Source organism: Lepidochelys kempii, chromosome 1 (genome assembly GCF_965140265.1).
Source record: "Lepidochelys kempii isolate rLepKem1 chromosome 1, rLepKem1.hap2, whole genome shotgun sequence".
Lineage (NCBI taxonomy): Eukaryota > Metazoa > Chordata > Testudines > Cheloniidae > Lepidochelys > Lepidochelys kempii.
The window spans coordinates 255,187,570-255,258,073 of record NC_133256.1 but is presented as its reverse complement, the minus strand read 5'-3'; the positions used below and the strand labels follow the sequence as shown (position 1 = coordinate 255,258,073).

Here is a 70,504-nt window from a genome sequence, read left to right as displayed (position 1 = left end):
GCACGGAGTGGAACATACAGTAGGCAGGTATAAATGCACAGAACATGAAAAGATGGGAATTGCTTTACCAAGTGGGGAAGCCAGTGCGAACGAGGCCAATTCAATTAGGGTGGATGTGGCCCATTCCCAACAGTTGACAAGAATGTGTGAGTATCAACTGAGGAAAAATTATTTTTGTAGTGACCCAGCCACTCCCGTCTTTATTCAGGCCTAATTTGATGATGTCCAGTTCTGCGGTTTCTCGTTGAGGTCTGGTTTTTTGTTGAAGAATGGCCACTTTTAAGTCTGTTATTGAATATCCAGGGAGATTGAGGTGCTTGCCTACTGGTTTTTGAATGTTACAATTCTTGATGTCTGATTTGTGTCCATTTATTCTTTTGTATAGAGACTGTCCAGTTTGGCCAATGTACATGGCAGAGGGGCATTGCTGCCACATGATGCCATATATCACATTGGTAGATGTGCAGGTGAACAAGCTCCTGATGATGTGGCTGATATGGTTAGGTCCTATGATGGTGTCCCTTGAATAGATATGCGGACTGAGAGAGTGTGGGGATAGGTAGTAGATCCTTGATGATGCACTGGAGAGGTTCTAGTTGGGGGGGCTGTATGTGATGGCTTGTGGCGTTCTGTTACTTTCTTTGGCGGGCCTGTCCTGTAGTAGGTGACTATACCCAAATAAATGTTTTAGTCTCTAAGGTGCCATAAGGACTCCTCGTTGTTTATGCTGATACAGACGAAGGCGGCTATCCCTCTGGAAACTGCTTTTAAGTTGCAAACAAAATGGGGTAAGACACCACACACAGCAGGTGCCCCCCATAGCTCCTAGGGTCAGTCAAGTCCAAGGCTATGAAGATAGGGCTCCTCACATAGAGTGCCAGGGATTCTTGCCCCAGTTTACCTGTCTTTCGACAGCACTCATGCACTGGCCTGCAAATCCACTGGCCAGATTCTAGTCCTTTTGTCCAGCACCTGTAGTCTCCTTCAGGCTCATCTCCACACAGCTCCTTGTTTGTAGACAGCTACCTGTCATGACTACTGCTAGTAAGGTTGCCAGGCATCTGGTTTTTGACCCGGAATGTCCAGTCAAAAAGGGATCCTGGTGGCTCTGGTCATCACTGTCAACCGGGCCATTAAAAGTCCAGTCGTGGTGCTGCGGGTCTAAGGCAGAGCAGGTAAGGGACTAGCCTGTCTCTGCGCTGAGCCCCAGAAGTGGCCAGCAAGGTCTGGCTCCAAGGCGGGGAAGGGGTGGGAGGGCACGGGGCTCTGCACACTGCCCCGCCCCAAGCACGGGCTCCGCACTCCCAATGACCAGGAGTCGCCTGAGGTAAGCCCGCTCCCCCGTCAACCCAGAGCCCCTTCCTGCACCCCACACCTCTCATCCATGGCCCCACCCCAGAGCCCGCACCCCTAGCTGGAGCCCTCACCCCCCCCCACCCCAACCCCCTGCCTCAACCCACAGTCCCCTCCTGCACTCCAAATCCATTGGCCCCACCCCCCAGCCTGAAGCCCCCTCCTGCACCCCAAACCCCTCATCCCTAGCCCCACCCGAATCCGCACCACCAGCTGGAGCCCTCACCCCATCCTACATCCCAACCCCCTGCCTCAACCTGCAGCCCCCTCCCACACTCTGAATCCCTCATTTCTGGCCCCATCCCAGAGCCCACACCCCCAGTTAGAGCCCTCACCCCCTCCTGCACCCCAACCCCCTGCCCCAGCCCAGTGAAAGTGAGTGAGGGCGAGGGAGAGCGAGCCACCGAGGGAAGGGGAATGTAGTGAGCTGGGGCAGGGCCTCAGAGAAGGGGCGGGGCATGGCAGGGCCTCAGGGAAGGGGCGGGGCTAGGGTGCTCGGTTTTGTGCGATTAGAAAGTTGGCAACCCTAACTGCTAGTCCCCTTGCCAGCCCCAGGCTGCTTCCCAGCTTGGCTCTGAGCATTTCAGTCCCAGCTGCTGGCCTTCCCTCCACAACCAGCTCCTAGGCTGCTGCTTCTGGCTTGCTCTCCTGCAGCCTCTGGCTCCCTCCTGGAGCAAGTACCCTCTGACCTCTGGTTTGGGGGCAGTAGCAGCTGTTAGGGTTGCCAGGTGTTCAGTTTCCGGACAAAAAGGGAAACTGGCAGCATCTGGTCAGCACAGCTGACCAGACCGAAAAGTCCAGTGACCTGCACTAACTGGCTTCTGCCACTAAGGGGTGGGAGGAGCAGCAGCTGCTGGAGTGGTTCTGCTTAGAAGCTGCTTCTCTTCCCACCCCACAGCCTGACAGAGAGAACTCAGAGGTACTGGCCCCATCTGGGGGATGGAGAAGGAGAGTGTAACCTGTCTGCCCCACCCACCCCGATTTCCCCAGCCCCTCGCTCCAGGGACAGACCTCACCCAGCTGTGCTCTAATTTCCCCACCCCAACCCCCCTTCTGCCCCGGCCCCTTGCTCTGTTGTGCCCCAGTTTGGTCACACCGGCCCCTTGCTCTGGGGACTGCCCCCTGCCATGTGCTGACTGGGCAGGCAGGCTCCGCGTCAGCTCCTCTCATCCCGGCTCTGCAGGCAGTAGGGGAATCCCTGGGGATGGGGGAGTGATTGAGCAATGGGGGAGGAGGGGGAAGAAAGAGAAACAGGTGGGGCAGAGCCTCAGGGGAAGGGGTAGGGCAAGGGGTGTTTAGTTTTCAGGGATCAGAAAGTTGGCAACCCAAGGAGCTGGTGACTTTTTGGCAGGTCAGGCACATATCACAGTCTCAATATAGGTCCTCCTCCTTGCAGTCCTGGCTTGCGGGGGTCTCTGCTCTGCTGGGCCAGGATGACTGCAGCCTCTTGTGCAACTTATGCCTTGGGCCCCCTCAGATGTGCAGGGAGCACCCTTCAGCCCTGCTGTCAGAACTGGCCTTAACTGCTGCAATCCTGTCCCAGCCTCACCAAGCCGTGCTTACCACAGCAACACTCAAACAGATTCCAGGGTCTGGTAAATTGTCATGGTGACAAGACAGCTTCCTAAGGCACTATTCCATGGCCCATGATTTGAGCCCACACACACACGTAGCTTTGGGGAGTTAGCTTCTGAATTCTTTGATTGGGCTGGGCCTCACTTGTTTAGGGTGATGAGCCATCACTGTTGGAGGGTGGGATTATGCCACCTGGCTGGATGTTGTGTTGTACCCAGTGAGGAGCCAGCAGGTTCATGACAATATTTTTGTGTCCCATGTTCTGGGCCTTTGTCACACATTATGTCCCACACTTGTGCCTTGGCAGGTGGAGATGTACATCTCCATTTCCCTTGGCTGATAGGAATATACAGCTTTTCTCCTAGCCTTGTTGCCTGTTACCATAGCAAGGCAGCCACCAGTGCTTCCGGGAACAGCACCGCGTAGCACCTGCTGCAGGATACAAGGCCGAGACCAGGGGATCCCCAGACACTGGAAAAGGGTCTGTTAGCTGGATATTCTCCCAGAAAGGACTCTGCCCACTGGTGCACTCTGCAAGTTGGCAAGGAGTACTACAGAAATAAAAATTCTCTTCTCTTCTGCCTTGTACTATCACTTGGATCTTGTGATATATATATCACTTGGATCTAATAGCACTGGAGCTCCCCAGCTAAGAAATGGATATAGTCAGTGGAAGCAAGTAAAATATGAAAAGTGAACAATTCTGCTAGTTTAGTTTATCCTTCTAACTTAATACAATTTTTACTAAAGCAACAAGCAGCCTGGGTCTGTTTGCTCCCACAGAGGTTAATACCTTGGGTCACAGGTTAAATCGAAGACTATTGAAAACACAAGGTAAATTCCCTTTCAAATGACACATGGCACAAACTTGCAATATAAATAGTCTAGAAGGAATTAAAGTTCAGTTGTTAATGTATACAAGTTGAACTTTACTCCTGGGGGAATTCTGCACCACTGCACATGTGCAGAATTTATGTCCCCTGCAAATTTCTTTGCTCCTGAAGAAAAATGACTTTCTGAAGCAAAGGGAAGCCACAAGAGCGGTCATGTGACCCTCCTCAACAGTATGTTTCAGATGCCCAGGGCAGCCGGCAGAGAGGTAAACCACTGTGGGGCAGGAGGCGGGGCTGGGGAAAACCCTGCTGGTGGCTCTTATCCTGCGCCAGACTCAGCTGCTAGTCTGGAATGGGATGGAGAGGACAAGGCTTCCTCTTCCCCTGCACGGCATCCGGGGTCAGACCCACCCCCAGATTTCTCCCCCAGCTGCAGGAAGCTCTGCAAACCTCCCCCCATCCCCCCACCCCAGGGTTCCTGCACCTCAGCTGCAGGCAGAGGGATCCCTGTACAGCACAAGGTGGGCAAACAACATCCCGCAGGACCATCCTGCCCAACCCTTGAGCTCCTGGACGGGGAGGCTAGCCCCCAGCCCCTCCCCTGCTGTCCCCCCTCCCTCTCAGTTACGCCGCCGCATGGGCAGTGAGTTTTTGCTGCTCTGAGCGGCATGGTAAGGGGGTGGCGGCAGCATGCACACATGGTGGCAGGGGGAGTTGGGTAAGGGGTCCTGGGGGGCAGTCAGGGGACAGGGAGCGGTTGGATGGGGCAGAGCAGTCAGGGGTCGGGGAACGGGGGGGCAGGGGGGTTGGATAGGGCATGGGAGTCCCAGGGGGCCTGTCGGAGGGGGCGGATAGGGGTCAGGGCAGTCCGGGGACAGGGAACGGGGGGGGGGTTGGTTAGGGGGTGGGGTCCTGGGGAGCCTGTCAGGAGGCAGATAGGGGGAAGGGGCCAGGCTGTTTCGGGGGGTCACAGCCTTCCCTGCCTGGCCCTCCATACAGTTTCGCACCACGATGTGGCCCTCGGGCCAAAAGTTTGCTGTACAGGGAGCTGCTCCCCCATCTGCCCAACTCCCATGCATCCAGACCCCCTCATACCCAGACCCTCCCATCAAGCCTCACTCTGCACCACCCCAACAAGCCACCCACACCCAGATCCCCACCCAACCGAGCCCCACTCCCCCAGCATCTGGACCCCCCACTAAGCCCCCCCACATCCAGACCCCACCTGCCAAGCTCTATCCTCCCTACACATAGGCCCCCCTTCTGCTGAGCCCCAATCACCTTCACCTGGACCTCCGTGCAGAGTCCCATTATCATGGCACCCAGAACCCCACAACAAGCCCCTATGCATCCAGATCCCCCACTGAGCTGCCTGCACCCAGCTTGCCCCACACAGAACCCTCTCAACTCACACCTGGATCCCCCCACAATAAGCCCCTCCACACTTAGATCCTGCCTTGCAGAGCCTGCCTGCCCACACCTGGTGCACCTGGCATGGAGGGGCAGGGTCCTGGGGTGTTTCCAGGGCAGGCCCAGTCCTTGCACTGTGCCACAGTTGGGTGCAGCCTCACCACTGAGTCTGTGCGGGGAGCTGCACAGTTACCTGTGTTCCTCAATGCCATGCTGGAGCCTCCACATTTGTCAAATAAAATTTGGAGAATTTTAAAATATTGTGTGCAGAATTTAATTTTTTTTGGCACAGAATGCCCTCAGGAGTAAAGTTGGCCACTGTACAGTATATAAGCCAACAAGGTGTAAAAGAGTTCACCAGTAAAGTGTCAGCCTTTTACAAGGTATCAAGTATTTAACACAGGACACTGCCTTGGAGGAATCACCTAAAGGAAATCAGAACTAATTTTAATTTCACATCAGAAAATAATTTCCCTTATTTTTCTAAAATAAGCATGTTACAGAGAAATATACCCCATCCCCCTTTGGGGCAGGGAGAGGGGCATTATAGCCCCACGGCTGAGTGTAACCACCCTTACCCTCAGGGCTGTATGGCTTAGGGGCCAGAGTAAATACAGCAGCCCTCCCTCGCAGGGCTATGCAGCCTAGTGGCCAGATTCAATACAGCTACCTTCCCTCACAGGGCTGAGTATCCCAATGGCTAGTGGGGGATGGGCCACCACATGGCATGTGGTGGGCAGAGTAGGGAGACCCAGGCTCTCCCTACTCCACCAGGTCCCAGTCAGCAGTGAGCATACTTAACCCTAGGTCAGCAGGGATCCAACGAAAATACACTGACTTAGTTCCTCGTCCTACAACTGGGTCAATGGCTAGTCCCTCTGGGCTACTTCCTGCCCTGTCTTCCAACAACATGGTCTCTGTGTCTCCAGCCTGTGAAACTGCAGACAGTTCCGACGTCTCCTGGGCATCTACAGGTAGCTGAGTATCTGTCCAGATTTCAGCGGGCTTCGCCTCTGCAGACTCGGACTCCAGCCGCTCCCAGGCAAGAGCCTGCAGCAGCCATCCTCCCTCTTCAGTGGTAGTCAGCCCTGACTGAGCTGGGTTGCTCCCTTTTATACTGTCACTCCAGTTAGAGCATGCCCAGCAGGGGAAGGGGGCGTGGCTTCCTCTGCCCAAAGTATGGGGTTAAGCCCTCCTTGTCCAGTGCAGGGCAAGCACACCCCATCACAAAGCACTTTTAGGGAAATATTCGGATGGCAAATCACCTGAAAGCCATACTAAATTGAGATAGGAGCATGCATGGAAGGGGTTACCTTTGAATACATTCTCAAGACTACAGTGCAATCACTGGGGAATTAGGATGTATTTTAGTTAAAAGTCCTTGAAAAAAAGCCTAAAACTCTTTGGATTTTATCATCAGATACAAAATGGCCCTAATTTTTCATGCTTCTAGGGGTGTGATTTTGATATTTTAACAGCCACACACATACAAATGAGAGTAAAATTCTTGTGAACATAATGCAGAATAGTATGTGCTTTATAGAGTAACTCTCTACAGACACAGGCCAAATTCAGATCTGGTGTAAATATGTTATGGCCATTTGCAGCCTGGCTAAATATGCCCAGACAGCATAATTTGGTCAAAAGATCAGCGTAAGTAAATTCTATAGTAGTCACCCTAGGAATCTTTGTAAGAGTTTATGGTAGGAGTGAATACACAGAATATAGTAACATTCTGTACTGAGTTTTCATAAGGTTGCACAGCTCGGTAACCACTAACTAGGTCTTTGGCAACCAAAACCCTGAAAGATTTTCAGTCTGATTTTAGACAGCATGTCCTGAGCACAGTAGCTTGCTGCTGACCTGACCTCTAGTGGTCACCTTGTTTTACAAAATAATCAAGTTACTTAAAAAAAAAAAAAAAAGCTCAATATTCGAAAATGCAAGTGTATAAAGTTCATTTTTAATTAATTTAAATGTGGTCTAAGTTTGTCTTTTTTATAGCCATAATGTTGAAATAATGCATTTTAAGTTGTTTCATGGGTAACTTCACAATTTTGGGGAGGAATCTGAAAAGAAAAACAGACCTTGTACAATTCCATCTGAATTCAGAGGTACTTCTGGATCAGCTGATAGTAAAGCAACATTTCACACTAGCTTAGGAGCATTTCCTCTGTTTACCTTTTACTTTGGTGAACACAACGAGACTTACACAAGTTATTCCATACTGTACGGGGAAAAAAACCCCAAAACCCCCAATCAAATCTACTGCCCGTTCATTCTTTAAGTCACAAATTAAACCAACACTGATCTCTGCTGTTGGTTTAATTTTTGAGCCTAAACAGAACATCGTTTAGACAGAACCAAGACTTTGAGGGACTTGCCTGACTCAGGGTGTTGGTAACATGATGCAGAACCTTTCACTTGTAGGTCATTGCGTCCAATAGACTCCAGCTTTGCAGTGCTTATACGTTATTACCATCTGTTGGGCTTTGTTAAATTAGAAATGATAGCATCAGCCCAGTGGACAGGTGTTTTCATAAACATTGCTGCTCGAGTTTTATAATTGTGGTAGTCTCAACAGACAGACCAAGGAACAAACAGGCCAAAGGTGGGCCCTCCAGCTCAGACTTAAGGCACAGTAGTAGGGTAGTGTGAACCTTGCACTTCTTCTGCCAGGATGGCATATATTCTTTGGACAAATAAAACATCTTAACTCTCCAGGGCTAACAGTTGATGCCTGGGCTCCGTGGCCCCTCCCTCAATTGAGGGGGCCAGGCCTTGTGTTGCTTTAGTGTTTGGACTCCACTCAGCGTTCCCAGTCATCTGATAGCCTGGCACCTTTCAAAAGCTCTAAGTTCACAACAAAACGTATTCTGAAGAAAGAAAAGGTGGACTTGTGGCACCTTAGAGACTAACCAATTGATTTGAGCATAAGCTTTCGTGAGCTACAGCTCACTTCATCGGATTGAAGTGAGCTGTAGCTCACGAAAGCTTATGCTCAAATCAATTGGTTAGTCTCTAAGGTGCCACAAGTACTCCTTTTCTTTTTGCGAATACAGACTAACACGGCTGCTACTCTGAAACCTGTCATTATTCTGAAGAAGAAACTCTTCTTAACCCAACCAGCTGGTGAGCAGGACAGTAAGGAGACACAGAGCCCTGTATGAGGACCAATTGTACTATAGTATTCTGGGTCTTCAGCTTGAGGGACCATCTCCCAGGGCATCCAAGTTCTTTTATTCTGGCCTTCTATCTTGCAGGCTCTGGCTATTCTAGATAGGGAGCTCAGATAGAGTGCTGATCTTTGATCTTTTCTGGCCAGGGTACAGCTGCCTTTCCATTATACTGCCTTCTTCAATCAGGCAGCCCTGGATGGGGGCAGCAAGAGCCTGCAGATGCTCCGTTCCAGATTCTGAGCTGCATCTCTCCGGAAGTACAGCTTGGTGGTTGGAGAAAGCAGCTTTACGCCACCTCTGTGCCTCTGGAATTCTGGGCCCAGCCCCTTCTGACAGACCGACCATATCCTGTAATATTCTGGACAAACCTTATGGAATTAAGATAAACCTTATAGAATTAGGGTTAATACCTTTGAAGTCCATTATGTTAAAAATGCAATTGTGTATGTGTTATTGTGGCATTGTACGTACCTTCTCTAGGGGCAGGGATGCTAGTGTATGCATCTGTTGTCAGCTCTTTGAAGCCACTCTCCCCGGAGACAGATGCATACACTAGCTCAAACTGAATTCTCCAGGGACCAACAGACACAGAAAGGGGTTTGGACAAATAGCTTGGTTTTAAACTGGCTCAGGGCCTTCTTCCTGATTGGGCAGACAGGACCCCTGGTCTATGGAGGGTCCTAATCCTTAGGGAAGGGCTGAGGCCCCATAAGATTAGGTGCTTGCTCTGAGCTGTTGCTATGATGAACTTGCAATCACAAAGGAAACCCCCCAGCTGGGGGTGTTGAAGGCCTGCTGCTGCCAGAGTCCGTGTGATTGCTGGTAAGCTTATTAGCATGCATGCAGGTTCTTTTATTGTTTTTAATATTTTTGCTGTAGTGCTTTTTACTTTATCTTAAAGTAGGCTTGCGTAGGAAGTGCTGCGTGGGTAACATAACTGTGGCAATTACACCTGTTAACCATCTCTAAAGGAAAAGCAAGCAGGTATCCATGGGCAGCCTGTCTCTGCTGGGAAGAACATAGTGAAGGCAGGAACGTGTGCAGCCTGGAAACACCTGGTCAGAAGGGAGGGAAATGCAGGCCTCCTCCCAAGAGAGGCAACAGGTGGAGAACTGGAAGCATGATAATGGGTGTCCTGTCTGGACCACAATGGGAAAATACAGGTGCCGTTGCCCTGATTTTGTGACATCCTCAGTGTATGTTAGAGCAACCCCACAGATTGCTCTATCAGCCCAGAATAGCAGAGTGCGGAGTACTCCAGCCACACCCCTGCCTCCTTTTCCTGCTCCTACACCAGGGGTTGCATGGGGAGGGAGGGCAATATTCATGGTTAAGTGGGCTTTGAGGCTCTTGGGTGGTGGCTGAGCTGTCATAAAAGGGGCTACAACAGAGACTAGAATGAGAGCTCTTCTAACAACTTAATCTCTGCAAGAAACAGCATCCCCCCTCGTTTTAGTTCTGTTGCCTCTCAAGCCTTGGTTCAGTCCTCAAGGGAGAACGCTTGAGCAAACCAAGAACATGTGAAAATGGGGTCCTAATAGAAATCTGCTGTTAAACTGCCTTATCTTCAACATTCACTACCTGCAAACCTGCTGCCACCTCTTTTCCATCTCCCCCAGAGCCTCCTCCTGCACTGTTCCCCGCAGCTCCTTGGTTTGCATATGCCAGCCATGGCCCCACAAAGTCGCAAGAGCTCTTCCTCAGCCTGCTCCTGGCAACAGCCAAGACAGCCATCCATCAGACCAGGAGGAGGAAGTTTGATGGAGGTAGTGCTCTGCGACTGAGGGGCCTGTTTCTGCTCCCTTGATGGTTCACATATCTGGGGTGAGTTCCTCTTGGTGGTGTCCACTGGCTCCTTGGATTCCTTTGACGAGCCGCGGGCACAGAATGCTCTGCTTGGTGTCCCCCGTGGGATCCCTGGTTCTGACCCTGTGACCTGCACACTCCCATCCTTGTTTTTGCATTTGATTCCTCTGGAATCAGTTACTCTCTGGGCTCTGTGGCTCCTTTGCCTCAGTTGAGGTGCAGGCCTTTAGTCTTGGGGGGACGTTGACCAGCTCTTCCTGCAATGCAATAGGCACCCATAAGCCCTCCAATAATAAGCATAATGGAGACACAAAGCACATACATATCCCTTTTCAACTCCAACAGAATACTTTACAAACCGTACCTGATTAACCTCTACAATGCCCTAGGTACGTCATGTACATTTTTGTGATGTGGACGCCTGTCCCAATCAGGGACTTGACTGGGACACCCAAAATCATTACAACCAGAGGGAGTTAGCAATGACAAATAAACTTCCTCCTTGCTTCCAGACATCAGTAAGGCACTAAATGAAGACATCATCAGGTAGAACTGGGACAGAGGGTGATTGGCAGTTCCTTCCCACTCTCTGCTGGACCTACCTGTGCTCAAAGGGATGGCAACTTGTCAGAGATGAAAGTGCATTCAGAGAGAATAGGAGGCTGGATCTGCTGCACAACTTGAACCTTCCTGTCTAAACCCACTCTACAGCAGCTGGATGGAGAGTTCCCACCCATGGTCCTTTACTCCTCCTTCCTCCAGAATCACACACAGGTCACCATTGCAGCTGCGGGCACTGGAATGAGATATCCTGCTTCATAGGCTTAACGGACAACCCAGCTGAGATGCTCCCATCATCTTGGAAAGCTGGAGAGGCCAGGTAATAAACCCTAAGCCCAGCTGCTCTGCAAAGGGGGAGGGTAGCTTGAACTGCCACCCAACTTGTTCCAGCACAGGTACATACAAGCACATACCAGCTCGACTCCCAGCTCTTGTACTCTCCTTCTCTCTGCCTCTGAGGTGTTCAGTTGAGACTCCAGGTTAGTGGAGAAAGGCTTTCAGGTTCAAACACCTTCCACTGATCTAACCCTTTCCTACAGAGCGGGGCAAAAGGAAAGTGTCCAGTTTATTCAGTTGCCCTTTAAGTGACCCCCATCCCTGCGCTGCTTCCAAGCGAGCCAGTCGTCTAGCAGCTTGCAGTGCATGGCTGGAGAGGGAACTCCCCTCCCCACCGCTTCGGCAGAGCTTTTATTTAGTGGAAATCTTTAAATGAACAAAGAGCAGATCCAGCAGCAGCTACCTGCTGGAGACAGGAGGGGTTAGCTCCTGCTGACGCTTCCCACAGGTTCAGGACATTGATCAGGGTGATCACAATATGAAGGTTCAGAGGGTGCCCGCTCTCAGCAGTCATGGTCCCCCCGCTCCCCTCCTACCCCGAGCCGGTGTCCGCTCCTGCTCTCAGCAGTCTGGCTCCCCAGGTTCCTCTGCCCACAAGGGCGGCAGCACACACTCTCCAAGAGGGTCAGGACGTTGCTTGTTTAATGTGCGATACAAAAGGCAAGTCTCCAAGGTTACAGGAATAATCAGCATTAGCCCCAGGCCTTGCACGCTCCTCCCCTGCCATGTCTGCATAGGGCAGCATGCACTGTTTGTTTAAAGTGTTCTCTTCTTTCTCTCAGAGACACTCTCCTCTCACCCCCCCCCATTCCACAGCGGGAACAAGGGGAGGCTTAGCTGGACGTCATGGGGGGAGTTAAGTCCGGGGCGGGGGGACGGAGACTAAAGGAGATCCAAGAATCAAAGCAATTCACCTCAAAGCGTTTGCTGAAGGCACATCTGCCCCTTTGCCCCCCTTTCCAGAGTGGGACTGCACGCACCCCTCCACCCTCGGATTTGGTACCGTTTGCAGCCCCTTCCCCATCTCCAGCCATGAGATTCGGTACCTGGACTACGGGTGACAAAATCACACGGCCCCCGAGTAGGGTTCTGGGGGCACAAGGGGGGTGTTGCATATATGTGCTTGTGCGACAGGGAAACAAATACTAGAGGCCTCCCTGCTGTCAGTGCTCTCCCCATCACTGCAATCGCCCCACCCCTGCGCGTCCCACTGCAGCAGGGGATGGGCAAAGCTCAGCCCTGAGAGCAGCAGGGAGGTAGGGAGGGGACCCAATCTGGAGAGCAGCCTAGAACAGAGCGCCCCAGCTAGACGTGGGAGATGCAGGAAAGACCCCAGATGCGGACACCTCCCGGCTGCCAGTTCTCAGGAGGGGTTACAGTGATTTCACTGGAAAGAAGGGTGGGGAGAGCCCTCCGCTTGCCCCCATCACAATAAGATACCCCAGGGCCCCCAGACTCGTCTGGCAACATCTCCAGCAGCTTCACCAGCGCTCTTCGTGGGCCTACTCCATGATGTCCCCAAAACACAGCAATAATTAACTTAACCCCAAAGCAGCCTAAGATTGGTAAGTGGAGGGGAGGAGTGAGAGGAGAGCAATGGGGGCGCAGGGCCCTTCCTCTCCCGGCCCCTGGCAGGGATGGAGCACCACAGCGTGTGTCCTCTTGCTCCACAGCACACCAGTCCATAGGGTTCATAAGGCAAACATAGTGTCGTCTTCCTTCTCCTGCTTCCGGTGCGGACTGGAGGCGGCAGGTGGCCCTGCTCGGGGGCTGGGGAGTGCGGGCAGTTGGTCCGCCACCTTTGCTCGCTCTTCCAGGAACTTGTCGAACTCTGGGGCAGGAAGAGAGAGTTAGTGCCGAGGAGGGCTCTGAGAAGGGCTCAGGAGGAAGGAGGGGCCGGCGGCTCTTACCTTCGCTGGTGACGCCCTTTGCCTCTTCCGTCTTTTCCCCCTGGGAAAGGAGAAGACAGACATGTTGGGAAGCAGGCCTGAGCACCCCAGGTGGACACAGCGCTCCGATCCACCTAGGCAGATGGGACTGCAATCCTCACCCCTACTGACAGGAAAGGGGGAGGTTTCTCTACCCAACCCCCAGCAGGAACAGCTGACAGAGCTGGCAGGAGGGCAAGAAAACTCTTCACCCAGATCAGATTTCCCTGGAAGCCTTTTGCCAGCCTTGTGGCTGCAGACAGACACCCTCTGCTTCCACGCCACATGAGAGACCCCACCAATCCCCTTGCTCACCACACAGCCAGGAGAGCCTTGGTCACCTGGGTCGCCCTGCTGTCTCTCAGCTGCCCCCTCCCAGCAGTGCACTGGGGGCACGCTGCACAGCCTTTCCCGGTCCTGTTACCCACCCTCTCCCCTCAGTCAGGAGGTCCTGCTCCAAGACCCTGGCTGACTTCACCGGGACGACGCACACACGTCGAGCTAAGCACGCGCCTCAGTGTTGCAGGATCAGGCTCTAGGAGGTGGTTGGGCATAGTGGCCATCCGGAGAGGTGGGGAGGAGGATGGCAGTGTGGAATGAAGGAGCATGGGAAGGTCAGTGGGGTGTGTTCTGAGGAAGGGAGCATGAGGGAAACCCCTGCCCACATCGACCTGTTCCGCACTGCCACCTGCAAGAGCCTTGGACGGTCATCGCCAACATCCAGGGAATTTTGAGCCTCTCCTGGGGCCGAGGGGGAGAGACAGTTCATTGCCAGCCCTGAGCAGTAAGTGAAATGCCAAAGGAACCACCCCGTTCTGCCCCTCACTTACCACATCAGTGGAAAGCCACTGCTCGATATCCTCCATGAAGCCAGCCTGGGGGACAGGGATCTGGAGTTGAAGGAAGAGAGAGGAATGAAGCAGAGAAAGAGAGGACATTTCTCAAACCCATCCTGGCAGAAACTCTCCCCCTCTCACAAGGTTCACTGAGCCCAGCCCCTTGTTGCACTGGCCAATCCCACCACAGCTCTTCCAGCCAACAGTGTCATTTTATGCCTTCTCCCTACCCACAGACGTATCTTCTAGCACATGGGCCTTTCTGAGGGAGCTGGAGGTTTGAGACTGGTGCTGGGGTACTGACACTGGCCTATTCCCTTTACAGGGCTCATTCCCCTCTCCAGCACAGCGCGGTCTGGAAGGGCAGCACTGGCTCAAACTCAGCCAGGTTGCTCAGACAGGAAGCTACGTCCACAGCGGTACTTTTCTGGATTCCCCTTGCTATCACTGCCAATTCTGACCCAAAGAGCATGAGATTTGCCGTTCCACAGCATGTGACATCACAGCCCACCACACTGCAGACAAGGGGGCTGCCACAGGTTTGGCTTCACATCACCGCTGTGGGGTCAGATTTGAGGAAGAGGTGAGCCTGGCAAGAAGGAAGGCCCAGGTGTAACTGTGGCTCACTGTGGAATGAAGGGGCAGGGGAAGGTTGCTGGAGATGCCAAAGGGGAAGCTGTGGAAATGCATACAGGAGGGAAAACTCCTCTACAGTTAAGGTGGAGATACGTGACTGCTGGCTCCCCCATGGAAGCGCCTCTTTCAGATGTGCTTTCACCATTGGTCAATTCCACTGTGGAAGGGGAGAGGAGCCCAAAGCCTCAGATCCTTATCCCAAGACCATGCCCCAGGACCAGCTGAGAGAGAAGCAGCAGCTGCGGGTTCCCCGAGCAGAAATAGGAGGTGGTCATTTGGAGGCTGTTGTCCCTTCGTCTCCCAAATTCATGGAACCCTCCACAAGGAACAGCAAAGCCAAGCTCAGCGGCAACCCTCTCCTCCCAAGAGCAGGTTCCTCCAAACCAGTCCCTTGCCTCTGGACAGATACTGCCACAGCCTCCCTGGTGTCAAGATGAAGCTCCTCTGGGAGGAGAAGCCCTCAGGTAGTTACCATGGTTGGTGGGGGGCAGGCTGCGATTATGGAGGTTTCAATCTGTCCTGAGCGGGATCCCCAAGGCTATAGAGAGTAGAGATTTTTACAAGCTAACTGGACAGCGTGTGGGGACTTCCCAGACCAGAGGTTTCTCTGGGCTGGGCGCTGCTAGGAAGCCTGAAGCCTCAGCCTGAAAGGAGAAGCCCTGTGAGTGTATTGCTGCCCCAGGGACTGAACCTGAGACCTCTGGGTCTAAAAGCACAGGCCCTGCTGCTTGAGCTGAAGGACCAGGCTCAGTAGCTTCGAGGCAGTAGCAGCCTCAAACCGATTTACACAGTCCAGCTACCAGAGAGGGACAACACGCCACACTGGGGTAATGTGCACTGCACTCTCCCCAGTCCTGAGAATCAGAGGTCAGCAGCCGTTCAAATCCCAGCACTCATCATGATGCCCTTGCTTAGGCTGACAGCGACGGAACACCAGACTGGCGCACCTATCCAGACCCGGCCCTTTCGCTAAAGCGATAGATGCTTATGCTTTTGGTCCTGGGTTCAATCCCTACAGATTTCTCCTAGGGCATGACTACACCAGGTGAGGAGCCACAGCCTCTGGCTTCTTTCCTCTTAGTCTCTACTACCTGCCCAGTCCAGGGTGCCCTTCAGGAATGTTGGGGTTTGGCCGGGCTCCTCATTGCCCAGCCATTCTCCCATTGCCTGCAGTGTGTGCCCAGACGCTGTACCAGTTTCAAACCCTAGCCCAGCAGCACCGGCTCTCTTTGCTCTCCACCGGCTATGCGCCTCCTCACCATTCCTTGCTGCACCATCCAGTTAGTTAGTGGGGCTCCATCAATGGAAGCTCTAGGTTCCATCTGCTTAAGAGAGAGGCTGCACTGAGGGCTGCTTTCGAAGTGGGAGGTTGAGGAGAGGATGGGAGCAGAGCAAGTCAATCCCTGACCATCCAGAACTCCAGGAGGGTGGGGAGCAGGAGTCTACAGGACAAAGAAGGAGTCCACCTCTGCTCGGGGGCTTGGAGAAGGGGATAGGGAGCCTCACACCACTCCGGGACCAAATCCAATCCAGGCCCAGGTTTAGCGACGACTGGAAATTACCACCATCACACTGGTTAAGGATTGGCTTGCATGAAATACATTGGGAGGCTCTACCCTAATGGACCTCGTTGACTGGCACTGCCGTTGGGCAGGAAGGATGGGCCCATTACTGGTGGGGTGTGGAAAGCCCCACGGCCACTTACCGCTCCTGTGCTCTGCTGCCGGGCATCTAGGGCTCCAGCCAGCCCTTTGTTTGCTTGGGGGTCTTCATACTTTACCCTGAAAGAGAGCAGCAGGCTAAAGTGAACGCATAGAAGTGGCAGGAATACACAAGGGGGCAAGCTCCTAGCGGAATTCATACATATAAATATTCAGGGCTGTTGACCACACTACAGCTTGCTTGCTGCGACCCTGAAGATCTCCCTGAGAGATTTAGGAGATCTCAGATGCGTGCAAACACTGGCTTGTTAGAAACACTACAGTAAGGTCCAACCCAAACACTGCAGCAAGATTGTGAGGTACCACAAGAAGGTACTGGGACATTATTGTACGATGGCTGGGCCACCATCTTGGCCAACACCAAGGATGAAACCAGGGACCTCCAGAGCTAAAAGCGAGAGCTGGAGAGCCAGCCTGAGATCTGGAACAGACGGACATCTTCTCTGGACTGGGCAGAGAGGGGAACACAATACACACCGACCAGTGGGTTACAATGGCTGTACAAGGGCCCAGAGCGAAACAAAAACCCGCACCAACACAAGCACACTTCACCCACCTCACCCCTCCCCATGCAAACACGTCGCCCAAACAGACCCCACCCATCACACCCTCACTGACAGTCATGAACCCACTAGCGGCTGAGATTCCACGGACTGTGTAACACATGAGGTCAGACCCGACGAGCAGAATGGTCTCTTCTGGCCTTAACACCCATGAGTGTGCAAATACAACGACCTTGCCACACACAAACACATCTCACCCAAGATCTCTCTCTCTCTCTTTCAGACACACACCACCTATCTGCCTCCTCCTCTACGTCACTCCCTCTCAATTTGCTTGCAGTCCTCATCGGACCAGTGCAGGCCAGAGAGACTAGCTCCTATTCCAGGAGAACGAAGCCACCTTGGATGACGTCCCAGCGCTGGAGGCCTGTGAGCTGGGGAGCTCCCGTCATCTAGCTGCTCTCATTGGAGGGCAAGGGCTTGGGCCACTTGCGCTCAAACTTTTCAAAGAAGTTCTTGTCGGTGAAGGGCCCGCTGTGGACGATGGCGTTGAGGATGAAGTAGAGCACTGCCACCATGCCGCTGATGAGAAAGAAGGGCAAGAAGGGCTTGAGGTGCTTCCAGAACTGCTGAGCCCAGGTACTCATGAGTCACGGGGCCAGGGGGATGCCCCGGCCCCACTGCTGGGATCTCCTGCAGAGGCGCCCTGGTCCGACAGCAGCGGGGGAGCAGCTCAGCACAGAGAGAGGGAGACGCAGGGCTGGTGGCACAGGAAGCCTGAGTCAGCAAGTGCAGAGGCTGGCTGGCAGGAGAGCAAGCGCAAGGGCGGCGAGAGCCGGCTGAAGGGGGTGGCGAGAAATAAATAGAAGATGCCTCGTTTTTGGAACGATCACAGGTCCCTGTCCCTGGAGGATCGGGTTATGCTGGCGAGGATACACTTCCATTCCTGCCCAGCCCCTAGACGGCCGTCCAGCACGGTGGGGGAAGGGAGCGCACTGAGCACATGCCAGGAGATCAGGTTTCATTACAAAATCAGGTGCTGTTGGCTACGATGCTCCTTCCCCATCCTGCCTCTGTCCATGCAGCTCCACTGCACCCCAGCTCTCTGCAGATGGCCCGTTGAAAGCACTCTGCCCGCAGCATATCACGCGCACAGCCTGTGCACCCTCGTCCTCACATGGTTGCTTTCAGGTTATAGCCCAACCACCGTTTGGTAAAAGTGACAGCTATTAAACCATTCAGTGCTAAGTGCTGTGCCAGGTACGTCCATCCTGGGACCCAGACGAGTTTTCATCGGTGTCTGTATTCAAGCACAACCCCCTCAACAACATGTGTTCCAGCGGCAGCAGAGAGAGCTAGTTACCAAGCCAAAATGTTGCCTGGATCGACCCGGGAACCAGGCTTTCTGTCACACAACTGCACATTTTCACGTCCACTTGGCAAGCTCTGCAGGTGGAACTGGCTTAGCAGAAGAGGCAGTCAGTGTTTGGCCTTTGGTCCAGTCAGCACTGGCCACCGGCAGAAACAGGCAGGGAGTTGAACCGCACCCGAAAATCGGTTCAGAGAAGTGCTTTGAGTGAACCACAATAAACTATGACCTGAAAACCTCTCAGTCACATTGAGCCCGAATTGGAATTGAAACCAAAAAAACCAAAACCCGGTAACTGGTTCAAAACAACAGGTTCAATAATCAGACAATGAGGGAGCATTTTCGGGGGAGAAGGGTACTGAGAAAGGGTCTGTCTTGGCTGCACTCTTAAAGAGAGGGGGAGAGACTACACTTCCCAGGAAGCCAGAGGAGGAGATGAGCCAAGAGAGAGGTTCTGGGATGGGTAGTTCTCTTGGCTGTTGTGCCCAGGTAGAGGACTTCCCACAGAAGGGAACTACAACCCCCAAAACACCTCCCTCCCCTCTCTGCCTCCTCCTTCCTCCTGCTTGTTCTTGCTACACAAGGCAGTGTAGTAAGATAGGGCAAGATAGGGCATTTTCTGGGCTGACATTCAGTTTGTCACCTCAGCGGTGAAATATGACAGAGTTCTGGACCATGTTGTACTAGTGCGTGCAAAGAACTTGTTTAAAAAAAAATCGTTTTTCTACAGTGAAAGAAATATGTATCACTGTATTCTTTTGCTAGGAGTTACAACGGCAACATAAGAGTGCGTGACCTTAATCCGCAGGAATGTATTTGAACCAGTTCAAACAGATTCAGCGTGGTTGAACCAGTTACTGAACCATCATTCTAAGTTAGTGCCTGAACCAGAGGCAAACTGGAGCAGGGGTGCCAGAATGGGGGCGGTGGGCAGGGGCCCCCCTGCTTTTTACCAGCTGTAAGGACGAGCGACAGGGGGCGAGTGGAACGAGGTGGGGCAGGGTCTTGGAGGGAAAAGGAAGTGCAAGGGTGGGGCCTCGGGAAGAAGGGGCAGGGCCTTGAGGGTGGCATGGACGCGGGGCCATGGTTCGGGCACCTGTGGCCTCCCACTTTTAGGGTGCTTCTGCCACTCCTGAACCAGAGAGTTAGGAAATATCGATGAACATGAACCAGAAATGAACCAGAATGTTTCACGGTTGGACTCCCTGGAAACAGGACAGCAGGCTAGATGGATCAAGGATCTAAACCCGTACAGCAGGCCAGGGCGAGATTTCACAGAGCATTGGCCCACCTAGTGGGGTGATTTGTATTCCTAATCCAGAGCCCTGCTCCTCATCAGCAACGCTCCTATATCAACCAGCTCCACTCAAGGGGTTAATAAACTCCGTCTCACTTGGCTAAAGCTGCGAAGAATGAATCAGTTAAAGCTGTAAGTTATTTTGCTGCAGCTTCAATTCCCAGAAGCAGTGTGAGAGGCAGACTGGGCAGGGGAAGGATCAATCCTAAAGACTCCCTCGGTCTGCTGTAAGGAACAGAGGATAGCACGACGCGCTCTTGTGGGTTAGGGCCTGGGAGCTCATGGTTTTAAACTTGAAGCACAGGCACCAGAACCAAGATTAACCAAAGACCGTGGCTCTCTAGTGGCTAGTCCAAGGGCAGAGGCTGAGCTACAGAAGCTGGGCTCTTTAGCTGAAGCCGCAATAGTGCTTACACAGCGCTTTTCATCAGCGGATCTCAAAGCACTTGACAAAGGAGGGCAGTGCCATCATCTCCTCCTCTTTTACAGATGGGGAAACTGAGGCACAGAAAGGGGAATTGACTTACCCAAGGTCACCCAGCAGGCCAGTGGCAGAGCTAGGAATAAAAACCAAGTCTCCTGAGTCCTAGTCCAATACTTTATCTACTAGGTCACACTGCCACCCGCTAAGTGCTCATGGTTTGAGATCTAGAGGTCCCAAGTTCAATCCCCGTTGCTGCCAGCCCACCTGGGGTATTGTGTTACACAAAAATTCAGACAGCGCCAAGGAGGCACAATCACTCCAGTCCTATGTATCCATCCCTTATTGCCCAGCCCAGCCACCCCCTCTGTGACCAACAGGCAAGTGACATACAGACATTCCTTCTCCCATCCCTGACAGGGCATAACAAAGGCCTTAGGGGAAACAGCTAAGAGCAAAGCAATGAGAGCAGAAACCCTGCCCCACAATAGTACATGGAAAGCGCTGGCTCCCTCCTCAGCCTCAGGACTCTCAGGAACGATTAGCAGCTGGGAACTCAGGTCTCCCAACACAGGTGATCCTTTTCCTCCCTGTACCCTGCAATCAAACACGCTCAGAGAACACGAAGGGGAGCAGAAAACAGGAGCCGCCACTCACTCTTTGCGCTGCTCAGCCAGCGAGCTGCCCCGTGTCAAGGCGAACATGTCAAACTCTTCCTCCAGTTTGCCAGAGCTGTCTAGGGACTGCAGCCCCGCACTGACGCTGCCGGAGCCCAGATCTGCGGGGGCAAGAGGGGAGCAAGGTACATCCACAGCACAAGGGACACACCATGAGACAGAGCGTGGAGGCTTGTGGAGCTAGTCTGAAAGCTTGATGCTAATTAAAAAATGTTCAACTTCTGCTTCGGGGCCCCCTTCCTCTCCTTCTGGGCACTGGCTGCAGGGGAAAATCCATCTCTACGGCTATTCAATGGATGCATTTGCAGTTCAGACAAGGGCCCATCAAGAGCACCAGGTTCACCAGCTTTCTGCACTGATTCCTGGGTGATGTCTCTTCAAGACAGGTTAAGTCACACCCTAATAATTACAAACAATGCATCTGATTTCCCTCATGCCTCCTGTCCCCAGAGCACTCTACAAACATTAGCCAATTGACGCCCCTGTGCCCCTCCCTGGGGAGCTCCACACCCAGTAGAGGCCACTGCTTGGTTACTTACTTATGCCAGCCAGCTGAGAGGAGAGGCTGTTGGCAGCTTCGGGCGGCTTGTCTATCAGAGGAGCACTGGGCCCCTTGTTGATCCAACTGTTTTCCACCTCAATTGGGACCTTTGGGGAGAGAGGAGAGTTATTTTCTACTCCTGAAGCCTGGGCTTAGCCCTCACTGATCCCTGCCCGTTCCCCTCACCACGTGCATCTGAGACGGAGGCCCTCCTCAGCAAGAGACCTAGGCCACAGGGTCTGCCCCCTTCTCCTTGCAGGGAGTGGGCTGTGAATGGTGTCAAAGCAAATTCTCCCTAGGTCACCATCCTCCCATCTCTCCTGGATGCCAGCAGGTCAGGTGCTAGCTCAGAGGCCACAGCAGTGCTGATTCTGGTGCCTCTGATCCTTTTCCACGCAGGGACCTGCCCATCGCTGAGCAATACAAGACAAGCGTGGTGGTTGCTACCCCGACACCTGTCTGCCGTCGGTCTAGGGGTCACAACCCCCAGGTTGAGAGACCAAGCTGGACACCCACATTGCTGCCAGCCCTAGACGAGACTTTGGGATTGGGAATGAAACATTTTCCCACGTGACAGTGCAGCAGACCAGCTGGGTTTCAGAGCAGTGCTTACAGCCTGTGAGAAAGGCACAGCGATTCTCCCTCCACCCAACCCAAAAACAGCAGGGCATGGAGGATGCAAACCAGGCTTTGGTACATTCTTATCTGCAAGATGCCCAGAACCTTGCACGGGAAGGGAGCTCAGAGTTACCTTAATGGGCTGGCCAGCCCGGAGCCGCTCAAACCTGCAAGGAAGAGGTGAAATGAGACGACTTTCTATCGCAAGAGCTTTCATGGCTTCCAAGCATTTCAAGTAATTATTCACCCTGATCCTTCTGGCTTAACCCCTCACTCCAAGGGCTGGCTCGGCCTGCCCCTTCACACCTGGAGGAAGGAGAGACCCCTGTTTGGGACCTGAGTCTGACCCAAGGTAACAGATACTGGAGGAAATCCAAAGGGGGCATGTCCTGGCGGATGGCACAGGAAAGGGTCTAATGCCCCCCTGGAAGTATTCCCACCCCAAGTGACCCAGGAGTAGCTTTTCCTTTTCGATGGGAGAGGGGGAAATCCCCTTGCTTCCTCCCAGGATTCATTCAAATCTCCTACTAGTATTACAGGAGGGGCAGGTGGAATGTAGGAGAGTGGCCGATGCCTCTGCCCATGCTAGAGGTCTGGGTATCTACCCTCTCTGTTCTACTCAGCAGCCTCGCGGCTTGGGGGCCTGCTCTGAAGCTCTCCTGTGCAGCCCAAAGGCAGATCCCTCCTCCCATCTGCCCCTTCAGGGCTGTGCTGCAGAGATCTCTTTATGTCCCATCAATAATTACACAAAGGCCAGCATCATGAAGGGACAGAGATGAACCAACACGAGTTGGAGTGGAGACAACCATGTGTTTTCTTGAGTCGAGGGAAGACGGCGGACCCGGGTTGATAGGCCTTGCCAGTTACATTCACGGAAAGACACAGACAGTACATGGGGCAGAATGGGAGCTGCCATGGGAGAACGAGCCCGTGGCTTGTTCCTTGGGAAAGAGCTGGGCTGCTGTGTGAGAGGCAGGGAGGGAGAGGATGGGGGCACGAGGCTTTGGGGTACCGTTCGTAGCGCAGGAACACGTTGTTGAGGTTGTCGTTGACGATGAGCAGCTCCTCCGTTAGCTGTTCGTGGAGGATACGGGGGATCAGCTCCAGCACGCGCTGCTGCATCGCTTTACACGTCCGGTTAAGTTCCTGCCCATGGTGAGAAGAAGGAACAGCAATGGTCAGGCCAAGGACACAGGGGTAGCCTGAGAGTTCACAGCATTGGGGGCTCTGGGTTTAATAGTCGAAGACTATTGGGTCTCTGCCAGCGAGAAGGTAAAAGCCAAGCCCATGGATACTAGCATGAGGGGCTCTTACGGTTACTGGCCTGGTTGGGTCTCCCAGCTCAGGAAAGCTAAAGACTGGGCCCCTGGTTAAGTAGAAATGCCCTATTTCCCAGGCAGAAATAGACAGTCAACCACCTTGGGAGACTATTCCGTGGCCTAACAGCTCTCACTGGTGGGCAGCTTTTCCTTGCAGTTCAGACTAAATTTTCCCCTTTCTAAATTTCATCCTGTCACTCCTCATTATACTCTGTGAAAGCCCACCCTAAATAATTCTCTCCATAACATGCCCAGCCCCCTAGCAGCTAAGTGCAATTTCTCTCCCTGCAGGGCGTGAACACCACTCAGTTCACTGAGCCAGCACTTAGCCGAGCTCTTCGTATTTCTCTCTCCGCCTCAGACGTCTGCTGGAGATTCCTTACCTGAAGGAGTTCAAGGTCAGAGGGCTCAGCCTGTCCGGGCATCAGCTCTGTCAGCATCTCGGACATCACCTTCACATTCCCGTTCACCACTTCCAGCTCGCTGCGCAGCTTCCCAATCTGCAAAGGCAAGAGGAAAGTGCTGACCAGGATCTGACTGCCCACAGCCTGGGCTAAGGAAGGCTACAGGGTTAAGGGCTAAAAGAACTGCTACTGCGGCAGACATGACTCTGACTCCTTGGTTACAGTCTCAGGAGCTCTACCAGCTGGGAATTTTCTAGGCCCTCTAGTTACCATCTCACGGGGCTCCATTTGCTGGAGATAGAACCCAGGCCACCACCAATAACTTCTGCTGCCAGGCCTCAATCTCCAGGCTGAGTTCCTGCATTTTATGCACTGGTACAAGCTGCTGTTGTGACCCAGGTCCCCCTTTGCAACCATTCAGAGAGTCTCACTTGCAAAACGAACAGTGCAGGTGAACAAAATTAACCTCAGTCCGAGCGTGAGCCTGCGCTGAGTGACAGAAGTGGCTAATAAGCCTTGGAGAGCAGTTAATTCACCTCCCATTAGTGCAAGGGCACTAAGTCTGCTAGAAGCTGGATAATTCCATCCTTCTAGGGGAAGGGAGGTGAGAATCTGATGTCATGTTCAGTCAATGGCAGCGTGGAGGATCATGGACAGGGAAAAGAGTGGAATCACTGGCTTCCGGACACTTCCTCCCCGGGCAGAGCTGACAGCCAGGAGAGTCATTCATACACGTGGAGAAAAATCAGCTGGGAGTGGGGCAAAGAGAGATGAAAATGAGGCACTGGCTGAGCAAACTGTCGCCATGATGAGACGTTGAGGAAATGGAAGCCAGGAGCCTGTTCCTGTAAAATCTGTGTCCCCGCACCACTCCTCACCTGTGTGGCTGTGCATCAGGAGATGCCATCTCCTTTTTAAGCTCATCCTGGGCGGATTCCTTTGGGATGTCACTGCTCCGTGTTGGTGACATCGCAGCTTGGCGTGACTGAGTCCCTAGGGCGTTCTAGAGTGGCAGCACCGTCCGGAGGAAGGGGGAGCCCAGGGGCAGCTGTGTTGTGACCAAGAGCTTCAAAGTGAGGGGAGGCGGCAGCAGCAGCAGCACTGGGCCTGTGTTCTGCTTACCTGCTCTGGTGTGGGTGTGATGGGGGCATCGCTGGAGGCACCCGGCCCCCCCGGCAAGGAGACAGGATGCAGGATGGAGTCTACTCCCTGAGGGGAGTCGCCAGCAGGCGAGTTCTGTTCAGACGGAGAGTCAGAGCTATACACAGTCTAGAGAGAGAGAAGAACAAGCACAGCACAAGAGAGAGGAACCAGACAGCTCACAGGTGAGAGGACACAGCTGCTAGAGAGGAATGTTTATACAAACTCACTGTCTGTTTCCAACAGCTCTGCCTGTTTCTCCTTACCATATCTTCTAGGACCCCTGTGTGCCCCTCACCACCCCACTCCCATGGCTTCTGCGCTCTGGGCACAGCCCCTTTCCACCCACACAGGGCCCCACATGTAGACTGCAATCAGAGATCCTTACTCCTAAGGTGAGCTCTGTGGGCTGGCTGCAGTCACAGTCCCATGCCCCAGCCCCAGAGCCCCCATATGGCAGCAGCCATATCTCCTCCCGTCAGAGATCCCCCCTTACCCTCTGCGGTGTGTGGATGGGCGACAGCATGTCGAGGTCAGTCATGGGGAACTCCAGGCCTTTCCTCCTCAGGTCTTCGTAGACAGCTACAACGCCTGTCAGGTCTGGTAAGCTGCGGAACGCATCTGCCCAGGACTGGGGAGAGAAGCAGACGTGCATACCATGAGCAGTTAAAGCATGCACCCTTCCACACAAGCACCTAAGGGCAACATAACCCAGGTCAGGGCCCATGCTCTGGAGATCAGTGCTTGGCACTGCTGAGCCAGAGATCCACATCCCATTCTCGGCTCCAGGAACTGGAAGAGCTGTGGGGGTGAGGCCCGGTGGCCTAGAAGTTGTTATTCAGCACAGCATTGTGGGATACCCTGGTTCCTTGCTCCCCTACTGACCAGCATCTTGCCAAGTGCTTGGAGGCAGGAGAGAGAGGGGCCCTGCCCGGCAATCAGACTTGCCGACTCCTTTCGTCCCTCACTCACCTGTATGAGAGTCAGCACCTTGTCATGCACTATGGTGGGTGGGTTGTTCTTAGGGAGGATGATTCTCACCAGGACGCTTTCCACAAAATCTTGGCTGGCCACGAGAACGTGGAAGCGGTGGCCACAGTTTTTAACGCATGTCTCCAGAACCTGCAGAGTCACAGGGGCGTTAGTTACAGGCCCCTCCATCCCAACCAGTTTGCCTCGCTCCTCTAACCGGCAGGAATGGAGTCCCCGCCTTTCAGTTTGAGGGGAGGCGTTAACGCTTCCATCACACATCCTCCAGGTATCTGGAGATGGAATGTCCACACGGTAGAGATGTGAGAAGTGGGAGGAAGGAGGGGGTGGAGGGAGGGACCCTTCACCTTGGTGGGATCCTCATAACTGCTGGCTAGCTCAGCTTCCTAGCTGAAGGGTGGGGAGTGGCTTTACCTGAGCCATTTCATGATCAGCTGGTACACAGGGCTCTAAAAGGAAAACCCCACATGATGGTATCCCTCATTGCACTTGAAGTAAAGCCTGCCAGATTTGCCACATGCCCGGGCGTGGGGAGCCCTGGCTCCTACAGGAACCCCGGCCTTCCCTACTCAGACAGCAGGAATCACATGGTGTCACTCACTCTGCAGCTCCCAAGATGCAAGCGTCCCCGCTGCACCATCCTCTTGACTCCAGATCCCAGACTCCCTTTACAGTGCCATCCCACACTTTAGTCCAAGGCCCCTTGTCCCCACTCCCAGACTGTGAATACCACTCCCACAGACAACTCCATAACCTCCCTGTCTTATTTGGTTCCAACAGTGACCAATTGAGCTGTACTGTGGTAACCCCTGGAGATGGCAAGGGCCAATGGTAGAGCAACCCAAGGACCTAGCCTAACAGCAGGGTTCATGGAGCTGAGAAAGGGATCACACCACTCACTGTCAAAGCCAGCATGACCTCATGGAAGTTCTTATTTCCTACGATCCGCTTCTTTATGGCTCGGAAGGCATCTTTGGGCCTGGAGAAAGATTACACAGGGGGCTGCACTGGCTGAAGAGACACAAAACAATATGTCTGCCAGCTTCCAGGGACTTGCAGTGAGGGTTGCAATCAGCCAACGATTTGCCCCCAGGCTTTTGCGGTGGCCCAAAGCAACAATGAGTGAGCTGGCTCCCCGTGGTGGCTCTGCCTCGGGAGCAGTCGTTAACACTAGCAAGTTACATTTCCTGGAGCCACGGGCACCTGTGCTGACACCATTGACAATCCACCACGTGCAGAGCGAGGCAGAGAGAGCGAGAAAGAGCAGACAAAAGGAGCTGCGCTAGGAACACGACATTCCTGGATTCACCAGCTGGGACAGAGCAAAATCCTGTGCCAGAAGGGGGAAATTCCACTTCTACGCAGAGATGTTATCCTGAAACCTTAGGAAAAGCACCACCGATGGAATGAACTTCCAGCTGCAATGCAGGGAAGACACAGTGGCAGTGGTCAAGCCTGTAATAGCAGGTGGTGCCGAAGGGTCAGAATAAAGTGCATTTTATGGGGGATGGGATGGGAGTAACAGGGGGTGCTGCAGGTCAGGACTGAGGTGCATTGGCTGAGCTGTCTGGGGCCCAGAGCTGGACCAGCAAGAGGACTGCAGGCTAGGCCTGAGGGACAAGGAGAGAGCTAGGAGTGTGTGTGCAGTGAGGACACCAAGACTGCAACAGAAGAGATACTACAGGTTGCTGCTGAGATGCGCTAACAAAGATGGGTGATTCAGAGAATAAAAAGCTTTGTAAGTGGAGACTGGGCCATCCTAGGAGCTCTCGCTCCAATCCCACGCTGCTGTGGGCGGGACAGAGGGAGCAGCGAAGCCCCCGTTTTGGATTTCATGTAGCATCATTCCCGTTACATACTGTTCTTGACGTCTCTGCAGCCAGAGGGAATGGCCCCTTTGGAGCTCACCAGCAAACCCACTGAGGGTTATTTATAGGGTCCCGAGTTAACATGCCTGGCATTCCCTGGATTTCTGAATGTCTTGTCTTAGGGCTGCTCAGGGAGAGGGGACCTTGGACCTCCCACCCCCTTGCATAGATCTGACTTACTGTGTATGAAAATACCTGAGAGCACAACTCCCAGGGAGAGAAACAGCAAGCTATAAAGAAGGAATACAACAGAATAAAAGAATTTTAAACTTTGCTTCCTCAGAGGGGATGAGAACTTGCTTGAATCGGGTGTAAGTGGGGAACCTGATGGCCCATTTGATAAACTGCTCCCCATGCTGGAATTCTGGGGCATAATGAATGAGGCCTTTGGCAGCTGACATTAGCTAGGCTGCCCCTCTAACTCCCTCTACCAAAGCCCTTACCCTGGGAGTGTCCAGTGACCCAGCTTTTTAATCCCACCAACCCATGCTGCCAGGAGATCTGACTGTCCAGGCTGTGTGCGTTTTTGGAGATGCATACACAGCAGACTCTGGGGTTGCAGCACGTACGTGCACACCGCTTAGTGGGGCCAGCTCCCTTACCCTTCCTCCGTCTCGTTAATGATGTCACAAATCTCCATGTTGAGGGCCCAGTTCTCGCTCTGCAGGGATCCATCGGTAGCTTTCTCTGGGGAAAGGAAAAACAGGACAAGGCTAAGAATGGCCCTGGTTTGCCTCTGACTATTGCTCAGTAGTCAAATGTGAGGAGTGCGGACACCTAGGAATGAAAGGCTGCTCTCACATGGTGGTGGGAGCCAGGCTGCCAAAAAGATGCCCCTCCAGGAATCTTAACCAAAAGGAATGTGGCCAGAATATCCCTGTAAAATCCCAACCCAGCCTGGTGAGGGGAGCCTGCTGCCCAGTAGGTGGCACTATTGCAAATAGCTTTACTGGTTAGTAATGTTTTTGCTCCAAGTCAGCATTGCCCATCCACTTTGTTCACTACCTCACTGAGCTTCACACTAGGTGCAGACTTAGGGGAAGAGGCTCAGATGGGAAGGCGTGGCCAGTGAACTCCAAAATACAGTGACACTGTAATGGGAACAATGCTGCACAGCCAGCAAGGGGAGCAACACCACACCGGGCCAGATCCTTCTCTCAATTTCTCTGGTTTAACTCTTGCTTTAAGTGAGAGCAGAATCACGCCCCTTGTTTTTATGTAGGCCCTACAAAAACAAAAAGCTGCTTAGTTTTTAAGTTTCTCTTCCCATGAAACCAAAACATCTGGCCCTTTAGAATGTGAGGAGCATGAAGGGAAGTGGGTTCCAGCACCAAGTTGGGGCAATGTCAGTCCCACTCTGACTGTGTCTCCTTTAATTAGGAGTTCCTGAATTTGCCATGATGTTATTCATGGCTGAATCCTGAGCAACAAGCTGCTATTACTCAGAGTTACCAGTGCCTCCACCCTGTAATCAGCCAAGCCTCAGTCCCACCCTGCACCCACTGGTTAGAGGACTGGATAGGCTAGGAATCCTGCCAGCTTGCAGGGGGAAAATAACACTAACCAGGCAGACAGGCAGCTGGGACTCTATATATAGAGAAATTGAGGGATGGGCATGGGAAGACAAGTAAATACAATACAACTGATCGGCATGCCGCACACACAGAAGTGCTAGGGACCAGAGAGGATCTTTCCCAACCCCCCATCCCATTTTCTAAACTGCTCACTGATCACACGGGGCCAGAGTTTCAGAAGAGCTCAGGGACAGAGTTTCAAGTGTGCAGCAGCCACAAGCTGGGCCTGGTTTTTCAAAAGAGCTCAGCCCCATTTAGGCACCTAATTAAAGGCCAGATATTCAAAAGTGCTGAGCACTCAGCATTGTGAGCTCTCTGGAATATCGGGCCCTTCGAGTCATGTGGATGCCCCTCTCCCTCCCCTTCAGAAACAGAACCTCTGCAGATCTGTCTTCCCTCCCCATTTCTGACCCAACCATTCTACTATCATCAGAGCAACAGTTAATGGTCTTGATGAAGACTGTAGTCCCTTACAATGCATCCCTCCCTGCTGGCACTGGAAAGGGGGCAGGGACAAGACAGCGGGGGGTAGGATTAGAGAAGGTCTTTGCTACTCCTAGATAAAGAAATAAAATAAAATCCCTGCATTTCTGGATATGATGCCACTAATGCAGGAGTGGGAACACACTCTGCAATGCAGCCCATGGCTACCTTCATTGTGTATATGGCTATGCATCCCTCAGAGATTAGAAATCTAGGCAGGCAATTGCCCAGCAATCTGCTCCCTTTAATGCAGCACTGGAAAGGTCTGGCTCGTGGATTCCTCCTGCCCCACTGCTGTACCCTGAAGGCTCCGGGCAGATCAGGTGACCCTTTTTACCTCAATAAATAAGTTTTAAAATGCTGGTCTTTGAGATATCCCCTTTCCCCCCTTCCCCAGTACTCCGGTGGGTACATCCTGCCCATTATAAACCTCAGCACAAAATCCAAGACAGCTGCATACTCTGCCACACTGTCTGTTACCAGTCCACCTGCATCGAAGGGCACAAGTAACACCATGCACACTCTACTGAAAAGGGCGTGTACACAAGCACACCATTCTCCCACCTCACAAAAAAACCCAATCACACGTGGATGGAGAAAGGGAGCCACCTCACTTGTGCACAGGAGAAGAGGCAGCAATGGATGGGGCTGCTGGACAATCTTCAGCAACAAGAGAAACTGGAGGGTGGGGGTGGAAAGAAAGCTGCTCACAACCATCCTGGCTTCCTTTGGATGCAAGAGTCCCTCAACCCTGAATAGCCTCTGCAGGCACCCTCCCCCCACTTTCCTAGGCCTGATTTCACACAGTGAGCTGTATCACCCCCATGCAAAGAGATCCTTTCAAGGTCTGGGAGGGTATTTACGTTTCAGAAAGGAATGCAAACAAGCTGCATACACTCCTCTGGCTGGCTGTTCACCTACCAGAAAGAGAGGATTCCAAATAGGTGACATATATGTACACAAATGGCCACAAAAGAATGCACCAGGGTTCACTGATTCAGCCATCCTATCTGGCTGTGGCCAATGACAGGTGGTGCACCTGCTAAAAATGCAATGCACACTCAAAAAAAAAAAAAAAAATCAGAGTAGAGAGCAGTATTTAGGTTAGGGTTGCCAAGTGTCCAGTTTTTGACTGGAACATCCGGTTGAAAAGGGAACCTGCCGGTTCCAGTCAGTTAAAAATCCAGTTGGCGGGGCTGGCAGGCTCCTTACCTGGTTCCGTGCGCATCCTGGCAACATGTCCCTCAGCTCCTAGGTGCAGGGGTGACCAGGGAGGCTCCGCACACTGCCCCTGCCCTGAGTGCCGGTTCTGCAACTCCTATTGGCCAGGAACCATGGCCAATAGGAGCAGTGGAGATGGCGCCTGCGGGCAGAGGCAGCGTGCATCATGCAAAGCCGCCCGGCCCCTCCGCCTAGGAGGCAAGGGACATGTCGCCACTCTGGGGAGCCCCCCAAGGTAAACATCACCGGGAGCCCAATCCTTGCACCCCCTCCCATACCCCAACCCCCTGCCACAGCTTGGAGCCCCATCCAGCATCCAAACTCCATCATGGAGCCCACCCCCACACCCCTGCACTCCAACCCTGTGCCCTAGCCTGGAGCCCCCTCCCGCACCCTGAACCCCTCATTTCTGGCCCCACCCTGGAACCCGCAGCCCCAGCCCAGAGCCCGTACCTCCTCCCATACCCCAACCCCCTGCCTCAGCCCAGAGCCCCCTTCTACACTCCGAACCCCTAGGCTCCACCCCCAGCCCCCTACTGCACCCAAATCCCTCATCTCTGGCCCCAGCCCACAGCCCACACCCCAACCCCCTGCCCCAGCCCAGAGCCCCCTCCCACACCCTGAACCGCTCATTTCTGGCCCCAACCTGGAACCCGCAGCCCCAGCCGGAGCCCTCACCCACTCCCGCACCCCAACCCCCTGCCCCAGCCCAGTGAAAATGAGAAAGTGAGTGAGTGAGGGCGTGGGTAGGATGACCAGACAGGCAATGTGAAAAATCAGGATGGGGGTGGGGGAGGGGCAATAGGAGCCTATATAAGAAAAAGACCAAAAATCTGGACTGTCCCTATAAAATCAGGACATCTGGTCACCCTAGGTGTAGGAGACCAAGTGACAGAAGGAGTGGGGGATGGAGTCAGTTGCCAACCCTAATTTGGGTGCATGGAAAGATATGAGTATGATTGTGAAACAGATCCAAAAACAAAGCACCAGGAACAACCCTAAACAGTGTAGGGGCTGGACTAGCTGATCTTCTTTTAGATCTTCTTTTGTCTTTCTTCCACAGGACAGAAGCGACTTTGTCTGTACAAAGTGCAAGCTGGTCTCCATATTGGAAGAGAAGATTGAAGGTCTGGAGCAACAGATAACAACCCTGCGTTGCATACGGGAAACTGAGGATTTCCTGGACGAAACTCAGGATAGGCTTCTAGGGGCACAAAGCTCTACAGATATAGAGCAGGTTGCACAGAGGAGCCAAGAGGCCAGTGAAGAAGCTTGGCAACATGTGACCTCCAGAAGAGGTAAGCGGAATGTCCGGGTTCCAGTAACACAGACACAGGTAACTAACCGCTTTCATGTTCTCTCCACAGGTACCGTTGCGGAGAGTGGACCAGATGATATGTCTGGGGCGAGAAAGCAGAAGGAGGCTCCGCTGGTTGGAAGGCATGAGATGCGCTGTCCTGAGGTTGGGGGTTCCACGACCACCACTCCCAAGAGGAGAAGGCGGGTGGTGGTGGTCGGGGACTCTCTCCTCCGGGGGACTGAGTCATCTATCTGCCGCCCTGACCGGGAAAACCGAGAAGTCTGCTGCTTGCCAGGGGCTAAGATTCGCGATGTGACGGAGAGACTGCCGAGACTCATCAAGCCCTCGGATCACTACCCCTTCCTGCTTCTCCACGTGGGCACCAATGATACTGCCAAGAATGACCTTGAGCGGATCACTGTGGACTATGTGGCTCTAGGAAGAAGGATAAAGGAGTTGGAGGCGCAAGTGGTGTTCTCGTCCATCCTCCCCGTGGAAGGAAAAGGCCTAGGTAGGGAGCGTCGAATCGTGGAAGTCAACGAATGGCTACGCAGGTGGTGTCGGAGAGAAGGCTTTGGTTTCTTTGACCATGGGATGGTGTTCCATGAAGGAGGAGTGCTGGGTAGAGACGGGCTCCATCTTACGAAGAGAGGGAAGAGCATCTTTGCCAGCAGGCTGGCTAACCTAGTGAGGAGGGCTTTAAACTAGGTTCACCGGGGGAAGGAGACCAAAGCCCTGAGGTAAGTGGGAAAGCGGGATACCGGGAGGAAGCACAGGCAGGAATGTCTGTGAGGGGAGGGCTCCTGCCTCATACTGGGAATGAGGGGCGATCAACAGGTTATCTCAAGTGCTTATATACAAATGCACAAAGCCTTGGAAACAAGCAGGGAGAACTGGAGGTCCTGGTGATGTCAAGGAACTATGACGTGATCGGAATAACAGAGACTTGGTGGGATAACTCACATGACTGGAGTACTGTCATGGATGGTTATAAACTGTTCAGGAAGGACAGGCAGGGCAGAAAAGGTGGGGGAGTAGCACTGTATGTAAGGGAGCAGTATGACTGCTCAGAGCTCCGGTACAAAACTGCAGAAAAACCTGAGTGTCTCTGGATTAAGTTTAGAAGTGTGTGCAACAAGAGTGATGTAGTGGTGGGAGTCTGCTATACACCACCGGACCAGGGGGATGAGGTGGATGAGGCTTTCTTCCGGCAGCTCACGGAAGCTACTAGATCGCATGCCCTGATTCTCATGGGTGACTTTAATTTTCCTGATATCTGCTGGGAGAGCAATACAGCGGTGCATAGACAATCCAGGAAGTTTTTGGAAAGCGTAGGGGACAATTTCCTGGCACAAGTGCTAGAGGAGCCAACTAGGGGGGGCGCTTTTCTTGACCTGCTGCTCACAAACCGGGTAGAATTAGTGGGGGAAGCAAAAGTGGATGGGAATCTGGGAGGCAGTGACCATGAGTTGGTTGAGTTCAGGATCCTGACGCAGGGAAGAAAGGTAAGCAGCAGGATACGGACCCTGGACTTCAGGAAAGCAGACTTCGACTCCCTCAGGGAACGGATGGCCAGGATCCCCTGGGGGACTAACTTGAAGGGGAAAGGAGTCCAGGAGAGCTGGCTGTATTTCAAGGAATCCCTGTTGAGGTTACAGGGACAAACCATCCCGATGAGTCGAAAGAATAGTAAATATGGCAGGCGACCAGCTTGGCTTAATGGTGAAATCCTAGCGGATCTTAAACATAAAAAAGAAGCTTACAAGAAGTGGAAGGTTGGACATATGACCAGGGAAGAGTATAAAAATATTGCTCGGGCATGTAGGAATGTTATCAGGAGGGCCAAATCGCACCTGGAGCTGCAGCTAGCCAGAGATGTCAAGAGTAACAAGAAGGGTTTCTTCAGGTATGTTGGCAACAAGAAGAAAGCCAAGGAATGTGTGGGCCCCTTACTGAATGAGGGAGGCAACCTAGTGACAGAGGATGTGGAAAAAGCTAATGTACTCAATGCTTTTTTTGCCTCTGTTTTCACTAACAAGGTCAGCTCCCAGACTGCTGCGCTGGGCATCACAAAATGCAGAAGAGATGGCCAGCCCTCTGTGGAGATAGAGGTGGTTAGGGACTATTTAGAAAAGCTGGACGTGCACAAGTCCATGGGGCCGGACGAGTTGCATCCAAGAGTGCTGAAGGAATTGGCGGCTGTGATTGCAGAGCCACTGGCCATTATCTTTGAAAACTCGTGGTGAACCGGGGAAGTCCCGGATGACTGGAAAAAGGCTAATGTAGTGCCAATCTTTAAAAAAGGGAAGAAGGAAGATCCTGGGAACTACAGGCCAGTCAGCCTCACCTCAGTCCCTGGAAAAATCATGGAGCAGGTCCTCAAAGAATCAATCCTGAAGCACTTGCATGAGAGGAAAGTGATCAGGAACAGCCAGCATGGATTCACCAAGGGAAGGTCATGCCTGACTAATCTAATCGCCTTTTATGATGAGATTACTGGTTCTGTGGATGAAGGGAAAGCAGTGGATGTATTGTTTTTTGACTTTAGCAAAGCTTTTGACACGGTCTCCCATAGTATTCTTGTCACCAAGTTAAGGAAGTATGGGCTGGATGAATGCACTATAAGGTGAGTAGAAAGCTGGCTAGATTGTCGGGCTCAACGGGTAGTGATCAATGGCTCCATGTCTAGTTGGCAGCCGGTATCAAGTGGAGTGCCCCAAGGGTCGGTCCTGGGGCCGGTTTTATTCAATATCTTCATAAATGATCTGGAGGATGGTGTGGATTGCACTCTCAGCAAATTTGCGGAGGATACTAAACTGGGAGGAGTGGTAGATACGCTGGAGGGGAGGGATAGGATACAGAAGGACCTAGACCAATTGGAAGATTGGGCCAAAAGGAATCTGATGAGGTTCAATAAGGATAAGTGCAGGGTCCTGCACTCAGAACGGAAGAACCCAATGCACAGCTACAGACTAGGGACCGAATGGCTAGGCAGCAGTTCTGCGGAAAAGGACCTAGGGGTGACAGTGGACGAGAAGCTGGATATGAGTCAGCAGTGTGCCCTTGTTGCCAAGAAGGCCAATGGCATTTTGGGATGTATAAGTAGGGGCATAGCGAGCAGATCGAGGGACGTGATCGTTCCCCTCTATTCGACATTGGTGAGGCCTCATCTGGAGTACTGTGTCCAGTTTTGGGCCCCACACTTCAAGAAGGATGTGGATAAATTGGAGAGAGTCCAGCGAAGGGCAACAAAAATGATTAGGGGACTGGAACACATGACTTATGAGGAGAGGCTGAGTGAGCTGGGATTGTTTAGCCTGCAGAAGAGAAGAATGAGGGGGGATTTGATAGCTGCTTTCAACTACCTGAAAGGGGGTTCCAAAGAGGATGGCTCTAGACTGTTCTCAATGGTAGCAGATGACAGAACGAGGAGTAATGGTCTCAAGTTGCAGTGGGGGAGGTTTAGATTGGATATTAGGAAAAACTTTTTCACTAAAAGGGTGGTGAAACACTGGAATGAGTTACCTAGGGAGATGGTAGAATCTCCTTCCTTAGAGGTTTTTAAGGTCAGGCTTGACAAAGCCCTGGCTGGGATGATTTAACTGGGAATTGGTCCTGCTTTGAGCAGGGGGTTGGACTAGATGACCTTCTGGGGTCCCTTCCAACCCTGATATTCTATGATTCTATGATCTAACAGGCCTTTTCTGCCTCTAACTTCTATTATCTCATGATGGACCATTTTAAAACACCTGTTCTCAGCATTGCACATCCAGGCTGCTCTTTGAGACAGCTGGAGTTATTTCCCTTATAATCCTTCTGGCTCCTATGCAATAACGGACTATCTGAGCTCAATACGAGACGACGGAGTTTTCTCCGAGACAGGAAATCCTGGACTTTACTGCTTTGTTGGAGCTTTGGCGGAAAACAAAGTCTGTTATTGCTCACATGAAGGATCAAAAAGCAGGGCCCTGTTTCATGAGCTGTAATTAGTACATGAGCTGTCTGCACCTCATGAAATCTGATGCCTGCGAGCCCGAGTACTGCACAGAACAGCGATAGATTCCTAAGGCAGGAGGCACAAGAGCCTGAATACGATTGGTTTCAGAGTAGCAGCCGTGTTAGTCTGTATTCGCAAACAGAAAAGGAGTACTTGTGGCACCTTAGAGACTAACACATTTATTTGAGCATAAGCTTCCGTGAGCTACAGCTCACTTCACAGGATGCATTCAGTGGAAAATACAGTGGGGAGATTTATAGGCAACCACACACCACACAACAGAACCACTAACCCAGGAACCTATCCTTGCAACAAAGCCCGTTGCCAACTGTGTCCACATATCTATTCAGGGGACACCATCATAAGGCCTAATCACATCAGCCACAAAATTAGAGGCTCATTCACCTGCACATCTACCAATGTGAGATATGCCATCATGTGCCAGCAATGCCCCTCTGCCATGTACATTGGCCAAACTGGACAGTCTCTACGTAAAAGAATAAATGGACGCAAATCAGATGTCAAGAATTAGAACATTCAGAAACCAGTCGGAGAACACTTCAATTTCTTTGGTCACTCGATTACAGACCTAAAAGTGGCAATTCTTCCACAAAAGAACTTCAAAAACAGACTCCAAAGAGAGACTGCTGAACTGGAATTAATTTGCAAACTGGACACCATTAAATTAGGCTTGAATAAAGACTGGGAGTGGATGGGTCATTATACAAAGTAAAACTATTGCCCATGTTTATTCCCCCCACTGTTCCTCAGACGTTCTTGTCAACTGCTGGAAATGGCCCACCTTGATTATCACTACAAAAAGATTTCCCCCCCCTGCTCTCCTGCTGGTAATAGCTCACCTTACCTGATCACTCTCCTTACAGTGTGTATGGTAACACCCATTATTTCATGTTCTCTCTGTATACAAATCTCCCCACTTTATTTTCCACTGCATGCATCCGATGAAGTGAGCTGTAGCTCACGAAAGCTCATGCTCAAATAAATTTGTTAGTCTCTAAGGTGCCACAAGTACTCCTGTTCTTTTTGTGAATACGATTGGCCACTCAACATTCCAAATTGCAGAGGTCATCAGAGAATATCCTATGGCATTCCCAAGAGCTGGAATCTGATTGGCAATAGCACATTCCAAGCTGACTGCACGTCCGCCCCATAGAAACTTCAGAGCCATTTAATTTTGGCAGTTAATCTAGCTCCAGATGTTGAGGAACCACTGAACCTTGTGGAACCATATTGCTCTATGGGCTGGTCAGGTTAATCCAGGCTGCTGGGAATTCTGGCATGCTTCAAACCCAAATCATCTCCTCTTTTCCCTCAAACAGCAGCTCCAATGCCCAGGCATATATGAGCAAAGAACTGAATCTCACTTTTTTTTCCCCGCCTGCTCTTTAAAATTTTCCTGCTTATTGTGACTAAGTTATCAAAGCTATTTGTGTTCTAAAGATGGGAGTCAATTCCAGACCTGGCATAAGTAGTACAGTGGAGGTGCATCTGCTCATTCCAAGACTGAATTGGACCTAGGGACTTTATTAATTTGTCAGTCTCTCTCCTCTTCCTTCCCAATCCTGCTGGGGAGAGCACGGTTCTGGATTTGTGATCTCATACAACCATTCCTGTGGCAGCAAGATGTCATGTGGCAAACAAGTCAGAGTACTGGAGAAGCTAGAGACAGAAGAGATCAATCAGCCTCCAAGACCTCTGTCTCCTTCCTCCCTCTCTTCAGCATTGAAGAACCCCTCACAAGTCAGCCACCACCCAGAAACTCCTCTCTTCATCTATATTCTGAAAGGCTCTCCAGTAACAAGTCAGAGTCTATAATCCCCTCCAGAGCCTCCTCCAATTCATCCTTATGCCTTTTGCCAACATTCCCTGTAGTGCTTTGTTCAGTCTAGTTTTAAAAAGTTTTGCAAAGGGCTGAGCACTCAACTCCCACTGACTTCAGTTCGAGTGGAGAGTGCTCAGCATTTCATGGGATCATGACCATGGAGATCCAGCAGAAAGTGACATCAGAGACAATGCACCCTCCAGCCAAGTTCTCCCTGGCTTCCTGTCCAACTCAGAATCCTGTACAAAATCTCCCTATCAAGATCTATGCTTTCCCCTCCTGTGAAGAAACCTATGGGAGGAGATACAAGCTCAGGAAAGTCTCCACAATTCAAACTCTATCTACATTCTTCCCTCAAAGGGAGGGGTTTCCACTTTAGAGAGAGGGGAGGGAGTGTGGTTCAAAACCATGTCCAGGCTGAGGATCCACAGAGACATGCTGCTCCAAACCCGTGGGCAGTTGGGCCTTTACACTTCTTCCCCTGCTCCCCTTCCATCAGGCAGCACGGTTTCCTAAGCTGTACTGCAAATACCTGTTCTGTGCTGGGCTCTTCCAAGGGGTGCAGGCCCTGAAGCGGTGTTAATGCTTATCACAGCAGCATTAGCTTTCAGGTACCTGTGTGGTTCTGAGGGGGGGCATGCTGAAGAGAACGGCTGCTCTCCGATTCTCTTCTCTCTCACCCCCTGAAACTGCAAGCCCCAAGTCCATGGAGCTGGGATGGAGGGACCTCTAGGAGGTGGGGAGGGGATGCTGCATTGGTTTCACTTCTTTCCTTTCAATGGTGGGTGTTTAGAGGGTGTTTCTGGTGTATTATATTTTGTTCACCTCTGTACATCACAACGGACGGCCTCATATCTCCCTGGCCTTTGCCACCCCACCCCACCTCTAAAATTAGCTATTCCTATTTATCATCTTCCTTAAATACTACACTCCTCTATGCCTCCCCACAGGATAGAGACTTGAATAGAGACTGGGAGTGGTTGAGTCATTATACAAAGTAAAACTATTTCCCCTTGTTTATTCCTCCCCCCCACTGTGCCTCAGACCTTCTTGTTAACTCCTGGAAACGTGCTGGAAATGGCCTACCTTGATTATCACTTCAAAAGGTTTTCTCTCCCCCCACCCCACTCTCCTGCTGGTAATAGCTCATCTTAAGTGATCACTCTCCTTACAATGTGTATGATAAACACCCATTTTTTCATGGTCTGTGTGTATATAAATCTCCTCACTGTATTTTCCACTTTATGCATCCGATGAAGTGAGCTGTAGCTCACGAAAGCTTATGCTCAAATAAATTTGTTAGTCTCTAAGGTGCCACAAGGACTCCTTTTCTTTTTGCAAATATAGACTAACACGGCTGCTACCCATGGGTGAGAGGAATGTAGGTCTCTGACATGACAGAGGCTTGGTGGTGGTGGCATAGCCACAGGGATTCCTGTGGCAAACGTGCTTAAACAGCCTGTCATCAGTATCACGGGTTCAATTAGTGAGTAACTTCCTTCAGGCTGTCAAAGAAAGTCTGCAGAAGGTTGAAAAGTCTGAAACAAAACACTGTGGAACTGACAGGCAAACAAGGAAAGGACCAGAAACCAAGGATAGGCCTAGTTCCCAGGGACACAAGATTTCCCTGAAAAATTGAAAAAATATTACACGACACAAGCAGGCAGTCTTTATACATATTTTTAAAGAAAACTTTGTTAAACACTTAAAAAAAAAAAAAAAAAACTTACTGTGTATCCCTCCCTGCTTTGTTGCTCCAGTCCTTTCTTGCACTTTCTCTCTAAAACAATTTTCCAATTTCTTGTTCTACCCTTAGTTTTTTTCATCTTTATATTAGTTTCCTCTCTTCCTTTCGTTAAACTCAGCCACAGACTAAGAGGAATGCTGTTCTTCCAAGATTTGCAAGGTCTTGGATTGGACGCTATTTATTCTCAAGTTCTTAGAGGTGATGTACGTCTAAGATATCCTGCCTTTCTAAAAACTTGATAGATGAAGACACATTCCCTGCCGTATCTGTAAAGCATGGGGAAATACCTGGTGCTATAGAAAAGGCCCCAATCCTAAAAAAACTCCGACTAATAACTAACTCAATGAGTAGAAATCAATATAGTACTAAAACATAACATGTTTACACTGAACGAGCCTATTCTTCAGCTAGGGAAGATGCCCTAATTAAGAGAGCTCAGTTAAACAGATTAGCAAATACAAACAAGACTTCCCTGTTAGAAATTCCACAGATTTTGCCAAAGCTTCCCACAGATTTCTATCAAGACTGATCACGGGTCTTGTGGCCTGTGGCAGGGGCGAGAAGGATAACGCCACGAGAAGATGGAGGGTGTGAGGAGCCAAGTAAGGAATTAGCCTATGGCAGGGCCAGGTGCATACAGTTATTACAGGTTTCAGAGTAGCAGCCGTGTTAGTCTGTATTCGCAAAAAGAACAGGAGGACTTGTGGCACCTTAGAGACTAACCAATTTATTTGAGCATGAGCTTTCGTGAGCTACAGCTCACTTCATCGGATGCATACTGTGGAAAGTGTAGATCTTTTTATACACACAAAGCATGAAAAAATACCTCCCCCCACCCCACTCTCCTGCTGGCAACAGCTTATCTACAGTGATCACTCTCCTTACAATGTATTACAGTGCCATAAACTTAGAGACGCATGCACAACCCTTGCCCTGTAGGGCTGGCTGTGAAGCTGCCACGGGCATGTGTCCTTCCCCCCAAAACTAGCTGGGGCCCCAATAATTGCACCGGTCGGGCTGGGCGGCTCCAAGGGCAGGGAGCAGATATTACAGCTCCCCTCCCGACAGCGAGCGCCTATGGGCTGTTCCTGCGGTTCCCTTCCTCTACAGGCACCTACCACCCCTACCGAGGCGAGGGCGCCCGGCTCCGGTGAGCTGCTTCTCGGGCGCGCCCAGCAGCGGGAGGCGCCAGGTTTGTTCCTGGAGGGTCGCCGCCGCCGCCGCCGCCCCGGCCAATAGGCGGCCTCAGAGAGCTGTGAGGCCGGACACCCGCTCCCAGCCCCGCCCCCTCGCAGGAGACGTGGCTCTCGCCACCGGGGCCCTTTAAATAAGAAAAATTCCGAGACCCCCGCGCACGGGGATTGGCTGGAAGGGGAGCCCCCCCAGGGCCCGCCTCCCCGCCCGCTCCCTATTGGCCGCTGGTGCCAGTCAAACAAATGAGCCTCGCCTCCTTATTGGCCAGAACCGTGTCAATCCCGCCTTGAGGCCGTAGGACTCGCCCAGCCGCTCGCGCCTACCCAGCACCCAGCTGCTGTCGCTGCTTCCCAGAGGAGGGGGCTGAGTTGGCGGCGGAGTCCGAGCGGCCGGGACGTGGGGTAAGGGGGGGCTGAGGGACTCACCGATGCGCTGCCCCACGGGGGAGCTGAAGGGGCTGCCCAGGAGAAACTCCATCGCCGCCGCCGCAGCACAGCCCAGTAATCAGCTGACAGCGCGGGCGCCCGTCACGTGACCTCCCCCCCTCGGCTCAGGACGGGGTGTGTCTCGTAGCCCCGCCCACGCGTGACGAAAGCAAGCGGCCTTCTGTTCTTCGAGGGCGTGGCCGCGGGGGAGAGCGCTGGGAGTCGCTGAGTGAAGGGGAGGGCCTGTAGCGCTCGCCACCACAGTGACGTCACACAGCCATGCCCGTGACCTCACAGTGTGATGTCACAGAACATGTCATCGTGCTGCAGGGTCACAAGGGGCCTGTGAAATATCCACTGGGAAGGTGAAGGACCGCGCTGCGCCCCGCTCCTTCCTTCTCCCATCCCCCCAGCAGCCCCTCTGCCCCCCAGCCCTCTACTGACCAACCCACAAGACCTGTCCTTTCTTTGCCCTCAGACCTGAGCGCCACCTACCCCCCAGACCTGATCCTTCACCCGCACCCACAAAGACCTCACTCCCCCATTCTTTCCCCACATCCGAAGGACTAGACTAGGCCTCTGTCCCCAGCGCTGTGTGGCACATGGATTAGAGCAGAGCAGCAGTCTCCTATGCAAGGGATGCACTTGCTCCTCCCCCACGTTACTGCAGCCAGGCAAGGGCTCGCGCTTATTTTCAAGGTAAGGCATAACATGGGGCAACAATGAACCCAAGGTCATGTTATCACATTACAATGCCCCCAAAGAATTCTGGATCCTGCCAAAGTAAATTGCAAGGGCTTTTATCATAGCCCTGCGACATGCCTATTAAATTCACAGCTGCCTGTCTCCTCTGCCTGGGGTACCTCAGTGCTGTCCACCCCCTGCCGAAGCAGGTGCTCTCATGAGTGAACAAAAATAGTCACCTACATCCTGACCTGATATGCTGATTGTTTTTCATCTCAGAAATTGTCCTCACTTCAGGCAGTGGGAAATGTGGTCTGGTGGTTAGAGCAGTATGGGAGTCAGGAGTGCTAGTGTGAGCTTTGACACTGACTGCCCATTTAATCTTGGTCAGATCACTTCAAGTCTGCCCCCTGGGTTTTCCTATTTACCAAATGGAATCATACCCATATTTGCCTAATATTTTTGAAATCTGCAGATGAAAGGTGTGCTGGTAGAGGAAATTAGACTGAAGAGTTCTGTCAGCATGCTGAAGGGTTAACCTGCACCAACCTACAACTAGAGGCTTTCAGGAAAGATTTTTAAGTGGTACAGTTAAATATTTTGAAATTGTGTTTACTTTTCCTAAGTCTTGGGACTTCAGAGACTCCACAATCACACAAAGGCCTGATCTACCTAAAACTTATATTTGTTTATCTACAGGGCTAATTTTATACTGAGTCAGTGAAACTGGTGCAACTTTGTGTGTGGACACTATCAGATTAAACCTGGTGTATTGCATTTTGGCTTGTCAATAAATTTACAAATGCATGCTAAACCAATATAACTGAAACCTATACAAGAGAGTTCACATACAACAGATGCACCAGTTTAACTGAACTGATTTAAATTAAACCAGTGCAATTTCTGTCTGGATACACAGATCTAAGGGTGATGTTGCTTCTAGGGGGTATCAGTGTGGGAACAAGGGGAAAGAGTGGGAATTCCCTAACAGGAATTGATTCACCCTAATGACCTAAAATGGAAAATTTCAGGCAAGAGGGCCTAGTCTTCCTACTAAGTCCAGCACACTGGTGGTACTCAACCAAAAAACAAGACTTTAATAGATGTGCCAATCAAAATACCAGCCTCATTTGTTATTCCTGACAACAAGGGTACTGGATACTAAAGAATATGTCTCTGTAGTAATTATTCCATAGAAGGGAACCATTTGAAAGTCACCAATAAGTATTTTTGGAGCAAATACCATCCATAAAATGTCTTAGAATCAAAACACCTTTTTGGAGCGACAGTAATCAAATGCAATTTATTGTTTTAACATAGTATGTTACTCCAAAAGCCTGAATGTACTGATTTATTAATCCATGCAGATTATGAACTCACAATAGCACCCTGTGTATGTGTCATATCTATTTTTAAAACAGACCTAGTAGTTTGGATTCTACTGCCTCTGAATCAAGCCAGGCTTATTACTTCTGTGGGCTCTGGTGACATGGGTGGAGGCTGCTGAAGAGTGATGGACGAAACTGCTTCCTTTGCTATGGGACTTGTGCTGGGGAGTTTAGGACCCCTCTTTCTACCTGAGCGGTCTTTTAAATTGGCCAACCCCAGCTCCAAAGTTTACATTTGCTGTGTTGTGAGTGCGAGTGGTGAACTAGAACATAGCCTGCAGCACTTAACATACGCAGAACAGTTCTAAGTGCTTCATCTTTTAGTTTTACTGTTTGTTTCTGTTTTATGCATGATGGTAGGAGGAACTGACAACCACCTTCAGTACATAAGTCTTTTCCCGCCAACATATTAAATAGTTCTTTTAATGTGGTTTTCCTGGAATGTTGAAATGTGTGAGGGTAGGTGGTTATGTATTTTAAAATTTATCTCTTGTCAACTTGTGTTGAAATACAAAATACAGTTTGCGTTGGTGAAGTGTCATATTCTGTATCATCATGGGTTGAGACATCCCAACATACGAGTTCTGAGGCTGCAACTGGTCCATGAGTTTCTCAGCTCCCGAAAACAGAATTTTTAAAGAATATAATGACAAGATGTGATCCTACTATTCCTGTAACTAGTGGTTTACCATACTGATCCTGAACCGCCAGTACTATTTTGCTTGCAACACATGAATTGAGCTGCAGGGAAGGTCACAGGGGCAGGAACATGGCTCAGTAGTGGGACATTTGCAATGCTAGATGACAGCTCTCAGGCATGTCTCTCATTGATGCCGCTAAGAAGTATGGAGTAGGGGGTCTAAATTATCAGTAATTTTCAAGAGATGTATCAAGCAGATTGTGCTATTAGAAATGAGGTGTTGGAACACAGTGTCCATAGAACAGGAGAGGCTAATAAAACAGACTACTATGCACTATTTAGTAATACTAAACACTAGTAGCCAGTGTTGTTGGGGAGAAGATGCAGATATAAATACAAAATAATGACACAAACTCCAAATGTTAAAAAAATTATATGTAAGTACAGTACAAAAGTTTCTTTATACAACTGTAATGCAATCTGGACCAAATGGCAAGAAAAATAACAAAAATATAAAAACAGGTCTCAGTCCAAAGTTTCCCCTCTAATACCAAATACCACAAGATACAGATTATACAAATGTTTACAAATTTTAAATAAAAATACAATACATTAGGGTTTGTGTGTGTGGTTGGTTCTTTTTAAAACTCTTCAAGAGTTTGTTATATAGATGGCAAAGCTATAGTTGATTGATCCCCTTATGCTCCTTAGATAGAGATCTGAGTATCTATCACTCACTACAGTGCTCTCCATTGTGGAGAGCTAGAAACACAGTCAGGTGTTTTATGCCATTTCTTAGAATAGAGGGTTTGGTGAGGGTTCAGAAGCCCACTAATATCTCTCTGCTCACCCCTACCTCCCTCAAATGCCGCTTGGGATTAGCCACATATTTTTGAGATGTGTATGCCTAGGTCTGAGGCCTAGGCCCAGATCTTCTATATGCTCTATAAGAGCCTTCTGTTTCACCCACCAGTCCAGCCCTACTGACTGATCAACAAAGCAGCACTGAACTGGGAAGAGAGGAAGCCCTACAAGACAGCATTTACCATGTACGTGCAGCTGGGGAAATACACAGTAGAGGGGATTGGGTGGAAGCTTCCCTCTACACATCCAAGGATTTGCTTAATCGTGACAGATTTAGAGCTCAGCCATATTGAGATACAGCTCACTTCCAACTGCCACGGAAAAGAGAATCCAGAATTCAAAACAGAAGCAAAAGTGTCCTCCTTCTGCTACTTTAAAACCTATAAATTATAAGGGATGGGGAGGCTGGGGCCAGAATAAACAGGTCTCCATTTCAGCTTCCACCCAACATCCCTGGACACACTGTTCTTCACAAGGGCTTAACATCCTGTTGTTGCTATTCCCTCTTGCACAGTCTATGCCTGCTACAACAGGAGCAGCTAATTCCTGTAGGGTGGGGGGTGAGCACAGCTGATTCATATTTTCCACAAACGATTGGTGGAGGGAAAGCTATTTTGTTTTTAAATTTTATATATATATATATATATATATATATACACACACACACACACACACATATATATATATACAGAAATATACAGGATAAATTAAAATCTATTACAGATATTGGCAAAAGTTAAATACACCACACATACACACGCACACCTATGTGAGAATCAAATGCTTTCCCGCAGCTCACTTTAGAGGAGAAGGCGCTCAGGTGGGATCTGGCCACCCAACCCATGTTCCACTCAGCAAGAATCTCTTCGATCTTTAACATTAAGCACTGTCTCTAGATAATCCAGCAGCACCAGGATTCCATAACTCTTTTTCAATACTGCTGGTGAAATAGGATCAACACTCTTAGAAACAAAGTCCTCTTCCCACAAAACAGGTACAGATGGGCAGAGGCAGTGCAAGTTTCTCCCACCTATTGCCCTCTCATCCCCATCAGGGTGGTACAGCCCTGATCTGAAGGAATTAAGAGGGTGGTTCATTCTCCTCAGTCCATTCAATCTTTGGCCCTTTTCTGAGGTTGGCATCTAGTGTTGATGATGATGTAGGTACAAGTCCACTAGAAGAGTACAGATTCTTCACCATCTCCACAATTATTTTAACACAAGCTACCAGCCAGTCAGCAGACAGTAACACTAATGACCTGGGAGTTGGAAGAAATGACCTAGAGGTCAAAGCCTCTTTCTTCTGACAGCCATCCAGTCCTCCCCCAAAGCAGTGCATTTCAATAAAGTTAGAAACAGGTCTGGTGATGAGTCCAGCAGTATTGCTTGGTCCAAAATGAACAAGCCTGTGCACTTGTCCATTAACAGACAGTCTGTGCTCAGGCCAATTCCCCAAAAAGGCTTCTTTAAATTTAAGGCTGATGTATCAAAAGTTTTATGAACTCCAACCACGCAAAAACCTTCTGACTGGAGAATACATTGAGTAGGTCTCTCCCACCAACAGGAAAGGATTTGCTCAGCTTATGTCACAACTTTTCATAAAATTAATAAAAGTAAAATAGTTACAATCCTATGTATATACTATACAGATATAAAACTTTAAAACCCTACACACGGAGCCCTTAGAGAGTGCCGGTATAGCGCCTATGTACACAAGTCGGTAACGTGGAAGCAGGTTCATCCCAGGGTCCTTTCCTGTCAGAGTCCAGGCATGATGTAGGCGATGTTGTCTAGTGTATTTGACTGGAAAGAGAACATTTAACATTTTTTAAAAGAATCAGTTGTGATTCTAAATCCTACAGAAACAATGCTTCAGTGTAACAGAGCTGTGGGATGTGGAGATCCTCATCTTGTCATTCTCTTGGAAGTTACCAGTACTGTTAGCTAACCTTCGGCGTTTTGGAAATACAAGGAGACCTAGCTGAAAGACAGTCTCAGGCACTGAGAGCACAGTGGGGCACCTGGAGGTAAGGGAAACACTCACAGTGCGTTATAGTGCTTCCTCATCCCACCTGGCCAGTGCTAAGAGCAGTGTAGATGCATTGGGAAGCAATCCATACCCAGCCCACATCCACCAGAGGGAAGCTCAGTGAGGAAGGACCCAACCCAGGGTGATGGAATAGGGGAATCCAGGAGAAATGCCCTGCCTACACAAACTCATGAAAAACTCTGCTAGAATTTGGAATATGAAAGTTGAAAAAAGGAAAATATTTCAGAAATAAGGTGAGAGTGAAAGAAAGTTTGTCTTAGCTCCTGGATTTTCTTTGCAAATGCTGTTGGCAGCCTAAAGGACATTGTTGTGGTCCTCAGCATCTCAGTAAACATGTTCCAGTGACTTCACCTGTAGTGTCTATGACTGCAGCACACCAGTAATTCCAGAGGTGTGGCTGGCTACCCAAAAGAAGCCTCAGACTAGAGCTGTGCGAATAATGGATTTTTCAGTTCTCTGGCAATTCCGGAAAAAAAAAAAAAAAAGGAAAAGAAACTCATTTGGGATGAAGAAAAGGAGGACTTGTGGCACCTTAGAGACTAACAAATTTATTTGAGCATAAGCTTTCGTGAGCTACCCCTCACTACATCGGATGCATGCAGTGGAATATACAGTGGGGAGATTTTATATACACAAAGAACATGAAACAATGGGTGTTACCATACACACTGTAACGAGAGTGATCAGGTAAGGTGAGCTATTACCAGCAGGGGCGAAAAAAATCTTTTGTAGTGATAATCAAGGTGTGCCATTTCCAGCAGCTGACAAGTACGTGTGAGGAACAGTGGGGGGGGGGGGGGTGGAATAAACATGGGGAAATAGTTTTACTTTGTATAATGACACATCCACTCCCAGCAAAGCCCGTTGCCAACCGTGTCCACATATCTATTCAGGGGGACACCATCATAGGGCCTAATCACATCAGCCACACTATCAGAGGCTCGTTCACCTGCACATCTACCAATGTGATATATGCCATCATGTGGCAGCAATGCCCCTCTGCCATGTACATTGGCCAAACCGGACAGTCTCTACGTAAAAGAATAAATGGACACAAATCAGACGTCAAGAATTATAACATTCAACAACGAGTCGGAGAATACTTCAATCTCTCTGGTCACTTGATTACAGACCTAAGAGTGGCAATTCTTCAACAAAAAAACTTCAAAATCAGACTCCAACGAGAGACTGCTGAATTGGAATTAATTTGCAAACTGGACACCATTAAATTAGGCTTGAATAAAGACTGGGAGTGGATGTGTCATTACACAAAGTAAAACTATTTCCCCATGTTTATTCCCCCTCCCCCCGGCTGTTCCTCAGATGTTCTTGTCAACTGCTGGAAATGGCCCACTTTGATTATGGCCCACCACTACAAAAGGTTTTTTTCCTCTCCTGCTGGTAATAGCTCACCTTACCTGATCACTCTCCTTACAGTGTGTATGGTAACACCCATTGTTTCATGTTCTCTGTGTATATAAAATCTCCCCACTGTATTTTCCACTGCATGCATCTGATGAAGTGAGCTGTAGCTCACGAAAGCTTATGCTCAAATAAATTTGTTCATCTCTAAGGTGCCACAAGTACTCCTTTTCTTTTTGCGGATACAGACTAACATGGCTGCTACTCTGAAACCTGTCATTTGGGATGGACTCTAAACAAGCTTTTTCAGAATTTTCAGCAAATAGAAAAAATGTCATTTTCGGTCAAACGAAATATTTCATTCAATCCAAAACAAAATGCTTCATTTCAATGTCAATCATTTTTTAGTGTTTGGGATTTTTTAAAATATAAACTTGAAGGATACTTGGAAAAAAGTCATTTCTAACTGAAAAATCAAAGCATTTAGTTTTGAAAATGTCAAAATGAAACATTTTGCCGCTTTCTGGTTTTTTAAAAAAGGAATCATTCAGTAAATTTGCAGAATGTTTTAGTGTTGCCGAATCTGCACCCTTTGCTGAAAAAGTTTTGGCTGATAAATTTCAGGTAGCAATATCTTCGATACACATTCCTGTTAATGCTTGAAGAACGAGGGGCTGGAATCTTGGCAGTCTCTTGATCGGTTCTAAATTTAGCAATGCCACCTACTGGCTGAAGAGATAAACAGCACCTTACACGACACACAAACCCTGCCAACTCTAGCTTACTGTGGCGAAAGCACGTTTACTGATGTGGACAAATGTCTAGATAGGAAACTAGCTTGGAACTACCAGACTAATTGCACTTGTGACCAGGTCTGAGCTCACATCTCCAGAAGTGAAAGATTAGTGCCTTAACCTACCTACAGCTCCCTCGTTCTTAACAGAACTAAAAAGAGGTTCCAGTTTCCAGCCCCATCAATGATGTGGAGAGGGAGTGCCAGTGCTCAGAACGCTTTTGGCAAGAGGTTGCATTGTCCAACGGTTATATAGCCATGGCTTGAGCTGGCAGCACCTGATTGACATACTAGGCAATGTGCCCATGGCCACTGTGGGAGTTTACAGCAGAAGCTGCCACACCTTTTTATTTTTTTTGTTAGAGACCCCTTCCTGTGATGAGTCAGTGTCTGGGCCACCCTCCCAACCAAGATCATTCACATCATGCCCTGGACAATTTGCCTTATCTTCCATTTTCTTCCCAAATATATTTTTTCTCTTCCTTGGCAGATTTGCTTTTCATCTAGTATTTTCTGTGTACTTTACTGGGTATGTTTTCTCTTTTTGATTCCAGTTCCTTCCCTTTCTCTCTTTTTCTCTGCCTTGGTCTTCTCCCCTGCTTGGTGCTGTGACTTCTGTCCCTCTCTCTGCTTTCACGTTCTAATTTTGCATTTGCCACCATGCTGCACTGGTGCTGCAAGTTGCCCGCTGCCAAACGAGGGCTCACTTTGAAGTGTTGTTTAGGACTGGAGGAGAGAATATGTATCTCTGAACCCAAAAGCTGTAAGTAACAGACCACATGCCTCCCTTGCCTGGGGGAGTTTACTCACATATTTTGAGGTGCCCACCCTCCACATAGGGAATTCTGGTCTTAAGAGTTAACTGCGGGTCACTGGAATGATATTTACACAATTACAGAAAAACTGAATGTGTGTATCTATATATACCAGCTGGAGAGGGCCTTTTAATTCTTATGCAAACTTGGAGCTTATTAAGATGTCTGGCATGCACAGTTGTTTTATTTGCTCCAGATTTACTGTTTCAGTCATTGAGAAACAGGAGCTGCAAGTACTGCAATAAATGGAATAAAGGTTACGTTAAGTTCCCTTGAACTGTTAGCATCTCTGTATCTTTCACTGAAAATCTAATGCACAATATCCTACAGCACATATTATCAGTGAATTCCCCACACATAAATCCTTCCCAAAGTAACCAGGGCTTTGGAGCTGTGCTCCGGCTCCGCTCCAGCTCCAGGCAAAAACCTGCAGCTCCACTGCTCCGGAGCTGCTCCGCGGGCTCCTCTCCAAAGCCCTGATAGTAACAGTGCACTAGCAGAACTATTTATCCACCTGTGTAGCAGTAGAGACTCACCAGTGTCACAAAGACATGCTAGTCAGGACTCCAGCTCTCTTTCCATGGAGACAAATAGGTCTAGCACCGAAATAAGAACAACAAGGAACTCACCAGAACTTGCTTAGGGCAGCCATTCAGCTCAGGTAGTTGTGTGGTCAGGCATGCTAAAGGGCCCAGGGCACAGATAATAGAATCTAGAAGTACTGACAAACTTCCTGATACAGCCACCATCCCCTGGAAATAAGGAAGGAGAAAGGAATTGAATGGGTATAAGTAGTGGAGACTGCAATCCCATCACCATAAAAATCTATTCTCTCAAAGATACCACAAGCTCTCTCTTGGTCTTATCCACCAATCCCACTTCTCTATCTATTGTTTGTATCATAACAAAGCCATGTGATATACTTCATACATATATATCACTGACCCAAATAGTTTACAACAGGATCTCAATAGGCAATGTACAAATACAGGAAAAGGGTGGGAAACAACAGAAAACAAAGGCAGAGTACTGGAGTAAATTAAAGGCAGAGTACTGGAGCTTATTAGGGTCACAATTTTTATGATTTTTATCATCTATTGCGATAATAGATACTTAAACCCCAACCCAGAAATAGGAAGCATAGTGAAGAATATTGCCTCTCTGGGCTCAAGGAGCTAAGACTGTAGCTAGGCTTGCCCTAAGGTAACATAATTTTTGGAGCGGGGAATTACTTTTCCACATCCTTCTGTGAAGGAAGAGGTTTTCACCTTTACAGAGGCAGGAGCTACTCCCCTGTACAAAAATCCCAGTTGGGACACTGGGGAAAAGCAGTTCAAATACGTTTTATTTGTGATAAAGCATGCAGGACAGTGGGAGTGAGACTATACTGTTACCCATTAAACCTAATGCAGTTTAGAGTCCAGGTTACACACGTTATGTTGGGATTACAAATGAGATTCCCTGATTTGGTACTGGCTCTGTACCCACCTCTGTCTCTTGCAGTCGGTGTCCAATGAGACTCAGAGATTCACCCAGCAACTGTAGATGTGCAGCTACATCAATGGGATCTGTATCAGGGGCTTTGGCTGGTGAGGAGGATAACACCACAGTGCTGGAAGGGGACTTCTTATGAGGTGAAAGCATACCTGCTGGGGAAGCTTAAAATAGATGGGGGAAAAAAAATCTTATCATCTCCTCTTTCTTATTCCTTTACTGATAAGTCTGTTTGGATTGTAAGCTCTTTGGAGCTGGGGTCTCTCTCATACTTATGCAAAGCACCAACCCCACTTCTTGACGCTGTATTAATAACTAATATTAATATAGAAGTGGTGGGAGATTCTCTCATTAAACAGATGCTAAACTAACCATACCCTTTGTTTTTGTTAACTCCAGCCTCTAGCACCTACAAAAACTTCTCTCCTGTTCCTTCTTGCTTTACATACTCCATCATCAATGTGCTGTATGAATGGTACCATATTTATAGCTTATGGCTGGTCAGAATGCCCTTTTGAAACCTATTAACACCATTCCTCAGTTCTCTATAGGGATCATTTTTGAGTTAGAGAATAATCACACACCAAAGTCACGGGGAAGGAGGAGGGAAAGAGCAGAAGGCACTCTCTCTATACCCTAATGCACAGGTCGTACTCTCCCCTTTCCCCAAGGACTAGAGCAAATGGGGTGTGGCTATTACCTTTCACTTTTGGGGCACCCTCTGATGAAGCTGCCTTCCTCTTCACTGTTGTGGCCTCTGCTTTATTCTGCTTATGCTGCAGATATTGAGCTTTCTGCTTCCAAACCTGCACAGAACACGGAAAGAAAAGCAGGATTCAAACCATTAGGCAAACCTGCTGCCAGGATTTGAGAGATGGGGTGACTTTATGGATAGTTGACTGGCTAAGCAAGTCTCACAAGCAGAAACTGGACATTTTTGTTATTATGGGGCTGAGAGCACCCAATTCCCTTACTGCAGGGGGTTGCACATTTATTTGCCATACTTTAACACCCAGGGAACCTACACTGCAAAAGCAAAGCTGGCAGCATGAGAGGATCCAGGCAGCTAGTGTAGAGAATTTATTTTACAAAAAAATATATCCAGGGGCATACGTACCAGTTTATCCTTTTCAGGCAGCTGCTTCCACACTTCTGCCAGTTTTTTGCTCAACTCCCCAAAATCTAGGAGGAAAAGGGGAGGTAGCAATAAAATGGGAAAGGTTAATAAAAAAATCAAATATAAAAATCAACAAAGAGAAGACAGTGGAAAGTTTGTATAAATACTGAAAGTTCAGGAAACTGGCCCATGCATATGCTGTTAGTGAACAGCCTGTATCACAGTTGAACTACCCATGCTTGGAGACTATTTCCGATAGTCTCAACCTAAAAGGAACAGGTGGATGCTGGACAAATACACCTCCACTGAGGAACATGTGTATATGGGAGGCTGCACAACATACTATCGGAGACAGTTTCACAGTAAAAGGAAGTTATCCAAATTCACAGTTGGGTTGAAACACCATGATATTAGATCATGGGAGCCTTTCCTTTTCACTTTGCTGCCTCTTATTTAAAGCATCCTGGCAGACTCTTTGCACTCCAACATCAATAGTGGGTGTTGGGACAAAACAAGGATACGCCCTGGTAACCAATCTGACTGGACTATCACAGTGACAGACGTATATGAACAGAAGAAGAGGCTAGGTTATTCTCTTACCTATCCCTGGATGCTCAGCCACAATAGTCACTCGATATTCCTTACAGAACACTTGGTAGGCAGACATGTTCTTCTTCTTTGGCTAATCACAAGGAGAAAAGAAAACAAGGAAGATTTTTAATTATACTGAGACCTATTTAAATTTAAGGATAATCTGTGTTACTCCTGCAAGATCTCTGCCAATACATTTAATTCCTGACCTGAGGCAACCCCTGCTATTCTGGTTCAGAATCAACATCCAGTTCTGCTGACACACCTCAATTTTGACACGAAGCACCACTTCTTATTCCATTCCTAGGGCTATGTCTACCACATGAGCGAGGGGTGCAATTCCCCTGTTAAAGTATACATGCTTGTGCTAGCCATCACTGAGTTAGTGTGAGTATAAATAGCAGCATGGCCTCAGTAGCACAGATAGTGGCAGTGGAGGCATGGCGGAGCTGCGCCAAGTAAACCCCAAGCTCGTGGTGTAGATGTGGTCTAGGATGTCACATAGATCTTTCAGTTCAGTCCTGACAAATAGCACCATCTCTTATTCCAGTCCTAGGATTTCTACAGGAGTAAGACACTAGCAGTACAGCAACTGTGGTGGCAGAGGCAGTTGCCAATCTGTGCTCAGTGAAATCCTACATGTAATTTTAGAGCCTATTTTACTGAGCGAGAGTGGTTATGGGCTGGTTCACTTGGGTTATTCCTGCTTAATTCTTGACACAATCCAGCTACTCTATGTCCAGTCTGTCATCTTTCCCATCAGTATACTGCAGGATGACATTGCTCTGATTACTGCCACACCACTCATACTCTGTCAAAAGTTTTCCCCACTCGCAGTTTTATAAATTAGCCATGGACACCTGATGTCCTAGATTCTCAGCATAGGATGGAACTGGGAATGTGGTCCTTCTACAAGATTAATATCTTATTTTTCTTTCATTTAGGAGATAATGGAAAAATACTTCAACTTCAGCATAGAGTTGTTTTCCCTTGCCATATTTTACCAGATCAGTGGACACTCTGGTCCAGTAGCCTGCCTGGCAGTAACCAGAATCAGATGCTTCAGAAAAAGGTGCGAGAAACCCCAAAATGGGCAATTATGGTATAACTTGTTAAAAGAAGTTTCTTACTTCTCCTTTTAGATAAAGTCTGAGGATGGTTTATGCCCTAAAGCATAGTTGTATATATCACAGGATAACTGATGTTTCAACAGTGAAACAATTTATGTTGATACTTAGTTTTTCTTCTTTAGGTTTCAGGGTTAAAAACCATTTGACATGGACAGGATGGCTCATGCCTCTGAGACCTACTGTTTCAGTTTATACTTGATTCAAATTTTGAAGGTTATTTTCATCACAATGAGCACTAGAAATATATTTTTTTTAAACAAAAGCTCAGCTTCTGGAACAAAGGCAATGGTTCTGTAGCTAATTCTGCGGCCAAAATATAGGGCGTCTTATCCAGTGTTACCCAATGTCACAGCGTCTTAGACATCACAATTTCTGCTACCGCTCTTTACCTTTTCTTTATCCTTTTCTGCTTTCTCAGCTTTTTCCTTGTCCTTCTCTTCTTTTTTCTTTTTCTTCTCACTTTGTCCATCTGTGTGGAAAACAGGAGGTGGGGGGGGAGGCACAGGAAGGACAAATGGAGTGCTGGGTGGAGGGGGTGGCGGTGGTGTCACCATAACTTCAGCTACTGCTACAGAGGCAGGGAGTCCAGAACTCTTCTTAGACTTAGAGTGCTTCTTCTCCTTGTGTTTCTCCTTGTCCTTTTTTTTCTTGCTTTTCTTTGACTTCTTCTTCTTCTTGATCTCCCGGTAGGAGTCATCTATCACCAGCTCTCCGGCCTCCAACTCCCCACCAGATGATGAACCTGATTCCAGTGGTGGCTCCATACTTGAAAGGTCATATTCACTCCCATGACCTTCTGAGAACAGGGAGGTGTCAGGGACAAATCCCTCGGGGATTGGAGGTGGATGTGCATCTGGCAGTGGCTTGTGCTTCTTCCGAGCAGATTTCAGGAAGCTTTGAAGTTCATGACCCAGGAGGAATGAGCCTTGTTCATCTCGACCTGATTTCTTGGAGGATTTTTTTGCTGCTGCTGGTGGTGAGGAGTATGGGAATGACTCCTCGTCTACTGTGCTGCCCCCCTTCTCTTTAGGTGAAAGGATGAGCTTCATCTTCAAGCCATCAGGCTCACGCAGGGTCAGTGTCTCTGTGTTTACATAGAGTGGCTTCATCTTTTTGGATTTGTGGAAGCTACCATCATCCAGTGTGAGCTCTCCACTGCTACCACTCAGTTTCTTCTTATGGTGCTCCTTCTTGCTCTCTGAATAGCCAGTGGCAGCAAAGGAAGAGAAGGATGATTTTTCAGCTGTCTTTTTTGAGGGCTTGGAGCCCGTGGCAAGGGGTGAGGTGATAGCCTTAAGAAGATCCATGGCCGTGTCAGAAGAGGTTGGGCTTGAGACTGCTTTTTTCTTCTTCTTTGATGGCAACTCCAGAGGTGAAAGGTCTGAAAAAGACCAAAATAAATCAAACTGAGGGGAGACTGTATGTGACATATCTCCTCCTATGTCGGCTTGAAGAAGAGGGGTTCAGAGTTCCACAATATTCCTGGTGCTCAGGGCTAAATGGAAACCTTTCTGGCTTAGAGAGAAGTCCTCTGAATCTTGTTGCAAAGGAAGCCTGGCACTAGGCTGGTCACAAGAAACAAGGCTACAGAGAAACAGAAGCTGTGGGCTTCTGTTTAGTTACGAGTATGAACTGTTAGGATAATTCAGTATTCATATTAAACTCAGAGAGCCTGGTTTGACCATCCCATGGCATGAATATATGTGACTGAAAATTCAGAGGAGCCAGTATTACCTTGAGTATTATTAGTATTGTTATTATTTATTATTTGTACTATGGTAGCACCAAGGAGACCCAGTCAAGGACCAGACCCCATTGTGCTAGACACTGCATAACCAGAACAAAAAGAAAGTCCCTATCCCAAAGAGCTTACGATCGAAGAAAATCCATAGCTTGATCTTTCAGAGAGAAAAAACAAGCACAAAAGCCACCTAAAGGGATGTGCAGTATTGCCAACTTCAAGAGATAAAAAATCAGGAGTCGGACCTCCAAAAATCATGAGATTGGCCCCAAAATCACAAGATTTAAAAAAATTATTATATTGAGTTTTTAGGTCAGTCTCTTGATTTTTGCACGCCTGCCCATCCCCAGGGTGTGTGCATGTGACAATTAGTGTTGCCCGCTCTCCCACATGTACTGGATAAGGGGATTTTGGCCCCTGCTGCAGGAACTCTCATCCCCACATCTGCTCATCTCCTGCCCAGCAATTAATCCTGTCCTCCAGTCCCCATCATCACCACCCCATCACTTCAGGCCCCCTACTCCATGTGACACCTTACTCAGTTCATCCTCCCAGCACTCACCACATCTGCTCAGAGCCTACCATCATGATCTGGAGATAAAACTCTCAAATGTCAGGATTTTTTTTTTCCAGCCAGGCGCCCAGCTCTGAAGGCAGCATCACCGCCAGCAGCAGCAGCGCAGAAGCAAGGGTGGCAATACCGCAATCCTCCTACAATAACCTTGAGACCCCCACAGCTACCCTTTGGGTCAGGACCCCTACAGTTACAACACTGTGAAATTTCAGATTTAAATATCTGAAATAATGAAATTTACAATTTTTTAAATACTATGACCGCGAAATTGACCAAAATGGACAATAAATTTGGTAGGGCCCTACTGATCAGCCTTCCTGCCCCATAGCATCAATCCTACATATTTCCTATTCTCACCTCCGTAGAAGAACTCATCAGAGGAATGCTTCCTCTTCTTCTTATGAGATTCTGTCCCCAAGAAGAAGAGGTCGCTGTCCTGAAATCAGAGAAGAAAAGGAGATGAAAAACCAGTAGGAAACAAAAACAAATTCATACTGGCTCTTGATACAGATAATTCTGGAAACCACTCTTGTCACTAAATGGGCAACCTGCGGCCTGTCAGGGTAATCCGATGGTGGGCCATGAGACAGTTTGTTTACATTGACCATCTGCAGGCAATGCCGCCTGCAGCTCCCAGTGGCCGTGGTTTGCCATTCCCAGCCAATGGGAGCTGTGGGAAGGGCCACAGATTGCCCACCACTGAAATACATTCTCTGTGTATTGACCATTCTGAAGTTTTAAAATGAAGTTTGGGAATTCCATTTGAGTGGTGGAAAATTAAAAAAAAAGAGTAGAAAACAATTTTTTCCACACTTGCAAAGGTCTTAACCCTCCCAATCTTAAACTAGTCACCTCTGGACTGACAATAGGCAGCAGAAATTTCAGCTCAAAGTGGTTACTATCAGGTTTCAGTATTAACACCTCCAGGTGATGAATAGGGCAGTTCATACCTCTCAGAGCTACCATTTCAGGCTGCCTGCAGAATCAAGAGGACAACAGTGCATCACTTTATATTCTGTTCATATTCTGTAAATTATCTATGCAACCATAAGGTCTAGAATTTTGTTTTTTATACGAAAATTTACAATACCTGCTCTCCCACGCCTCTCAGGGCTGGGGTAGGAACTCCCCACTCATCCATCCTGAGGCCACAAATCACAGATAATAACTGGGCCTGACTACTTCTCAGAATTAATCAATACCACTTTTTGAAGGAGTGTGTGCTGCCAATGAGTGATGTGAAGCACTCCCTCTGCTTTCCATAGTCCGTCACTGGCCATTTTTACAAAAGGAAAATAGCAAATTCACCCACCCCAATCCCAGCAGAAGATTTTAAGTCAACGTTTCTCAAACTGGGGTCCGCAAGCCATGCTGATCAACTCCTCCCTCTCCTCCCAGCGCCTCCTGCAGGAGGCGCTGGGAGGAAGGGGGAGGAGCAGGGACGGGGCGCACTCAGGGGCGGAAAGAGACGGGGAAGAGGAGGGGCAGGGGTGGAGTGGAGGCGGGAAGAGGTGAAGTGGGGGCAGGGCCTGGGTGAGGTTTGGGGGTCTGTGAAAAATTTTAAATCAAAATGGGGGTCCTCGGGTTGCTAAAGTTTGAGAACCGCTGTTTTAAGTGCATTTTCTCACCTTCAACCTTTTCTTTGAGGTCTTTCTGACCTGAGCTGCTATTTCCTCCTCTTCCCGCAGCAGATCCTTGTAAGAGCGTTTTTTCTCTCGCTGGGTTCTACCTGCTGCCAGCCCCACGTCGTCAATGCTTCGGTCACCCTCTAAGCACTCTAGCATTTGTGAGTGTGGTGAGAAAGGGAAGGATGAAGATACCCAATTAAGGAACAATGAAAGCAAATTCATTCTGCACAAAATGCAACACAATCACAGAGGCCAAAGTTGAAGCAGACTGATGTACAAAAAAAAAACAACCAACCAAGCAAAAAAAAAAAAAGAATACTGGGGACTAGGAATTTGTGTGCTGTGCTGCCCCAACTGCAGGGAAAAGGCTCAGTGCTGTACAGTACCCCACAAGAGATCAAGGTTCAATTCCTAGTCTTGGTTTCTTTCTCCCCAGAGACAGAAGGAACTCAGGATGCTGCTGAGACTAAAACCAGGGTCTAGAGATTACTATGTTGCTGTGAAGGAGATTTAAATTCTATCCCCATTCCTGTTCTATGGAGTTGACAGGGACAATAAATGCTGCAAGGGCAGAGTTCAGTAATGAAGGTGTCAGAAGTCTGAAATGCCACCTGTGAAACCCATTTTCTAGTCCCAGTATCTCACTTCCTGACGCCACGAGAGACTTGGAATGCTGCAGAAACCCAGCCTGATGCCCTAGGGCTTTGCATTCTGTACTGCCATGCAGGAGACCGGCTTCCTTTCCCACTCTCTCAACTCCATGGGCTTGCAGGGGCTGTAGAGGGTACCCTTTTTGAACACCCTCACAGATTATGAAGCAGTCATACCTTCTTTTTTCTTGGAGTCATCATAAGCCATGGTGGTCCTGCAGGAGCCTGAGAATGTGTTGCCACGTCTGGGCTCCTTCCCCCGTTCCCGTCTACAGGACAAGGTCTAAGAAACAGAGAATGAGAATAACCCTCCCATAAAGTGGAATCATAATGGAGAAAAGGGAACTTCCCACGGGGAACTGAATGGAGACTCGCAGGAAGAAAGTGGCAGAGGGAAAGCAAGGAAGTGTGCCTCCTTGTCTGCTCTTGCTCACACCTAAGGGATGGGAAGATTGGTAGAAAAAGATCAAACTTCAGGGTAGTTTGCTTTAGCTGATTCACATGTTAAAAGTTTGGAGGGGTTGCTTGATTTTACAGGGAGATAACAAGGATCCCCTCTTCCTCATGAAACCTCAAATTGGTAACATCATGTCATTTATTTCAATAAAATGTAAAACGAGTGACCAAATGGCTTGTTTTAGCTTCCATGTTGACACAAACAATTAAAAATAGAGTTGGTGTTATGACCCCTTCTTGTCAGCATTGTAGCAAAGGGTGGGGTCTTTAAAGAGACAAATGCTAAACCCCTGAATCTTGGATGAAGAATTTGGGGTGGAGAGAGAGAGGACCCCAGCTGGATACCAGTCCTGTGCAATGTTCAATGACCTTAGATCTACTACATTAATTGGAGATTTTGGGGTAGAGGTGTGCATCTTTTCTGAAATTCTTGTATTCCCCCATCCGGCTAGTTTAGCAATTCTGATGCCCAATTTGGGAGATAGGAGAGGAAGTAGAAGGAAAAAGCACTCCCTTTTCCTAGGGATTCTGCAGCACTCCCAGCCTCTGGCAGCTCAGGAAGTTCCATGTCTCTCCTGACTGAGTCATTCTATTAGGGATCCTGGTGCAGGTAAGAGGTTGCACCTTTTGTCATTGTGGAATAGCTGAATTCAGATTATCTCACAGAAAACAACTTGTGTTCTTCAGTCAGAGACCAGCTTCTTGGTAGAAGTGCAACTTTTAAAACCAGGTTATCCTTCCAGGGATTATCCAGTTCTCACCTGGCTGAAGTTACTTTTTTTTCATCTGTGAGTAAGAGACCAAGCAGCCGGTTTTCTGACTGGCTGAGACACAAACATGACACCATACTGGCGTTAAGAGTTTAAACTCTTTGGGGTAGGGAACTTGTCTTGTGTGTGTTTTGTAAAGCTCTCCATATACCTACAGCCTTTAGAAACAAGTGTTGACACTATAATATAAATATGTATTCATGCTTTACTGGTTTCCAAACAAAAAACAAACCTACCACCACTCTACACCCACCACTACCACCCCAACTAAGTAGGAAACATTTTTGTTACAATTCACATGGGGTAGAGGTTAATCAGCATTCATTTAAATATTTTAAGAAAATCATCCACCACAGAAATTTTAAAAACCCTCAATATTACAAAAATGTGTACAATGCCATTGGCAGACATGGCATAAGAACTAAAGAACTGCCATACCGTGTCAGACCAAAGGTCCAGCTAGCCCAGTATCCTGTCTTCCAAGAGTGGCCAATGCCAGATGCCCCAGAGCGAATGAACAGAACAGGCAATCATCAAGTGATCCTTTCCCTGTCGCTCATTCCCAGATCTGGCTAACAGCTCCTGGAGACTAGGGACACCATCCCTGCCCATCCTGGCTAACAGCCATTGATGGACCTATCCTCCATGAATTTATCTAGTTCTTTCTTGAACCCTGTTATAGTCTTGGTCTTCACAACATCCTCTGGCAAGAGTTCCACAGGTTGACTGTGCATTGTGTGAAGAAATACTTCCTTTTTGTTTGTTTTAAACCTACAGCCTATTAATTTCATTTGGTGACCTCTAGTTCTTGTGTTATAAGGAGTAAATAACACATCCTTATTTACTTTCTTCACACCAGTCATGATTTTATAGACCTCAATCATATGCCTCCTTAGTTGTCTCTTTTCCAATCTGAATAGTCTCAGTCTTATTAATCTCTCCTCATACAGAAGTCATTCCATACCCCTAATAATTTCTGTTGCCCTTTTCTGTACCTTTTCCAATTCCAATGTATCTTTTGAAAGAGGGGAGTGACCAGATCTGCACGCAGTATTCAAGATGTGGGCATACCATGGATTTATATAGAGGCAATATGATATTTTTTCATCTTATTATCTATCCCTTTCTTAATGATGCCCAATATTCTGTTGACTTTTTTGACTGCTGCTGCACATTGAGTGGATGTTTTCAGAGAACTGTCCACAATGACTCCAAGATCTCTTTCTTGAGTGGTAACAGCTAAATCAGACCCCATCATTTTATACATATAGTTGGGATTATGTTTTCCAATGTGCATTATTTTGCATTTATCAACACTAAATTTCATCTGCCATTTTGTTGCCCACTCACCTAGTTTTAAGAGATCCTTTTGTAGTTCTTCGCAGTCTGCCTGGGACTTAACTATCTTGACAGTTTTGTATCATCTGCAAATTTTGCCACCTCACTGTTTACCCCTTTTTCTGGATCATTTATGAATATGTTGAATAGGATTGGTCCCAGTGCAGACCCCTGGGGGACACCACTATTTACTTCTCTCCATTCTGAAAACCGACCATTTATTCCTACCCTTCGTTTTCTATCTTTTAACCAGTTGCCAATCCATGAGAGGACCTTCCCTCTTATCCCATGACATCTTACTTAGCTTAAGAGCCATTGGTGAGGGACCTTGTCAAAGGATTTCTGAAAATCTAAGTACACTATATCCACTGGATTTCCCTTGTCCACATGCTTGTTGACCCCCTCAAAGAATTCTATTACATTGGTGAGGCATGATTTCCCTTTACAAAAAACATGTTGACTCTTCCCCCAACAAATTATGTTCATCTATGTGTCTGACAATTTTGTTCTTTACAATAGTTTCAACCAATTTGCCCGGTACTGAAGTCAGGTTTACCGGCCTGTAATTGCTGGGATCACCTCTGGAGCCTTTTTAAAAACTGGCGTCACATTAGCTATCCTCCAGTCATTTGGTACAGAAGCTGATTTAAATGATAGGTTACAGATTACAGTTAGTAGTCTTGCAATTTCACATTTGAATACCTTTAGAACTCTTGAGTGAATGCCATCTGGTCCAGGTGACTTATTACTGTTTAGTTTATCAATTTGTTTCAAAACCTCCTCTGATGACACCTCACTCAGGGACAGTTCCTCAGATTTGTCACCTAAAAAAAATGGCTCGGGTTTGGGAATCTCCCTCACATCCTCAGCTGTGAAGACCAATGCAAAGAATTAATTTTGTTTCTCCGCAATGGCCTTATCGTCCTTGAGTACTCCTTTAGCACCTCGATCGCCCAGCAGCCCCACTGATTTTTTAGCAGGCTTCCTGCTTCTGATGTACTTAAAAATGTTTTTTTTCTGTTATTTTTTGTCTTTGGCAAATGAAGTGTAAAAATATAATTAAGTAGACCAAAAAAGAATTTGAAGAACAGCTAGCCAGAGTTTATGCTCCTTTCTATTTTCCTCACTAGGATTTAACTTCCACTTTTTAAAGGATGCCTTTTTGATTCTGTCATAAATATAAAGGGAAGGGTAACCACCTTTCTGTATACAGTGCTATAAAATCCCACCTGGCCAGAGGCAACATCCTGTTACTTGTAAAGGGTTAAGAAGCTCAGCTAACTTGGCTGGCACCTGACCCAAAGGACCAATAGGGGGACAAGATACTTTCAAATCTTGGGGAGGGGGGCGGGGAAAGGCTTTTTTGTACTCTTTGTTTGCCTGGCTGTTCTCTCTTGGGACTGAGAGAGGCCAGACAGAAATCCATCTTCTCTAACCCATCCCAATCCAAGTCTCCAATATTGCAACCAGTATAGGTAAGCCAGGCAAGGCGGATTAGTTTATCTTTTGTTTTATGTAAATTTTCCCTGTGTTAAGAGGAAGGTTTATTCCTGTTTTCTGTATCTTTAAGGTTTTGCCCAGAGGGGGATCCTCTGTGTTTTGAATCTGAATACCCTGTAAAATATTTTTCAGCCTGATTTTACAGAAATGATTTTTACCTTTATTTTTAATAAAATCCTTCTTTTAAGAACCTGACTGATTTTTCCATTGTTCCAAAATCCAGGGGTTTGGGTCTTTGATGATTTTGTAACAAATTGGTTAGGATATTATTCTCAAGCCTCCCCAGGAAAGGGGGTGTGTAGGACTTGGGGGGATATTTTGGGGGAAGACGTCTCCAAGTGGTATCTTTCCCTGTTCTTTGTTTAAAACGCTTGGTGGTGGCAGCATACTGTTCATGGACAAGGTAAAGTTTGTATCTTGGGGAAGATTTTAACCTAAGCTGGTAAAAATAAGCTTAGGGGGTCTTTCATGCAGATCCCCACATCTGTACCCTAGAGTTCAGAGTGGGGAAGGAACCCTAACAGCCTCTCACTGCTTCTTTTACTTTGTTTAGCCACAGTGGCACTTTTTTGGTTCTCTTACTTTTTAATGTTGGGTATACATTTAAGTTGAGCCTCTATTATGGTGTCTTTAAAAAGTTTCCATGCAGCTTGCAGGGATTTCACTTTTTGCGCAGTACCTTTTAATCTGTTTCACTCACTTCCTCATTTTTGAGTAGTCCCCCTTTCTGAAATTAAATGCTAGTGTTGGGCTGCTGTGGTGTTTTCCCCACCACAGGGATGTTAAATTTAATTATATCATGGTCCCTATTACCAAGCGGTCCAGCTATATACACCTCTTGGACCAGATCCTGTGCTCCGCTTAGGACTAAATCAAGAATTTCTTCTCCCCTTGTGGGTTCCAGGACTGCTCCAAGAAGCAGTCATTTAAGGTGTCAAGAAACTTTATCTCTGCATCCCATCCTGAGGTGACATGTACCCAGTCAATATGGGGATGGTTGAAATCCCCCATTATTATTGAATTTTTTATTTTAATAGCCTCTCTAATCTCTCTGAGCATTTCACAGTCACTATCACCATCCTGGTCAGGTGGTGGGTAATATATCCCTACTGCTATATTCTTGGCATTTCACACAAAGAATTTATTGAACACCACAGCACAGCCCTTTACAGAAAAATAAAAAAGATCCTTTCCGCACAATGAGCTTACAAGGTTAAGGGCTACATCTTGCAAACACTACAAGGCACCATGTTTATTTCTGTGATCTGTCCCACTGACTTCAATGGGACCACTCATGATAGTAGGCATTATACTTGATGGTAAATGTTTATAGGATCAGCACCTAACATAGATACAGCTCGTCAAGAGACAACAGAGTCGGTGGGGTGTGATGGGAAAGATGAGGGGAACACCAAGAGGAAACAGATTTGTGTACGGTTATGCACATACCTTATTAGTCCCATTAGAGAAAGGAAGAGACAAGAGTAGAGCTTAGAAGACAAGGTCCCTGCCCAGAAGGGCTCACAAACTAAGCCCCTGACCCTGCAAAGCACGTGCTTAACTTTATGTACAAGCAGTCCTATGCACTTTGATGGGACACGCACACGTAGTGCTGAAGGTGCGTTAGCAGGACGGGGGCCTTGGGTCCCCATTCTCCAAACCTTTCCCATGCGAAGAGTCCAACTGAAGCCCACCTGTGTGACCGAGGACCTAAGGGCTGCAGCACCAGGCCCTCACTCAGACAACGCAATGAACTCACAGCAGCCCACGGGGAAGGAGGGTAACGGTGTAAGGAACAACGAGGACAACAGAAGCCTCCGGGGCACCACCCTGCCTTAGGCAGGGCCCGGGACCGTCTCTCCCTTCCCGGGCAGCTGTGTGCGTGCTGCGCCCCTGTGGCTGGCCCAGCAGCGGTGGGTGCTCCAGGGCGCCGATGGCCTTGCAGGATTACTGCCATTAGCACGGTTTCAGTGGCCCGGTGCAGAGACCCGGGGCTATCAGCGCAGCCATCCGCCCAGCCAGTGCCCCCTGCATTTCGGTGGGGCGCACGGCCACCCAGCCCGCGCGCGCGCGCGCGCCCCCTGCCGGCAACCCTCGCACTTGCCCCCAGCGCGGCGCCCCGCCCTCCCCTCCGGGGCTTCGCGCGCGCGCCCCGCCCGCTTTCCCGCCTCCTCCATTTGAACCAGCCCGGCCGCTTCACCGCCCCCTGCCCGCGTCTCCTCTCACCCCGGCGGGCTCCAGCCTCGCTCCAGCCCGCGGCTCTGCCCCTAGAGCAGGCCCCGGGGTCCCCCGCGGCGGCGGCGGCGGCCCAGGCCGGAGGCGGGAGCAGCCTGCCGCGCGGCGGCCCCGCTCAGGGGAGAGGGGGCTCCGCGGAGGCTTCACTCTGGTCCGCCGCTTCCCGCCTCGCCTCCGCCGCTGCCTGCGGCCGCCATCTTCGAATGGGAAAAGAGGCACCCACCCGGCGCCCAGGGAGAACCAGCCGAGCGCCGAGCGCCTCCGACGCAGGAGGCAGGCAGGGCGCTCGGCCGGTAGCGGAACGCCGAGCCGATCGATCGCCAGGCGCTGGGTCCGCGGCTGGAGGCCTCGGGCTCAGTCGAAGAGAGAGAGGGTGGAGCGCAGCTGGGCCCTCGCCTTGTGTCAACCCCCCCTCTCCTGCCCAGGGCTGGTGCTTCACCTGATGTACTCACCCCCCCCCCCCCCCGCCATCAGCTCCTGGTCCATCGTCGAGAGCAGGGCTTCTCAACCTTTTTCTTTCTGAGCCCCCCGTGCTATAGAAACTTTAGGGCCCAGCTGGGCCACAGCTGTTTTTCTGCATACAAAAGGCAGGGCCAGCATTGGGAGGTAGCAAGCAAGGCAATTGCCTGGGGCCCCACGCCACAGTGGGCCCTGTGAAGCGAAGGTGCTTCGGCTTCAGACCTGGGTGGTGGGGCTTGGAGCCCCAGGCTTCAGCCCCACGCAGTGGGGCTTTGGCTTTCTGCTCTGGGCCACAGTAAGTCTAATGTTGGCCCTGCTTGGTGGACCCCCTGAAACCTGCTCAGGGCTTGCCAGTGGGCCCCGGACCTTTGGTTGAGAGCCACTGACCTAGTGTACACACACTCTTCCCCTCCACATATCTCCTGGTTCATTAGCTAGTGTACATGCTGCCCCCCCCGCCAGCTCCTGGTCCATCACCTAGTGTACACACACACTCTGCCACCAACAGCTCCTGGTCCATCACCTAGCATACACACACTGCCCCCCCGCAATATTATCTGGTCCATTCTCTGGTGTACACACCTCTCCCAGCCCTGGGTCCTGGTCCATAACCTACTTACATCTCTCTCTCACACACACGCACACATTCCCCCCGTCCCGGTGCATCACCCAGTCTACATGCACCACCTCAGCTCTGTTTGCTGTTATTCCCTCCTTTTCTCCAAACTCAAGACTGCAAGGCCTCCACCCATCCCTCTTTTGAGGCAGGTGAGTGTCCACAGAGTTGTTCCTTTGTGCAGTGCATATTAGTTGCTGGCCAGGCGGGGCTCCTGCTACATTAACGCTGCCTTAGGATGTTGATCAGAAGCCAGCACTACTTAAAAATGGTTCTAATCACAGCAGAGAGGAGGTCCCACATACAGCTCCTCCAGGATCCCATCAATACTCATTTGCCCCTTAGAAAGCTACAAACACTTGGCCAAGCTTCACATTCAAAACCTCTGCATGAGTGCATGATACTAGTCATCTCCTACTCAGGACACTTGTCCTAGCAGGAAAAGCATACCCTCCCAGGCTCTCCTACCAGAGCCTCATATAGCAATTTCCTCTAATTCTTACCTCCACCCTCATTTTCTCTAAGCAGTCCTGCAGCCTTCCTTTATATAGCTGCCAGCAGGCAGTCACATGATGATACTTACTCAGAGACCTTCTTGATCATGTGCTCTGTCCAGAGACTACAATTCCCAGCAAACCTTGAGATTAAAGAGGCTATATCCTATATAGACATGCTGGATGTACCTGTATTTACAGACCAGCACTGTATTAGTCACCCTTTTAGGTTCTAATCTAAGCACGTTATTATTTATTTGTATTACGATAGTGTCTAGAGATCAGGGGTCTTACTGTATTACACTATTCAAACACATAGTAGGAGGTTTCAGAGTAACAGCCTTGTTAGTCTGTATTCACAAAAAGAAAAGGAGTACTTGTGGCACCTTAGCGACTAACCAATTTATCTGAGCATAAGCTTTCGTGAGCTACAGCTCACTTCATCGGATGCATACTGTGGAAGTGTAGAAGATCTTTTTATACACACAAAGTATCCATGTACATTGGTCAAACTGGACAGTCTCTATGTAAAAGAATAAATGGACACAAATCAGATGTCAAGAATTATAACATTCATAAACCAGTCGGAGAACACTTCAATCTCTCTGGTCACGCGATTACAGACAGGAAAGTTGCAATATTACAACAAAAAAACTTCAAATCCAGACTCCAGCGAGAGACTGCTGAATTGGAATTCATTTGCAAATTGGATACAATTAACTTAGGCTTGAATAGAGACTGGGAGTGGCTAAGTCATTATGCAAGGTAACCTATTTCCCCTTGTTTTTTCCTACCCCCCCCAGACGTTCTTGTTAAATCCTGGATTTGTGCTGGAAATGGCCCACCTTGATTATCATACACATTGTAAGGAGAGTGGTCACTTTAGATAAGCTATTACCAACAGGAGAGTGGGTTTGTGTGTGGGGGGGTGGGGAAGAGAAAACCTGGATTTGTGCTGGAAATGGCCCAACTTGATTATCATACACATTGTAAGGAGAGTGATCACTTTAGATAAGCTATTACTAGCAGGAGAGTGGTGTGGGGGGAGGTATTTTTTCATGCTTTGTATGTATAAAAAAATCTTCTACACTTTCCATAGTATGCATCCGATGAAGTGAGCTGTAGCATTGTGCAGTGGCACAGAATTCCATCAGAAGGAAAGCATGTACATACTTTTCCTCATCTGAACCTGAGTGGTCCCACTGAAGTGGTTGCAGAATCGGGGCCTTAATCTGTATTAATTCAGATGTTCTCATACACAGGAATATTGTGACCTGAGCCCACTGTAAGTGAAGGCCTCTCTCTAAAAATGCTGCAGTCCCTCCAACCCCTACCACAGAGAGGGGTGAAGACCTTTTTAGATTTTGCTCATTGACATCTCCTAATGTGGTGAAAGCAGCTTCAGTGGTGTTCCTGTCCATCCGTTCATGACCAGTGTAGTGTCTTTCTCATTGGGGATGAATTCCAGCACCCATTGCCACCCTTGTAGCCACCCCGGGGATGAGTTGGTCCAGGGTAGTATTTTACCAATGAGCAAACCTGTGTCAAGGTAAATGCTTTATTATGAACAGAACTATGTATTACTACCCTGTGTAACTGCAGTCTGCAACTGCCCTGTCCTGCGGTTCTTTATTTCTGCCCCAGCAGGAAGTGTCATCGGAAGCCAAAGACTGCATCTAGAGTTTACAGGAATTTGTGGCATCTCTACACTTCCTCAAGGACTTACTCTATAGCACTTCTCCACTATTTTTAGATTCCCCTTTTAAAATTTCCATACTGAACTAAAATGCCAATATATTAAGCTATAGAACTTACTATAGCAAATACAATAACTGACAACTCTTCAGGTTGCTTAAACACAACCCTACCATGTCTTGATCAGTATCGTAGGTCATTTCAGCAATCTTCCCAATCTGCTGTATTGCAAAATGTCTCTAGTCAAATCCTTGTCTGCAACAGACTGTTCAACCTCATGGTCAATTACAGGGTCCAAGCTGTTAGGTGTCTTGAGCAGATGCTTATGATTCCTTCGTAAGATTTTGCCTTTGTCACAGTTTCAGGGTTACTGCACCTGTATTCTCCCTCTCTGTTCCTCTCCAGGAGTGCCCAGTCATGCCTCAGAATTCCAGCCTCACCTGTCTCTGGGCAGGGACACTTGTCCCACTCCCTTCTGACTGGAGGTTTTAAGGCTGCACAGCTCCTGCCATGCACTGTGAACTCCTCAGAAAACCAGTCTGCCTAAAGGTCAGCACCTGGGTTGTGCTTTCTCTCCAAGGGCTACTACTGGGGGAATTCTGCACCACTGCATGTGCACAGAATTCATGTCCCCTGCAGATTTCTTTGCTTCCCCACAGAAAAATGACTTTCTGACAAGGAAGCAAAGGGAAACCGCAAGAGCAGTCACACACCACTCCCTACCAGTGCAGGTACATTGTTTCAGGCATCCGGAGCAGGTAAATCACCCCAGGGCTGGGGACACCCCAGGCAGTGGGTCCTACCCTGAGCTGGGATCAGCTGCTAGTCCCAGCTGGGCTCAAGGCAGGAAAAGACGGGACTTCCTCTTTCCCTGCAAGGAGTGGCGGGGGCTGTGTCAGACCCACCCCCAGAAACCTCCCCCAGCTGCAGGAAGTTCAACATCCTCCCCTGCTTCCTGCCCCATCACACCTCAGCTTTTGAGGGGAGGGGTCACTGTATGGGGAGCTGCTTCCCCATCCTCCCAAACCCTGTGCATCTGGACCTTCCATACCCAGACAGCCCTGCCAAGCCTCACCCCATACACCCAGAACCCGCCTAGCACTCTGTGACGTTACATCCCATAGCCTTTATGGAAATATGCTTATGATATGGATATGGCATAACTGAGATATATTTTATGCAAGATGGGACTTGTAAAGTATCATTGGAAAGGTTATGATTTACTGAATGTGATTATCCAGTTTGTATGCATGTATCATTTCTGCATCTAAAGTTAGGAATATTGACTATGTAACAATTACAACTGTGTGTGCATTTGGGAGACACCCACCAGACAACAGGCCATCAGCTTTGGTGGGCCATTGGGAAGAAACAATAAGACTTTGAAGATACTAATCTCTCTCCTTCCTGAGAGGCTTCTTGGGCTGTAGCTGTGACACTACTAGGTCAGATGGTCCTGTCACCTGGTACTAAACACTATCTTGGACTTCTAGTAATTTGCCACTAAAAGGAGAGGGAGGTCAAGACGGAGAAACAAAAGATTACTGCCTTATGTAAATCTTATTTAAAGCTGGGAAGTAAGGCAAACAGGGCTCTTCTCCATTGCCCTCCTGCCCAAGAAGAAAGACTGCTGATAGTATCTGAAAAGACAAAGGAATTGACATGTGGGAAAGGCAAGGGCTGAGTCCAGACTAAGGGCTTGTCTACTCTGGCAAGTTTTGTCGATGAAACTAATGTTGACAAGGAAAAATCGACAAAAGCAAAGTTGCCAAAGCGTGTCTAGATTTGCTTCCTCTGCCGACAGATCATGTCCACATTCGGGGCACCATTGTCGACAGTGAGAGCAATGGACTGTGGGTGTGCCTGGCGACACCATCTGTGGCTAGGTATTGTGGGAATGCAGAAACGGAGCGTGGTGCATCCTGGGACATGCAAAATGTCCCGTCATGCACCGCTTTGTGTCCCAGCTCTCCAATGGTTTCTGGCTTCCTTTCGCGCCGTTTTTCCAACTGTCATTCTTTTGTAGTGCGTGCCAGCATCTGCAGTGAGAAAGGAGAGACATGCGGGATCCATCCTATGTGCTGTTAACTGTTGTGAGGACATCACGCATGGCAGCACAGTTACTCACAGAGTTACTGACAGAGGAGGAATCACAGGCACCTGAGTGGGATATGGACAGCAGCTACTTATCAGTGCTTTGTGCATTCACAGAGCAGCTGCATACGGTAGACCGTAGCTTTCGGGCTAGGGAAACAAGTACTGATTGGTGGGATCACATTGTCATGCAGGTGTGGGATGAAGACCAGTGGGTACAGA

The 70,504-nt window shown here is 49.1% G+C and overlaps 2 protein-coding genes across 8 annotated transcripts; both read right to left on the bottom strand.

Moving 5' to 3' along the window:
• Positions 1 to 11,678: 11,678 nt before the first annotated feature.
• Positions 11,679 to 41,226, bottom strand: TOM1 (target of myb1 membrane trafficking protein). 3 transcript variants are annotated; one of them, XM_073324878.1, is made up of 16 exons: positions 41,106 to 41,226; positions 27,924 to 28,008; positions 26,354 to 26,432; positions 25,436 to 25,585; positions 24,960 to 25,094; positions 24,446 to 24,592; positions 23,303 to 23,419; positions 22,613 to 22,746; positions 21,734 to 21,767; positions 20,981 to 21,089; positions 20,422 to 20,542; positions 16,159 to 16,234; positions 15,713 to 15,775; positions 13,812 to 13,871; positions 12,964 to 13,003; positions 11,679 to 12,884 (listed from the first exon to the last, which is right to left on the bottom strand). In XM_073324878.1, exons 1-16 carry the CDS (start codon positions 41,155 to 41,157, stop codon positions 12,745 to 12,747), a joined length of 1,542 nt encoding a protein of 513 aa, XP_073180979.1. In that variant the 5' UTR covers positions 41,158 to 41,226; the 3' UTR covers positions 11,679 to 12,744. The 3 variants fall into 3 exon arrangements, with proteins under 3 accessions (XP_073180979.1, XP_073180998.1, XP_073180989.1); XM_073324897.1 differs by lacking the exon at positions 41,106 to 41,226 and adding an exon at positions 40,614 to 40,752; XM_073324888.1 differs by lacking the exon at positions 15,713 to 15,775.
• A 4,682-nt stretch (positions 41,227 to 45,908) lies between these two features.
• HMGXB4 (HMG-box containing 4) lies at positions 45,909 to 65,143 on the bottom strand. 5 transcript variants are annotated; one of them, XM_073324805.1, is made up of 11 exons: positions 64,916 to 65,143; positions 58,803 to 58,908; positions 57,976 to 58,124; positions 56,705 to 56,783; positions 54,422 to 55,413; positions 52,912 to 52,993; positions 52,312 to 52,376; positions 51,895 to 52,000; positions 51,189 to 51,358; positions 50,330 to 50,452; positions 45,909 to 46,483 (listed from the first exon to the last, which is right to left on the bottom strand). In XM_073324805.1, exons 2-11 carry the CDS (start codon positions 58,831 to 58,833, stop codon positions 46,439 to 46,441), a joined length of 1,842 nt encoding a protein of 613 aa, XP_073180906.1. In that variant the 5' UTR covers positions 58,834 to 58,908; positions 64,916 to 65,143; the 3' UTR covers positions 45,909 to 46,438. The 5 variants fall into 5 exon arrangements, with proteins under 5 accessions (XP_073180906.1, XP_073180922.1, XP_073180895.1 ...); XM_073324785.1 differs by lacking the exon at positions 45,909 to 46,483 and adding an exon at positions 48,591 to 49,611 and having other exon boundaries at positions 64,916 to 64,997; XM_073324821.1 differs by lacking the exon at positions 58,803 to 58,908 and having other exon boundaries at positions 64,916 to 65,020.
• Positions 65,144 to 70,504: the final 5,361 nt, after the last annotated feature.

Coding starts and splice junctions, on each gene's coding strand:
- TOM1 (XM_073324878.1), bottom strand. CDS start 41,157: ATGGAGTTTCTCCTGGGCAGCCCCTTCAGCTCCCCCGTGGGGCAGCGC. Junction 25,586..26,353: donor AGGTCATGCTGGCTTTGACA/GTGAGTGGTGTG, acceptor GTGACTCTGCAG/GTTCTGGAGACATGCGTTAA. Junction 13,004..13,811: donor AGTGGCTTTCCACTGATGTG/GTAAGTGAGGGG, acceptor CTCCTTTCCCAG/GGGGAAAAGACGGAAGAGGC.
- HMGXB4 (XM_073324805.1), bottom strand. CDS start 58,833: ATGGCTTATGATGACTCCAAGAAAAAAGAAG. Junction 52,377..52,911: donor GGCTGAGCATCCAGGGATAG/GTAAGAGAATAA, acceptor TTTTCCTCCTAG/ATTTTGGGGAGTTGAGCAAA. Junction 52,001..52,311: donor TGCCTGAAAAGGATAAACTG/GTACGTATGCCC, acceptor TGTTCTGTGCAG/GTTTGGAAGCAGAAAGCTCA.